The 72,089-nt window shown below is 31.1% G+C and overlaps 7 protein-coding genes and 1 pseudogene across 8 annotated transcripts; 3 read left to right on the top strand and 5 right to left on the bottom strand.

Moving 5' to 3' along the window:
* The first annotated feature begins 8,657 nt into the window (after positions 1–8,657).
* On the top strand, positions 8,658–10,601 carry LOC105136825 (flavonol synthase/flavanone 3-hydroxylase-like). The gene is made up of 4 exons (XM_011042316.1): positions 8,658–8,933; positions 9,213–9,460; positions 9,577–9,904; positions 10,051–10,601. The coding sequence occupies exons 1-4, from the start codon at positions 8,700–8,702 to the stop codon at positions 10,300–10,302; spliced, it is 1,062 nt and encodes a 353-aa protein (XP_011040618.1). The 5' UTR covers positions 8,658–8,699; the 3' UTR covers positions 10,303–10,601.
* Positions 10,602–13,243: 2,642 nt separating this feature from the next.
* LOC105136824 (caffeic acid 3-O-methyltransferase 1) lies at positions 13,244–14,974 on the top strand. 2 transcript variants are annotated; one of them, XM_011042315.1, is made up of 4 exons: positions 13,244–13,730; positions 13,846–14,153; positions 14,329–14,399; positions 14,490–14,974. In XM_011042315.1, exons 1-4 carry the CDS (start codon positions 13,327–13,329, stop codon positions 14,787–14,789), a joined length of 1,083 nt encoding a protein of 360 aa, XP_011040617.1. In that variant the 5' UTR covers positions 13,244–13,326; the 3' UTR covers positions 14,790–14,974. The 2 variants fall into 2 exon arrangements, with proteins under 2 accessions (XP_011040617.1, XP_011040616.1); XM_011042314.1 differs by having other exon boundaries at positions 13,245–13,730; positions 13,846–14,156; positions 14,332–14,399.
* A 2,845-nt stretch (positions 14,975–17,819) lies between these two features.
* LOC105136823 (metal tolerance protein 1-like) lies at positions 17,820–20,683 on the bottom strand. Its single transcript, XM_011042312.1, is given in 3 exon segments — positions 17,820–18,719; positions 18,721–19,299; positions 20,530–20,683. Coding segments are annotated over 2 exon segments (1,278 nt in total). The 5' UTR covers positions 20,530–20,683; the 3' UTR covers positions 17,820–18,020.
* A 1,311-nt stretch (positions 20,684–21,994) lies between these two features.
* Positions 21,995–24,866, bottom strand: LOC105136822 (50S ribosomal protein L11, chloroplastic). The gene is made up of 4 exons (XM_011042311.1): positions 24,506–24,866; positions 24,243–24,415; positions 24,065–24,128; positions 21,995–22,366 (listed from the first exon to the last, which is right to left on the bottom strand). The coding sequence occupies exons 1-4, from the start codon at positions 24,744–24,746 to the stop codon at positions 22,158–22,160; spliced, it is 687 nt and encodes a 228-aa protein (XP_011040613.1). The 5' UTR covers positions 24,747–24,866; the 3' UTR covers positions 21,995–22,157.
* Positions 24,867–34,833: 9,967 nt separating this feature from the next.
* LOC105136843 (E3 ubiquitin-protein ligase ATL59-like) lies at positions 34,834–35,376 on the top strand. Its single transcript, XM_011042337.1, has one exon. It carries the CDS (start codon positions 34,834–34,836, stop codon positions 35,374–35,376), a length of 543 nt encoding a protein of 180 aa, XP_011040639.1.
* Positions 35,377–47,085: 11,709 nt separating this feature from the next.
* Positions 47,086–50,708, bottom strand: LOC105136821 (subtilisin-like protease SBT3.5). Its single transcript, XM_011042310.1, has 10 exons — positions 50,401–50,708; positions 50,240–50,331; positions 50,042–50,139; positions 49,809–49,964; positions 49,062–49,726; positions 48,895–48,986; positions 48,572–48,811; positions 48,342–48,456; positions 47,970–48,162; positions 47,086–47,865 (listed from the first exon to the last, which is right to left on the bottom strand). Exons 1-10 carry the CDS (start codon positions 50,521–50,523, stop codon positions 47,303–47,305), a joined length of 2,337 nt encoding a protein of 778 aa, XP_011040612.1. The 5' UTR covers positions 50,524–50,708; the 3' UTR covers positions 47,086–47,302.
* A 3,361-nt stretch (positions 50,709–54,069) lies between these two features.
* LOC105136819 (1-aminocyclopropane-1-carboxylate oxidase-like) lies at positions 54,070–60,705 on the bottom strand. The gene is made up of 4 exons (XM_011042309.1): positions 60,447–60,705; positions 59,090–59,337; positions 58,586–58,913; positions 54,070–54,469 (listed from the first exon to the last, which is right to left on the bottom strand). Exons 1-4 carry the CDS (start codon positions 60,615–60,617, stop codon positions 54,212–54,214), a joined length of 1,005 nt encoding a protein of 334 aa, XP_011040611.1. The 5' UTR covers positions 60,618–60,705; the 3' UTR covers positions 54,070–54,211.
* An 871-nt stretch (positions 60,706–61,576) lies between these two features.
* LOC105136842 (subtilisin-like protease SBT3.5) lies at positions 61,577–65,274 on the bottom strand (annotated as a pseudogene).
* Positions 65,275–72,089: the final 6,815 nt, after the last annotated feature.

The following is a 72,089-nucleotide window of genomic DNA, read 5'->3' as shown; positions in this document are numbered from 1 at the left end:
CATAGCTTTCCCTGCAAACTTCTTTCTTGGTTTTTTGAAAAATCCCACCACTCCGAATAGCCAATGATCTTATAACATCTTTATTTTGAATGTCTGATTCATCACAATGCCCACATATAAAATTTGTATATCTTCTAGTGGTTTGATTATTGCGATTCTTCCCAGATGACAATCCTTGTTGGGTTTGATTAGCTATCATGGCAAAGTGCTCAGGAATTGAGCGAGAACTCCTTATAGTTTGTCTTTGTTGAAGTTCTCTCCTCACATATGCATCCGAACTTTCCAAGTCCAACTTTGGATCTTTTGGCAATATTTCTCCATGAACTTAGTCAAAATCAAAATCAAGTCCACTTAGAAATATGTGAACTCAAAGTCGAGTTATTGTTGAATGTAATTGGACTAGTCCTTCAACTATTTCTTCCTGAGAAGCAATTCTATGATCAATTTATTGAAAGAAAGCAATAAGGTCATTGTAATATACTGACAATGATCTACCATCTTGCTTGATAAAGAAGGACTTTTGATCTAATTCAAAAAGATGAGTCTCATCTGATCCATCATAAAAGGTTTTTGATATAGCCTCCCATATTTCCTTGGCTGTGGGGAGACCAATAAACCGTTGCATGTGTAAAGGACTCATTGAATCAATAAGCCAACTTTTCACTTTTTGATTTTCAGTAATCCATGTTGTAAATATAGGATCTTCGTGGTTGGGTTTCTATGTTTTCCCAGTAAGATATCCAACTTTATTACGAGCGCCAATGCACGTTTCCTTAAGTTGAGACCATAAAGCATAATTAGTTTCATTCAAGATGATACTTGTAGGGAATGCAAAGTTGTCTTGGTGGATGATAATTGGTGTGTTATTTGGTGGAACTAGAATAATACTGGTGGGATTGGTCATATATTATTTATGAGTATTTAGCTTAACGAATAACAAAAAGAACCGTGTGGAATGAGATTCATGGTTTGAGTAACTTTTCAATTCTACAACCTTCACTCTATACCATGTAGAAAGGCAATGGTTTCCACAGACTGCAGTTTTTAATGTGTTGTATTCTTCTCCGTAAAAGAGGAAATATATATAGGCACAGTTACAATTCAATTAGGCAACAATCTCCTCCAAAGAAGCGGAATATATTTTTCCTATATTAATATACAAGATTGATTTGTTTCCTATTTTTCCTATATTAATATACAAGATTGTTTTGTTTCCTATATGTAACTGGATTCCTATTAGGAAACAACTACTATATTTGTTATAGACTTTTCATGTCAATATATGTTAGAAAATAATATAAATCATATCTTAAAACCTCATTTAACAGCTTAACTTATTAGGTTGAGATGATTTTTTGATATGGTATCAAAGTTGACACGACTAAAAGGTTGATATCTTCTCCCAAGTATAGGAGTGTCGAAGTAATAAATAACCCGGCAAGACCGGGGTCGAACCACAGGGAGGTTAATTGTACAAATTATAAATAACAATAATACAACAACAATAACAATAACAATAACAACAACAATAATAATAATACTAACAATAATAATAATAATAATAATAATAATAATAATACTAATAATAATAGTAGTGGTAGTAGTAGTAGTAGTAATAGTAGTATTAATAATAATAATAATAATAAAGAAATAGAAGAAGAAGATGATGATGAGAACTTGGAGATGGAAAATTAATGTAAGGATTAAACAATAATAATAACAAATGTCAAGGTTAGAGGTTCCACTAATGGTATATCAAACAAGTATAGTATAAACTCTTATTATTGAATTGAAAACCACACACAAAGGAGGTTCCAATCAGATTATATATTGTTAACATGATTACATTAGTCATCTTATTCAATTAATGCTAATACTTGTAAATCTCGTCAAGCATTCATGATTATAACTTATGTTAACAACAAATCAAGTTCCTTTCATAGCTCAGGTGTCGGTTATACCATACATTATGGGCTATGAAAGTGTCAAGCATTTGTTGTACCAAGTGTTATACAACATAAATCAAGATTAGTCATTTAACAAGCAAAGTATTAAAGAGTGAACAAGATAACAAATATAAAACATGTTAGTATCAAACATTAAAGTCCATATTAAGTTTACATTATACTTATTCTTACACCATTAGTGTAACCTTTTCACCTTGATATAACTAACTTAGCTAGACATAATGAAAGAAAGCAAAATAGATAAACAAAATAAGAACATAAAAGTTAACTAAGTAAAGGAAAGGAAATGAAAGGCATAAACTTAATTATAATGAAAGCAAAGCATAAGCATTACAAAAAATACAAAGAGAGAAAGGAAGAGCATGATCTTGATCTGGAAACCAAGATGCCTAAATGCATGACAAATTCCTCCTTTTATAGGCCAAAATTGGGAACTATTGATTTGATGACTAATTGATAAGTGGGTGGCCAACTTTTGACTTGGTGACAATCCTTATCTTCTCTTGTTTGCCCAACACGTCATTGATAAAGTCAAAATTGCAGCCAGTTGCAAACATGAAAGTTGTAGGCAATTGTCTCACATTTCTTGTGTAAAAAATTCAGCTCATTTGGACTTCTAGAACTCCAGATATGGCCAAAATACCGAACAGTGCTCGGGCTGGAAGACAGATTTGGGTTTCTTTGTTGTTACTCTTATGGCCAAAATACCGAACAGTGCTCGGGCTGGAAGACAGATTCGGGCTTCTTTGTTGTTGCTACAATTTGGACTTGATAATGGCCTTTTTAGATCTTGGGCTCCATATGAAAGTTGTAGGCCTATGTCTTACCTTTCCATCCATATAAATTGGACCTAAATCTGAGATATATAGCTCTAGATATGACCCAATTACCGAACAGTGTTCCGGTTTGGATTGCACCGACATCTCTTTTCTAAGTTTGGCCATCTCTTTATCCTTGCAATTTAAGTTCTTCAAGTCATCAATCAATCCTTTCATTTATGTGATAGGCCTGCATTTAAAATGAACATTTACGACAAATTAAAGGTATCTTATATTATTTGATATATTATTATAAAACATGCTTTGGTTAAGGAGTTATTGATACTTCAAGTGCAAAATGATGATATAAAACCATGACAAAAATACACTTTTAAGTACTAATCAAAAGTCTTGATGACCAAGTGATCACAAGTTTGAATCTCACTATCTCCATTTATTTAATAAAAATTAAGCACAAGATAATGTAAGTCTATGTAAGTTTCAAGTCCAAAAAGCTTTCACTTGAGGGGATGTGTTAGAAAATAATATAAATCATACCTTAAAATCTCACCTAACAGCTTAAACTATTGGGTTGAAATGGTTTGAAGTTATATTTATTAATTATAATTAATAAATAATTGTATTAATATCAAATATATTAAAATATAATTGATTTTTCTAAATGTTTTCCACTAGAGTGTATATACTATTCAAAACATTATTTTATGAATTTGATTCTTTAAAATAGCATATCTCTCATTATGATGCTCTAACTTTTCAAGATTAAGGCAGCGGTATTGACCAAGTTCATTCTCTCGATGTATACGAATATATCACTTTGTAGCTAAGGATGGAATCGACACAACTCTGTGCCATAGAAGAGGAAAAAGATAACAACTTGTTTGTTTTGACGCGAGACACTCAAATCTATAATATTTATACCATTCCAAGAAAGATCATAGAGTCCAATTAAGGGTTTATACTTGCGTATAATAAAAATCTACAATTGGACTTTCTTGACCTACTTGGATCCATTTTTATTTTTTTCCAACAAACAGCCTAAATTAGAGTTAATTTTAAACTCTAAAAAATATTACCATATAAAATAAAAAGTATTTAATATATTTAATCAACACCTTTTCTTTTTACATTTTTTTTAATACAACACAACAATAAATAGAATTTAACAAATAAATTAAGATAATGTTTAAAGGGTGCCTTGGAGACACGATTAGCTTTTTCCTTGTTTTATTTCTCTTATCTAATTTAAAGTATAAAATTCAAAACTATATATATATATATAGTTAAATATATTTAACTCCATATAATCCTAATATATTAAGGATTATATGGAGTTAAATATATTTTTATTTTTTTGGAAAACACTGTTTTCTTTCATTAAAATTTCACGTAAATGATTCATTAGAGCTATAAGATTTATTTGATCCATTATTCATTAAAGGAGTTTAAACCCTTTCGAGTGACATCATTCTTTAGAACTCACTCTCTTAAATTAAAATTTTCTATAAATTAACAACGGTCAATTCACTCGGCATTGTACAAATTTAATTATTGAGGTAGATCGATTCCTTATACTAAGTTTTCCTTGAACAATTCAACTGCCAATTTCATTTGACATCTTGTTATAATAAAAATTCCACGATATTGTCGCGGGGGCGCAAGCATCTGGCGACGGCGGAGGCTCTTGTCGTGCCTCCTGATGAGGGATATTATGTGTTGGAAAAATTATGATTAATTTTTTAGAGTCGCCACCTAGTATTATGGTTACTAGAAATCTATGGTCTGTGAAAGTCTGAGTTAGAGACTGGTTGTGCAAGGAAAAAATGAATCACCCTTAGTGCACCCTACCTAAAGAAAGTTGCATTGTTGTTTGATTGTTTTTTTAGATTGAATTTCTATTTATTGGTCTTATCTAAGGCTCAAGGAAGATCTCTCTTCATGAGAGAGTTTCTACTTTATCGGGTTAAATCCTAATCGTTCAAAAGTTTAAATTTTAGTATCACATTTATTTACACTTTGTATCTTTAATACTTCAGGGTGTACTTTATCATGTAATTTTGCACCCACAAATATTAAAGTCTACATCTGAATCCTAGAGAAAATTGCAAAAAAAAAATATTTAAATTTTGGGCAAACCCTAATGGGTGATCATAAACTAGTTATGATATCCATTTTTGGGTTTTCAAAACATGAGAAATATGCAATTTATTTTATGAAAATATGCTTGGAAAATTTTTAGGATTTGGCCATATGCATGAAAATAATTTTTAAAAATGAAAATTGATTTTAAAATTTTTTTTGAGATTTTTGGAACTTTTTTTTATTTTGTTTGAAATTTTTTTGGAGAAAATGGGTATTTTAATACCGGATATGCTTGAAAAAAATTTAGGATTTGGTTGTATATAATATGTTTTCTTTTTGAAAATGTTTTGAATTATTATTTTTTTTTGAAATATTTCAGAGAAAACTAGGCATTTTAATACCGGATTTGTATTTTACAGTGTAAATATACAATCCAATATTATGCAAAATTAATAAAAAAATATTTAAGAAAATCACAAATTTTTTAAAGGATTTTTTGGAATTTGTTTGGAATTTTTTTATTTTTTTAATATAATATTATAATATAATATATAATATTAAATATATGGGCTAGGCCGGCCCAGCTAATTGGGTCGAGCCCAGGAGCTTTTGGTTGGGTCGATATCTTTTTGGGCCATTTGGGTTCGGCCCAGGCCCGCATGGTTGCTGGCCCGACCCAGCAACCATGCTAATTAATGTTGCTGCATGCAGAATGAGAATTCATCCTGCATGCAGCAACTCCGTTAGCAGCACCGGGGAGGTGGCGCTACCTGATGCCGAAATGCCTAAATGGAAGCCTGTATGGTCAGGAGCAGCTGACGTAAAGAAGGTGGCTGAGTCTGTGGCAGAGACGGTGGCAAGTGGTAGAGCAGGATGAAAGAAGGAGAAGGAAATCTACAGCGGGAGAGGGACCGGCGTCGCGGTGGTTGTTTTGTCTCTGATGAGGATTTGGGTTTGCAAGGAGGCTGCGCTGCTATCTTTTGGTGGAAGAGGAAGGCATCTGTGGGGTCTTCAGGGGTTGAAGAGATGGTGGAGAGAGAAGGAAGGGAGGAACGTTGGCTGGAAAAGAAAACAGATTAGTACACTGATTTTCGGCAATTTTTTTACCCAATTTTCTCCTCCCCCAGGTCATCAAATCCACTTTATTTATAGGCGGCGTAATAAGGCAATCTTGTTTATAGTAAAAAAAAGTTTCAGCCCCTGATTCAGATGAAAAAGATCCCAACTATTGGCTTAAAATAGGCATGGTGCACTGTCAAATTGTCAAATCTGCAGCTCTAGGCTACCTGAGTTGGCCTCTTTGGGGTGGTGCCACATTCGTTTATTTGCTAGTGAGCCAGTGCTGACCATACCCTAATATAGAGAAATGTCTGGTGATCCGTTTTGTGCAAGTTTTGACAAATTTGATAGACATTAGGTACATTAAATGTAGCTGCAAAGTAGATAACCGGACCAGCTATTTCAGGAATTTAAAAAAGAAGATGAACAGTGCCAAAATCCTTTTCTAGTCAAAATTCATTTCAGTCCTTCCTCTTTCAATTGCTTTTAATTGAACCCCTAATTGATCTTAAAATTTTTCAATTAAGGCCCTGATGAACTTTAATTGGAGCCCCAAAGTTACACGCCTATTGCAATATCATCCCTAGTCTCGGATTTCTTTAATTTAGCCCTTAATTGACCCCCAAACTTTAATTTTCTTACAATTTGACCCCTAATTTCAACCAATTAACTTGATAAAAATTAAATTTGGTTTCTTAAAATTCCATTCTTCTCAATTAAGCCAAAATTAGGCCCCCCAAACTTAATTTTTCACCAATTAAGCCCTAAATAAAATTAATTTGACCCATTTAAAGTATAATTAAGTCCTTGCACTTGATTAAATCCTTTAATTGGACTCAAATTAATTCCTAAACATAATTAAAATTCAATTTGGTCCATAATTAAATTAAATTGGCCTATTAAAAATTTAATTATGTCCATGGACTTAATTTTTATGCAAATTCATCCAATCATCCTTTAATTTGACCTTGAATTTGCATTTTTTTTCTTTATTTTTTAGCACAATACGGTGCAATTAGGCCTTAAACTTTCTTCAAAAATTACAACTTGATTCCCCAGCCTGCATTCTTCACATTGTCAGCCTTTATTTTATTTTTTGATTTTTTATTTTGAAAAAAAATAATTTTAGAGGAATAACCTAGAATTGAATTATGACACGTATAAAGATATATAAATGCTTCCAAGCAGAGTACTAGAAGCTTGTTATAGCTTAAACAAATTAAAAATTTATTTCTTATATTATTATCTAACTAGGTAACTGCAAATTGAAAACTGATTTTTTGTTCAAGAAGCGGCTGTATACAGAGAAATAACTCAATTGTCCATTTCTATATAATTTATACGCACAAGAACTTGTATATAATGATGGACATCATTATTAACCAAAAAAAAAAAAAACATAGATCGTATTATTGAATTATGAATCTATCTCGTGTGTGTATGTGTATATTCATTTTTTTCACTTTTAATTCATATTTGATATTCTATCCATATATCATAATTGTAATTGGATTTTGAAGTTCTAGCTAGAGATCAATCACCCTTTAACAACAAATTTTTTTTTAATAAAAGTTGAAATATTTATTGCTAAAACCAGAATACCATTGACTCTATAGTATACCATTAAGCTAAATAAACCTACATGCAAGTTAATATTACCTAATTTAATTCTTAACTGTTTGTTTTAGTTAAGGTGTAACTTATAGACTTCTTAAATGTAGGTTGAGCACAACTGTAACGTTTAGGGGTGGAAACAGGGGGTTAGTATGGGGTTCCAATCCTACAAGGAAATTGTTTTTCCAACCTTTCCCTTAATAATCTATATTATTTTAGTTAAAATAATAATATAACTGAAGTCTTAACCCTTAATTTAATTTTTTGGCTCAGCCTCTCGTAACGTCAACAAAAAGGAAAATCATAGTTTTAGGAGTTAACCTACTTGATAGACAAGTCTTGAAGATCCTACGAACTTGTATCATTTCAATGCTTTCAGCTACTTTAGAATTTCATGCTCAACAAGTCTCCGAGTGGGCTTGACTAGCCATCTGCAACCTTTCTGAATAGTCTGGACGACAAACCGGATCAGTGGCGTATAGCTGAACAAGAGTACAAGACTTTTCTCCATTATAAATAATGGTATTCCTCAAATTAACGTGTAGGTGTAGATTAACGAAGGCTTCTCTGAATGGAAGGAAAAGAGATTCAATTCCGTGAAATCTTTTGTTGGCTTGAAGAAGGCCCGAATCAAAAGCCTTCGGAGATCCGTTTCGGGCATACTGGCTTTAAAATTATATTCCACAAAAGATAGTTTCCTCAGTAAAATTAGGAGGAAAAGCTTACAGCACAGTTATAAAACCTTTGTCCCCATTCAGATCAACATAAAACAACGTTGTTACGAGAGAAACAAAAATTACTATATCTCATTAAGGCTAGATTTCATTAAGGTTTTAATTCACGGATCAATTGAATTTATCCGGTTTAATCTTCATGATCAAATCTAACCTGAAAGACCGGGCGGCGCTGAGTTCTGTAGCAATAATCAAAGGGCGAAGAGATCCTCCATTGCGGCAACTTCAAGGCATTCATTGTAGTCCAACAAAAATAATTTTCTATCTTCGAGTCCAATAGACAATTCAAAAGGTGGATAAAATGACTATTCACTTGGACTGGCACCACCAAGTTGGGGGCCAGCAAAACAGTAGCCCCCTCGATGGTTGCTTCCTCCTATAAATATGGGTACGCATACAGATTCTCTTCATCACACTCACTAGCCACATATCCACAGAATTTCCCTGCACTTCAAATTTTAGTCATGGCTCCCACAAAGGCAGTAGTAGCTGATGATCACCTTGCATTACCCGCAGGGGGCAAAAATACTCCACTAACCAACACCATTCCCATTTCCAATGTTCAAACTGATATCTATGGGCTTGAGATCTGGGAGGGTACCCTCCCCATCATCGACCTGGGAGGCCTTCATGGTCCTCGCCACTCTGACACCATCAAACAGCTTGGCCATGCATGCCAACACTATGGTGGCTTTATGGTAGTTAACTAGCTATGCTTACATGTGTGTGTGTGTATTGCATGTGGAAACCATCAAAATTATTATAGAAAACGTCACTGAGAAAATGTATTCTAACTTAATTCAATTTCTTCGGTTCAATCAAAGGCACCGAAAAAGTGTCATCGAATATTTTTTTTCATTACTCTTAGGTACACTGGTACCTCTTTCTTTCAGCATCTATAACATCTTTAGCACTGACCAAATATTGTGAAGTGTAAATAACTTTGTGTTCTAATAATTAATGTGTCGTATTATCAGCTGAAGAACCATGGCATTTCAGAGAGATTGTTGAATGACATAATGAGCAAAGCAAGAGAGTTCTTCCATCTGCCAGAAGAAGAAAGGATGAAATTATACTCTCCTGATCTTACCAGCCTTATCAGGCTTGCTACTGGCTTTAAGGACGATAATCAGAATGTCTTCGTCTCGAGGGAATCGTTGAAATTTCATTGTCATCCTATTGAAAATTATGTGAATCTATGGCCTACAAATCCTCCATCCTACAGGTAATATTTCATGGAAAAATTAAACAAGAATTCAATTTGGTGTTTTTAAATCTGGACGGACTAATTTAGTAGCTTTTTTTCAGCTATTACTAGTTATAATATTTTATTGTTTACAGGGAGGTTGTATCTGAGTATTGTGTAGCTGCTAAAAGGGCAGAGATAACACTACTTGAGGCTGTATTCGAGGGCTTAGGCATGGAAAGGAAATCTATAGACCAGATATTGGACAACCATGGACAATACGCTTCTCTAAACTACTATCCGACGTGTGAAAAGTCAAATCTTGGGCTCACTTTTGGACTGCGTGGTCACACTGACCCCACTATACTCACCATGCTACTGCCAGATGAGGTGCCTGGGCTTGAAATTCTACAAAATGGTGACTGGGTACCTGTCAAGCCTATTCCTAACACCTTGATTGTCAATGTTGGTGACGTGCTTCAGGTCATTTACTCTCTTTATATCTACTTTCTTTTAGAATTATTCATTCAAGGCAAAAAGAAACATGAAAAATCACCGGTTTGGCTTGTATGCTACAAAACATGTGACGGACCATATAGCTAATTTTATATCTTAATTTTTCTTATCAGGGGCTTAGCAATTGCCGATACAAGAGTTTGCTCCATCGAGTTATTGTCAATTCTGAGAAAGAACGTTTATCCATCGCTTCATATTGCTATCCATCAAATGATACTCAAATGGGGCCTCCTAAGGAATTGATCGATGATGATCATCCATTGATTTATAAAGATTACACCTACGAAGAATTCTACACTACAATGTGGAAACAAAGACTTCTAGATGCCACCCGCTTGGACGCATTCAAAGTTTCTGCTGCTTAATCACATCTTCTCCACTACCGTTCCTATGTTTAGAAGGTGCTCGGGATGCATGCTGCCTTTATCCTCTCTTTTCTACTTTTTTTCTCTCTTTTTTGTGTGTGAGGTCGCTGGCATGCAATTTACTTTGAATAAATCTCAGGCATTTTGTAACGTTTTCTTTTTCGGTTACGAAGCACTGTACCATAAAAAGTGATGAATCTTGTAGTAAGTGACATATGATCACTTGATCCCTTTTAAGTTGCATGCTAGCTGTTATGATATTTTACCTGAAATAAAAACGTTTCTGTTTTCATGGAATGTTGAGCTTTATTATGGATGATGGCATAACATATCCTTTTCCTTTTCAATACATACGAGTTCATCCCTCAATTTAATTTGTAACAGATAATATTTCAATATCCAATATGTTCAGAAATAAAAAAAAATTAATGATTGAATTAAAAGCTAATCAAATATTTATTCAAGTAACTCTCTTCTCCAAAAAAAACAAATGTCTTTTAATAAATGCCATTGAATACATACAAAAAATACCTTTTCTTAGTTGACAGACAATTAATAAAAGTTTCATATAACTAATTATATAAAACAAATTACAAGTAAGATAAACAACAACAATCAACAACTCCTCAAACTCAAATCATTAATGCAGTTTTATCAAATTCTCGAGGGCCTTTCAAACTTGAAATTAATAGGTAATAATTTGTAGGTGATAGTTTGTATGCGATAACTCTATAAGTGATTGTCAAGTTCCTTTATAATCAATAAACTTTTAGTTTTAATTTTATAAACAAAACAAAAATATTAAAAACATGTTTTATTTTTCAGGAGTTCCAATTCGTGGATGTAATCAAAATATGAATCATTAAATGAATATAAATATTCATTTCATAAGTTAATGAGTTTATTTTACATTAAAGTTATTTTAATGGTATAATTATTTATTCAGTTAAACTATTATTTATATATAAATGAATTTAATTAAATTAATATTCATGTATAGATTCTATAAGTAATTCAAATTTAAAATTATTTGACTAGATCTAGAGTTAAATCTAAAGTTCAAACCAATTAATTTATAATTTAATTTTAAGTGGGAATGCCCTTTTTAATTGAGGTAAATACAAAAGGACCTGTATCAAACATGAGTATGGAGCATAATCCAAAAGGAATTGGATATGGATTTAATGATTGGACTCATAACTATTATAGACTTATAGACTTATGCAAAAATTAAAAAATATTGATAAATCTTATTTAATCAGTAACAATTTCTTATGCAAATGTAATAACTAAGATCCCTTTTATCTAAGTTTTTGAGATGAAAGGGAGAGTGAAGGTTTTGGAAATACAAGTAATGTGTCACCGTTTAGATTTATGTTAGTCATAGAAGGATTTCGGTTGCAATTTTCGATCACAAATTTGATTTTTTTTTTTTTTTTGACGTGTGGGGTTCAATGAAAGGTCATTTGCTTGAATTTAATTTAATTTAATTTCTAGGAATTTTTTCACATGGGAAAACGAATATGAAAAGTAATGTCATTAATAAATTTAGTAAATTTAAATTGACAGCAAAATTAGGTGAGAAAAAGAAAGTGTTTTTACTCCTACCTTGTTGTAAACTGTACAACATAAGAGGAAATATTGTAAAAAAGTAGTATGCTGTAATCGACATTAGAAACTAAATACAACACTTTAAAAAAAATACTATGAACAAGAAATATACACTGCCCAAAGTCCTAACACGTAATCTGACACCCTTCACTGTCGAAAGCAGCGGTCAAGAACATTTGTATATGATTCTTACACTTATTGGAAACTCATAACACTGCTTTCTGACTATTCTGGCGATACCATTTTCATGCAGCGTGCAAATATTTCCTCGATAGACTCTGTTGAGTGAGGACAAGAGGAGACTAAATGGTCTCTGTAATGCTCTTAGAAAACGAACCAAATTTCTTGCAAATTGATCGCCTAGCACCAAATTTCTTGCTTGGGATGCTGTTAGAAAACGAACGCATGAGAAGGAAACATAATAGGAGAATTATCAAATCAAACGTGCTAGAAAGGTCAAGCCACCCCAACGAATACGTCCCAAACTGGACTACGTAATCTTGGACTGTGGTAGAACAGAAAATTCAAAATTATCCATCCAGTCGTAAGGTCTAAATGTCTTCTTTTTGTAAATTAACAAACAAGAGGAGTGATGGCAATTGTCTGTAGTATTTTAGTACTTTCTTGAACAAAAATAGACTAGCGTTGAATGTTCAACGGATTGTTTTACGACAGTATCCATACGTTCAAAATCAGGAAAAAACCCTAAAACATTAAGATTTTTTTATGAAAAAAACATAATTTTTAATTTACTAATTGAATCATGTTGCAATTTTATAAGTACTTTCTATGAGCTCAATTGTGTATGTGGTTGGCAGGCCAACGATAACCAAGATTGAGATCATGGCTGAATTTGATTCAAAAGATGTTGTTTCAAAGTTTTCTTTATTATTTTATGTTCTTAATTATTAAGTGCATTAATTTTTTTAAATTTTAATGGTGTGGTACATATTACTTTTTAAAAATATTTTTTATTTAAAATACATCAAAATAATTTTTTAATTTTTTCTATTAGTATTTTAAAATTAAAAAAATAATATTTTTAAAAAATAATTTAATATTTTCTTAACCGAAAACATAATTTTAAAACATACTAAATACAAATATAAAAACAAAAACAAAAATAAATTTGAGCATTCCACATGGAACTAAAAAACATCGGACTTGGCAGACAAGTGTCCAGTCAAAAGTTCTTCATTTTGTATAAAAAAACAATTGAAGAGACGTGATTGCGGTTGTCTTCACATAGAAAAGTCTTAAATGGCAAGCTGTCTGTACTTCTTTTATTAACGATTAAACTAAACGCCGTGGTTTTTTTACTGTGGATGGAGATACAATTCACCGTGGAACGTTTTACTAGCAATATTGATGGGTTAATAACACCTTTCCTTTGCTTATTGCAAGCAAAAACAAATGGCAACCTCAACCTATGAGGAAGACTATCATCTCCAGTATGCTATGCAACTTTCAAGTGCATCAGTGCTGCCTCTGGTTTTGAAAGCAGCAATAGAGCTAGGTGTGTTTGAGATAATAGAAAAGGCCGGTCCTGATGCCTTGCTCTCAACTTCAGATATTGTCGCTCAATTTCCCACACAAAACAACCCGGAAGCCCATATTCTGGTAGACCGTAACCTCTGCCTGCTCGCAAGCCATTCTATTCTTACTTGCTCAGTGTCCACCAAGAATATTCAGGATGGTCATTCCCAGAGGTTATATGGATTAGCACCTGTGGCCAAATACTTTACAAAGAACCAGGATGGAGGATCGTTGAGTCCCTTTCTAGCTATGATTCATGACAAGGTTATGATGGATATGTGGTAAGAGACTCCATAAGTATTGCTTCTTTCATATATTAAATTTTTGTTGCCGAATTGTTTGTTGCTATAGTTAGTTTGTGATTTTTCTTCTTCTTTCACTGTGAAATAACAACAGGTACCACTTAAAAGACGCAGTTCTGGAGGGGGGGATTCCATTTGAAAGGGCTCACGGGATAAATTCTGCAGAATATCTAAAAAAAGATGCAAGATTTTGTGAGCTATTCAGCAGTTCCATGAAAAGTTTCAACGTTACATTTATGGAGACATTTCTGGACATATATGATGGATTTGAAGGTGTAAAATGCTTGGTGGATGTGGGTGGTGGCGATGGTTCAATCCTTAACATGATCATTACCAAGTACCCTGCAATTAAGGGTATCAACTATGATTTGGCTTCAATTGTGGAAAGCTCACCATCCTACCCTGGTATTGGTCTTTTGTTTTGATCTTTTATTTTAACTTATTACTTACAAATCAAAAGGATGCTTGCCTATTCTTGAAGTTGAAACGCGACTAGTAGGAAAACTGCATAGATACAGTTGTTTGATCATTTACTTAAAGCGTACAAAATTGAGCAGTCTGAACAAGTTTTGTTCTGTAGGAATTGAGCATGTCGCGGGGGACGGATTCGTAACAATTCCGAAAGGAGGAAATGCCATTTTCATGAAGGTAATAAGATTTGATACTAGTGAAGTTTTAACAAATTGTTAGCTACATACCTCTGTTTGGAACTGAAAATGATATTTTTGAATGAAACAGTGGATAACTCACAACTGGGATGATGAGCACTTGCTAAAACTGCTAAAGAATTGTTATGAAGCTTTACCAGACAACGGAAAAGTTATAGTAGTGGATATGATAGTTCCAGAAACCCCTGAAACCAATGTTAAAGCTAAAAGCATGCTACAGAATTATTTGTTCATAACAAGCATGAGTCCGCAAGGAAAAGAAAGGACAGAAAAAGAATTTGAAACCTTGGGAAAGGAAGCTGGATTTTCTCATATTCGAGTTGCTTGTTTTGTTTGTAATTTTTCAGTAGTGGAGTTCATAAAAAAATAAGTGCATAATTACTGTTGTAGTTACAACAGCTTACCCAATTGCTAATGTGGTTGCATTTCAGAAGCTGATGATCATTTCTCATAGAACTCAAATCTCTAGTGAGTGTAGCTCTTGGATTTCGGTGAGGAAATAGTTGATAAATGTTGAATGTATTGGAAAATCAATGAATGTTGAATTTATCAGCAGATTAGCAAGAGTCGACCATAATTTCTTTGTTTAGCTCCGGAAACTGGACTTGGCAGCGCAGCAAGTTCTGGTGCAGAGAAGGAGGCCTAAACCACTTCAAGTTTTTTGTGTAGATGATTCTATACCTGATCAGCAAGTGCCCTGGCCGAAACAGTTTTTCGAAGTATGACAGATTTAATATTTCCTCACAGGACCATCCACCGGACTTGTCACAAGAACTGATTGCAAACTAAGATCATTAAGGTAGTCCTGTAAGCGAGACAAACATTTTAGATGGAAATTGGATAATGTAGCTAACAAAATATACCAACAAATTAAATACTCCCAACTTTCCACTCAGAACAACTGAAGCTCCTTTTGTGATTGACCGTATCCTTTGCCTTCTTGCTAGCCATTCCATTCTCACTTGTTCTCTAGACAGTATCTGCACGAGAGATTTCAACCCCATATTTATGGAGAGAATTATGGATGTATGGTGGCTTCGAGGGTGTAAAACCTTGGTGGATGTCGGTGGTGACGATGGTTCTGTGCTTAACATGATCATTTCTAATTATCCTACCGTTAAGGATATCAACAATGATTTGGCTCAGTTGTAGAAATCTCACCATCCTATCCAGGTATTGATTTTTACATTTGGGCAGATTTTTTAACTGATCACTTACAACGAGGAAAAGGCATTTTCTTTTTCTTGTTTTCTTGTTAATATCTGCTCTATACAAGGGAGTTGAAAGTATAGCACAGGTCTGCAGATCAGCCCCATATAGCAGATCTAGCAGTACTGCAGCTCTTCATGCATATGAACCTTCTAACATAAAATTTCAATGCAGGTACTGAGCATGTTGCAGGGGATATGCTTTGTAAGCATTCCAAAAGGAGGAGATGCCATTTTCATGAAGGTGAGTTGTGACCCAATTTGTTACATTTTATTAGCTTTAAATCTCTAAGTTAACAGATGAGCTTTAAAATCTACTTTATTACTTCTGCAATTTCTGGCCCATTGACTGACAGCATAATTTTTAATGAATCAGAACGTATCCCATAATTAACTGGAATGATGAACACTAATTAAAACTGCTAACGAATTTGATACAAATTTGATGCAGGAATTTATTTAGAAAAATAGATATTTTCTTCTTTTCTTATTCGTTATTATAATGCTTTTCTAGTTTTATTTTATTTGAAGGAAATATATTTTTCCTATTTTTATTTTTTTATTCAATATCATTAGGTTTCCTAGTTTTTTCTTTATAAAAAATTATATTGGCAAGTGGATATATGAATTAGTAAAATTAAATATTTTAACAATGTTTTAATAGTTATTGTATTTTTAGTTTTTAAGAGTTTTGATGTGTAACAAACTTTTTTTATCATTCATTTATATCAATTAGTTTAAGAGCCTAATAATTTTTAGTGATTATTTTACTTTATTGTACTATGAAAACAACCATGGTTGGAAGACTACTTAATGATTCTTAGTGATTATTTTACTTATGTGTTATAAAATAATCATGGTTGGAAAAAATTGCAGAATAAAATAAGTTTGTATAGAAGAAAATGAGAAGGTTACTCCTTAAAAAAAAAGAATTTGTTCAAGAATTAATGTATTTTTTTCTTCTATATTAGTTATTGTCATTTGAAATCTTAGTGGTGAGATCCATAACAAGACACCCCACACAAAAGTGTTGGAATAATGACTCATAATGAAATAGCCCACATAAAAGTATTGTGTTTAAGATCCATAATAGACTAGCTCGCATGAAAGTGTCAAGGATCTACGATGAGGTGGCCCATACATAAAAAGATGTTATTGATGAAAAATAGTTTTTAACTGAAAATTAAACTCAATACCAACAATCATTCATAGTTTTTACAACATGTTAAGCCAACTTATTATACTTTTCATAGGCATTAGTTACTGTCATTCAAAATCCTAGTAGTGCAAGCCTTGATGAGGCGCCAAACACAAACATGTTGGGTTGAGGATCTACAATGAGTAACCAGCATAAAAGGATGTTGTGTTTAATACCTATAATATAATGGCCTATATAAATATGCTAAAAACTCATAATAAAGTAGCCCATGAATAAAATGATATTTTTAATGAAGAATAGTTTTTAACTAAAAATTAAATTCAATGACGAAATCTTTCCCACCAAGAAGATAGATGAAGGAAATTTTTTAGAAAAATAAATATTTTTTAATTTCTTATTTTTTATTTTTTATTAGGATGTTTTTCTAGTTTTTTCTATATGAAGGTTATATTTTTCCTAATTTAATATTTCTATTCAGTTTATTAGAATTTTCTATTTTTTTCTATATAAAATATTGTAATAGCTCTTTGAATAGTGAAAACATAAATAAATAAAATTAAGTATTTTAAAAGCATGGATATATATGATTTTTTGGTTTTTGATAGTTTAGACATGCAACAAACTTTTGCTCTTTGCTATAATCTACGTCAAAATTTGTCAAAATTGATTTGTTATAAAAGGGGCGTTTGGAAGTAAATTTCAACCTGCTTTTTTTTAATTTAAAAAAACTTATTTTAAATTAATATTTTTTAAGTACTTTTTATTATTTTAATATGCTAATTTTAAAAAATATATATTATTTTAATATTTTTTAAATAAAAAATACTTTAAAAACACTTATAATATTCTTAAATATTCTCGAAGCCACAATGAAAAAATATTTGTAGATATTTTTTCGGTGGCGGAATTGATCAAAATATGTGATTGCTTCGTGATTAGCATCAGCTTGGTTAAGTAGCAGCCGATGTCCCCTAAACTCTGCAGTTCTTATAAAATCCTAATCTCTAGTTGCCACAAACAGATTCTACAAGAAGGGTGTAGCTTTCTTGCAAACATGCATTGGAAAATGAGTGAATGATGAACGTTGAATTTGTCAGCAAGTTAGAGAAAATCATGAACCTGCCAAGATTCATAAAAACCAGTTATTAATCAATGACACAGAATTAAAAAGTAGAAGTTCAAAACTGACGCTAAGCCACTGAAATGTAACTTGTACTTGCCCCCATCTAAATGGTTACTGTCGCTCTATCTGAATGGTCACATGAGTGATATTGTGTTCTCTCCTGATGTAATCTATAACCTTGTCTAGTACCATGTCAGCGTCGGCATCAGGCTTGATCATAACATGGCAAGCCAACAAAAACTTCCCTACAGTTATTGCCCAAATGTGCAGTTCATGGACGGCAACCACCTCGTCCATTTCGCAGAGACCCTTCTCAAGCGTAGTTGCGTCAATCTCCCTCGGCGTGCTCTCCATGAGAACCTCCAGAATATTCCGTAGCATACTGATTGTTGTGCCCAACACAATTACGGAAAACACAAGGGTGCATATCAGATCTATGATTTTCCACCCTGGCTTATACCATATAATTGCCCCACCAAGCATCACCCCAAAACTCTGAATTGAATCACCCAATACGTGAAGATAAGCCCCCTGAATATTGATATTTCGTTGCTTCTTTTGTTTATGCCCACCATTTGTTTTATTTTCAACTTCTGTGTGACTACTAAGCAAAGGCTCTGCAAGATCTGCTCCATGTGTGTCATGATGCTCATCATTGTCTTCGGAGTTCTCCTCATGATGGTGGTGATTATGATGTGTGGCTCCACTTAAACTGTTGGTATGGGTATGATCATGATCCTCATGGCTATGGTCATGATCACTGTGGCCATGATCGTGCCCACCGTGCCCGTGCCCATGACCAGTCATGATCACTGTGGCCATGATCGTGCCCGTGCCCGTGATCATGACCCAACAAGAGTGCCATGACAATATTAACCAGTAAGCCAACAGCAGAAACAGCAAACATGAGAGCACCCTGAACTTCACCTGTATCGTAAATAAGTCTGGCAATAGCTTCATACACAAGGACCCCTGCAAGAAGCAATATCATATGGATGGAAATAAGAGAACCAAGTATCTCAATCCTAAAATAACCATAAGTTCGGCTCGGAGTCGCCTCCCATCCTGATGCCCAGATTGAAAATAAAGAGATTGCAAAAGCTGCAACATCTGATAAAAGATGAGCTGCATCAGTCAAGATCGCGAGGCTGTTGGCTTTTATGCCTCCTAAAATTTCAACAGCCATGAAGATAAGACACAGCACAACTGCCCATCCAAGTTTCTTCATGGACGCCCCTCGTTCCTTTGCATCTTTAGAACTGGTTTTAGCATCTGAAAATCCACATGTTGCTCCCGCACAAATCCTACTCCCACCCAGGCTAGTCTTCACAGCTGGAATATCTACATGTATGTCAATTAAAAGTCCATGTTCTGAATTTCGCACTTCCATCTGAATTTAACCAGCAGCAATAACAAAACTTGGATGAATATCAATATATAAACATATTCAAGGACAAACACGTCTCTAGAGATTATAAGTTCCTGCACCAATTAAATACAGCACTTTCATCTTGTTGCATATATGCAACCATAGCGTCACACAATAGTTCGCAACCTTCAATTCTGATCCTTGAGCGTTGGAAGAAAAAAAATCAAAGAAGGAAAATTTATGCAATTGAACCCCTGAAATAAATCCCCCAGCACTTTCATCTTGTTGCATATATGCAAACATAGCGTCACACAATACTTCGCAACCTTCAATTCTGATCCTTGAGCATTGGAAGAAAAAAAATCAAAGAAAGAAAATTTATGCCATTGAACCCCTGAAATGAATCCCTGAAGCAACAGCTTGTGCCTTAGTATCATAAACCCATGGACAAAATTAGCGAGTCATAAATCATTTCAGCAGTGAATACAAAAATGTCAGTTGCTTCAGCCCATTCTAATATCTTTTTGGGGCTCAATTCCATCAAGGAGTACTTTGAGGGAAACACATTGCTTATAAAATTCTAGAAAAACATTCAACATTGACTCGCAATCAGCATTCGGATTTGGAACTAATCCGTAACATTAAACGCTGACATAGAGGCATCTATTGAACCAATCCTAATGACCAGCCAAAAATAAGCTTAATGTTCGTTGATAAACATACCATACGGTAATTAGATCAATCATTGACAATGAGCAAGCTAACAACCATAGATATTCAAATTAACAAGTTTTAACCTTCAAGCAGAATCCATTCCTCAATCACCACAAATCTTGGAAACATAATCATTAATCACCCAAAGATCCATAATAAGAACCATCCACAACACAAACATGGAACAAAACCAGCCCTTGACAATCCAAGATAACAAACCAAACCCGCCATCAAACCCCTCATCCATGATCATAAAAAAAACAAACTTTTTGTTCAGAGAAAAAAAAAACACCCTCAAAAAACCATTATCCACTTTAGAACAACGAACACAAAACGCCAAAAAATTGAATGAACAGGACAAATCCACGAGACCCATTGACTAAAACTCCACTAAATGACAAAAGGCAACAAACTTTAATCCAGAAGGTAAATAAATTTTCTTTTAAAGATCCAAGACAAAATAAAATAAAAGGCATTAGATTCCATATCCATAACTACTACCAATCAATAAACAAGAGAGAAAGACAAAGGAAGTACCTTTTCATCCGCTTCAATTCTGAAGCTTTTTGGTGTTGGCAATAGTATCTTTGCTTCAGCTTCTATTATCGCTCTCTCTGGATGACAGATGGAGAGAGCATTAGAGCAGGAAAGTACTAATTGTTTTCTTTCCTGAAGTTTATGTTGCGGGTTGTGAATTTTTTTTTTTTCCGGTATTTACAGATAGGGGAAGAGACCTCATCATTGGATATTGATAATGTATTTTATTTGAAAAAAATAAAATTGATATTTTTTAAGTATTTTAATGTTGCGGGTTGTGAATTTTTTTTTTTTTTTCCCTTTACAGATAGGGGAAGAGACCTCATCATTGGATATTGATAATGTATTTTATTTGAAAAAAATAAAATTGATATTTTTTAAGTATTTTTTATAATTTTAATATGTTGATATTAAAAATAAATTTAAGAAAATATTTTAATATATTTTTAAATAAAAAATATTTTTAAAAAGTATTGTAACTGGATTGGTTTTTGTTTTGCAGTTTTTTATTTTCCAATTAAGGATTATTTCCTTAACTTTTAGTCAACAGTCACTTCAAATTTTTAATCTGGTTTTGGTATAAATTCTTAATTTTGAAGTTGATACCGAAAGTGTTTTGTATCGAATTTATGGATTAATCGAGATTGAGTTTTTTTTTAAATGTAATTTCTATATAGGTTTGGTACATTTTAGTAAATAAGGATTGGAAGCACATCTCCTAGGGTGTGCTAGATGTGAGCAAAATAGTCAAATTATCCTAGAGAGCAATATGAGAAATCAAACAAAATTTAAATAAATTTAAAAAAAATATTAATTTGTTTTAATCTCATAATTCTGAAACCAGAAAAAACTAAAATTGAAAATTGAAAAAAAAAATCAAAACTACATACAATCAAACCAAACCAAACAATCCTTTTCATCTCAAAAACATCAAAGCTTTAATGAAAATAGCCCCTTCTTTTCTTTTTCTTTTTAACCAAACCAAACCAATTAATTTAATTATTTAATTCGGTTCGGTTCAATTCATTCAAAACTTTACAACAATACATCCGGTACACTTGGATTTTTTTCCCCCGATTCTCACCACTAATGATAATCCCACTTCAGTAGGGTATTCATCAACTAGCATTTGACTTCATGAATCATTGCATGGTGGACACTATGGAACCAAAAGTTGAAAAGAATTCGATTCCCACTTGTGAGCTGCGACTAGAGATGGAACACACTACCATAATCCTGGAAAAGTTTGCTTCCCTTTTCATTCTTCATCAATGCTTGCTTGGCTTTGGTCTCACTCCATCGAGTTTTCCCAACATATCTTTTATAGCACATTGTTACCATCCATCAATTTGGGGTAATGGAACATGAAACAAACCTCATGCTAACTGCAAAATGTGCCTCTAAAGCCAGTTCCAGCAGAGTCTGATCGTCATCCTATGAAGGATGAGCTTTGGCCATGCTTAGATTCTCGACTAAAGCTCGTGTCATTCACCAGATCATAAAATTTATCGTCAAACGGGCCGACATTGAAGTTACAGAACTATGAATGTAAATCTTTCCAAGAAATGCTTCTGCAGATTATTCTAAATACAAACATTCCGAAATCAAGGCAAAAATAACAAAGTGAACTACAAGACAACCTTTGTTTTGGGTTCAAGAATAGGAGGATCAACATCAATCCCCATATTAGCTGCAGTGCCTGCTATGATTCTCATTGCTGATTCGATGGTTGTGCAATTCAAGTCTGGCAGCTTTTCAGTAGCTATGGCACGCAATTGGTCTATCGTGACCATACCAACTTTCTCCATCTTTGGGTCTTTAGAACCTTTTTCCACTCCTAATAAGAACCAAGATTCAACATCTATATTACAGCAATGACAATTGAATAGCAGATGATATAACATCCACAATCATCTTGCAAAACTAACAGTCCACAATAACAAACTTGTATATGGATTAAATGCCAATTTCCTATCCTCACTTCAAGCAGCACCTTTTTGAAGGAGCTAGTCAACAATTTCTCTCTTTCAAAAATGAGATTCGTGGGCATATATTGAATAACTATGTTGAAAACCTATGCATGAAACTTGTATGTTTCCTGACATAATGCTAGTAGCTCCTCTACATATATATATGGAAACACAAGTTATTTCTAAATCCTAATTGTCTATAGAGACAACACCAAAAGGAGGGGCTAGGATTAGTAGTAGGAATTCTATTCCAACAAAAAGAAAAGGAAAAAAAGGATAATTTTTTTCTTGATGCTCTTGCATCAACTGGAAAATAAACACACAGAGACAAATGTGTTCATTTTCAGAGTCAGGTATTTGTTTCACAAGTCAAAGAAAACAGAAGCGGTTTCATAATACAAAGAACACAAGTTTTGTTTTCATTTTGACAGGGATAGGTTGCATCTAGGAAGAGTTTCAGTTAAACTCTTCTCTGAGTGAACATCCTATGATAAACATTGAATTGAAGCACAACAACGCAGCTCTTGCATCAGCGGTGGTCGAATAAAACTACACATATTGAAGATGGAAAAGAATTGCTACGGAGCTAACGAGATACATTGTAAAGTGAAACTCCACTTATCTAATCTAAGATTGCTACAAACATTGAGAATATTACCAATCACCGAAAGGGGGGAAACCACCGAGTCTTTGAGGTAACAATATTAGGATTCCCTTCCACAGCTTACTTTACTACAGAATAATTAACCAAACAAATCATTTGAGCTCATATTGTGAAATGACTCTGTTCCAAGATAGCTTCCAAAGACTCAGGCAATTTGGTCCAATATAAGATCTCTCCATCAAAAACCTAATACAGCATAATGAGGGGGTTCCAAAACATGGGAAGAATTCATGTCTCTGATATTTGAACAAGCTTCGCTACGAGTAAAGCACTCTTGTGCTGCAAAATTATAACATTTTTCTTGCTCTATACTCACGATCCCAAATTCATTAAATCTCATAAAAATATTGTTACTGGAACTCCTTTTGGTCTAAAATAATCAAAGAAAAACACAACACATTGAATATGAATGACTTAAGTGAACAAAGAACGAGTCACATCACCACAAACTGGAACCTAATAACCAAGAAGCTTAAAATGAGAATATTAGCATGTGTATTTCGTGCACAAGGTTACCACCAACTCTTACAAACTCAATTATTACTTTCACAACTGCTTATCTTGTGTGCACGCTACAACCATACCTGTGGCTTTTAAAGAAGCCTTTAAATAGTTTGATCATTTAACTATCTGCAAACAGCTTGTCCACTCTACTATTCACGTGATATACTTTGTTTGACAGGTATCATAAATGCCTCTCCCTTATAAAACTTGTATAGACCTTTTTAGAAATTCAATAATTAGAGGTAATCATTCATAGAATTCGATGCACTAAAGTACAAACCCATTGAAACATTGACCTCGGGCTTTAGGAAAACATAATTACTTCGAAAGGTAGGAAATTAGAGCAGAAACGGAACATGGCTAGCGGATTAAAAAAAATAAAAATACGCAAGCATACCTGCAGCCTTAAGCAATAAAACTGAGGCAGGAGGTGTCTTCAAAACGAAAGTAAAGCTTTTATCCTGAATAATAACAAAAGGTCAAAACAAGAAACACCATAAACCCCCCCCCAACCCCACAAAAAAAAAAAAACACTCAACCCCATCAAAACTTTGCAAAAAAAATGAGATTCTTACGTCATAAACAGTAATCTCAACAGGAATGACATAACCAGCTTTATCAGCAGTTCTTGCATTATAATCCTTACAAAACGCCATTATATTTACGCCCTTTGAACCGAGTGCTGGTCCCACAGGTGGTGCAGGAGTTGCCTTCCCTGCCTCTAAAGCCAGCTTTATCAATCCAATAACTGCAACTCCCGCAAAAAAAAAAATCATCACAAAAAAACCCAAAATTGAAACTTTACAAAACAAACATAAAGGGAACATTTTTTTTTTACCTTTCTTGGCCTTTCCACCAGGTTTAGGAGGTGCCATTGCAATAACTGAGAGCCTTCTTGGAGCTGTTGAAAGAAGTGGGGAGTGTTTCTTGTCAAAGAATTGAAGAGAAATGTTGGGGTTTGAAGATAAGCTAATGGGAGAAACAAAAGGAGATGAGGAAAGCTTGATGTTAACATTGTTCTTAGAAGAAGGAGAAGGAGAAGTGAAGTGATAATGGGTAGAAAGAGTAGAAGAAGCCATTATGGAAGTGAAGTGATAATGGGTAGATCATTAAACGAGAAGGCAAGAAATGATGTTATAGATAAAACTTGTCATGTCCTTTCCATCTTCAATTTGTGTTTGGGTTGGGGTTGATTTTTTTTCCTCTCTCTTCCATCTTCAGGCTTTTGTAAATGGATTGATATTCATAGGTCCAAGAGATGCATCCAATTCCAAAGGCCCAGCCAATGGGATCAAGAGCATGAACTTTTGTTGCAAATTAATTGATATATAATTTAAATAGATCCATATATCCTTACTATGTCACTGAGTTTTCTGGGTGATATATTAGAGAATTTGATATTATACAAGTACATGCTAGATAAATTCAGATCACCCTTGATATTGTGATAATGATTTTTAAAAAAATATTTTTTTATTTAAAAATATATCTAAATATTTTTTTTATTTTTAAAAATTAATGTTTTATATTAGTAAATTAAAATAATCTAAAAACACTAAAAAATATTTTAAAATAAATAAATAAAATATATTTTTTGAAATTATATTTTTAAAACGTAAAACAATCAGGCTATTAGAAGTGTAGGGATAAATTGAGGATTTGATCAATTATATAAGGATAGATTAGGTAAATTACAAAAAATAAATAAAGATACTTCATAAGTCAAATGCTATTTTACAATTGTCGACTTCTAACATTTAACCTCCTATTTTACAATTGTCGACTTCTAACATTTAAGCTGATAAAGAAATAAGAGTCACATCAACAAATTTATAAAACAAGTTCTTGATAAAGAAATAAGAGTCACATCAACAAATTTATAAAACAAGTTCAAGTACATACATAAATAAATAAAATCACTGTAGACACACACTTTAAAAAACACATGAAATAAAACTACTTTTTAGCAGCATAACCTTCACAAATTTAATTTTTTATATACGACTTGATTGACATCTAGTGTTATGGCTTAGCGGTTTTAATAAGAAATTTTTTATTTTTAAATTTTAAATTTTTATTTGTTTATTTAATTTATAAGATATTTAGTAAATTTAAAAATTATTCATAATATATATAAATTATTCTGAATACTTCAAATTATTAAAACAATAAAAAATAATGTAATTAAAAATAATTTAAGCCTCCTTGATAAAAAAATAAGAGTCACATCAACAAATTTATAAAACAAGTTCAAGTACATACATAAATAAATAAAATAACTGTAGACACATACTTCAAAAAGCATGAAATAAAACTACTTTTTAGCAGCATAATCTTCACAAATTTAATTTTTTATATACGACTTGATTGGCATCTAGTGTTATGGCTCAGTGGTTTTAATAAGAAATTTTTTATTTTTAAATTTTAAATTTTTATTTGTTTATTTAATTTATAAGATATTTAGTAAATTTAAAAATTATTCATAATATATATAAATTATTCTGAATACTTCAAATTATTAAAACAATAAAAAATAATTTAATTAAAAATAATTTAATTTTAAAAATTTTAAATGCCAAAAGATGTGATGTTCTCAATAACACAGTATTTTTTAAACTTTTAAAAGTTTCAATGGTAATAGATGTCATATCAAATTATGTTATTTTTTTAATTATAATAAAGTACATACATAAATAAATAAAATCACTGTGGACACACTTCAAAAAGCATGAAATAAATAAATTATTTTTATTAATTATAAATTTATGAGAAAAAAAATGATTATTATAGTATATTTATTTTTTTCATTTTAAAATATTTTTATGTTTTTAAATTATTATAATATATTAATATTAAAATAAATTTAAAAAAAAAAAAAAATTAATATATTTAAAAAAAAAACTATACGGTAACAACCATGAGATATATCCAATCAGCTACGAAATGGCATTTATCATAGATGTCATGTCACCGTCACTTCACCTTCCCTTCTCCGTGTGAAAAGGGTTGCTTTATCGATAACGGCAAACAAACGCCCATCTGAAGATGATGTTAGAAATTGTGGAGTGGGACGTGCACGGGAAGCAGCTAGATAACATGTGGATATTTTTAAAAAAAATTTGTTTTAGAAATATATTAAAATATTATTTTTTATTATTTCTAAAAATTAAATTTTAATATTAGTACAATAAAAAATATAAATTTTAATTTTAAACAAAAAAAATCAATTTTTTTCCGAATAATTTTTACCCTAAGTTTTGTCTCACGTACTCCCAAGTATTTCTAATATCATAGAAAGGTTAACAAATAATATACCGATAGTGACAAACAAGCGTCCATTTGAAGGGGATGTTAGAAATTGTTTAAGCGGCTCGCTCACGGGGCCGGCGGTTTGGTAGGTGACAGTAGATAGTTTAAAAAATATGTATTTTTTATTTTTTATTAAATCATTTTTAATATTAAAACAATTTAATAATATATAAAAAAATAATTTTAAATGTAAAAAAAATTAAATTTTTACCTAACAATGTTGCGGTGATGTTCCCGAAAGCTACCTAAGTTTTGTCTCACGTACTCCCAAATATTTATAAGATCATCAAAACTTTGAGTGTTTTTGTACTCTAGCATTGAAAAAAACAATATAGTGTAAAAAATATTCAGATGAATAATACAGCTTAGAGAATTCAAAATTTATGACTTTTTTAAATGCAAAATCGATGAATTCAACATTTTATAAGGATAGAGGATAGAGAGAGAGAGAGAGAGAGAGGAAAAGAAAGAAAGAAAAATTAGGGTCAAAAAGAAAAATTAGACTTGCAAAAAAAACCTAATAAAAATATTAAATTAAAAATATATTAAAAAAATAAATTGATTGGAGTTAACTTGATCAACTTACTCTTGAAATAATAAAAGAATAAGAGATGCAGATAAATAACAAATCTTAAGGTCAAATAATTTAATGCATAATGATAAAATTAAAAAAATTATTAAAAACTTAAATGAGTCCACTCAGGTTAACTCGATTAATCCGCCACTTGTAACATGAGATCAGGTTAAAAAAATAGACTTCTAAAAAAAACCTCTAATAAAAAAGATCAAAGTTAAATAAAAAAATTTACTAAGAAAATGCAAGCTAACTCGGGTTAACTTAACTAACTTACACTGAAGATAACTTAGTATAAAAAAAGTAAAACAAATCACGTAGCTTAAGGGTAAATGATAAAATTATATATAAAAAAGAAATTTAAAGAAAAAAATTTGAGTTAACTATGGTTAACTCGATTAATATATTATCTGAGATATGAGATCAATATAACACAATAAAAAACAAGCAGGAAAAAAACACACATATTAATAAAATATCAAATTATCAATTTTTTTTTAAAAAAAAAAACAAGCAGAGCAAGCAATGAAGTTAAAGGTTTAATAATAAAATATCAAATTATCAATTTTTTTTTAAAAAAATCAATTTCCAATAAAGAATTGCTTTATTGGAAGGCAAGGATGGAAAAAATAATAAAGTAAAATATTCAATTATAAAACAATTAAAATTCAAATAGTGCAAACCAAATCTGATATAAAAACAAAATAAAAGAAAATACTTAAGGGCTAAATTGCAAAAAAACTGAGAAAATGATTAAGAAAAAACAATTAAAAGAATAAGGACTAAAACTAAATATAAAATTAAATAAAACTAAATATTCAGGGAGAAAATCAAGAAAAATATAAATCAATAAAAAAAAGGAATAGAGTAATCAAAACAATTATGACAAAAAATGGATTATGAAAACAAATGCAATAAAATCAGGGGGGAATTGCAAAAAAATAATAATAAACGAAAAAAATATAAAACATAAAAAGAAAACAATTAAAAGCAGAGGGACCAAATCGGATTAAAAAATAAAATTGAATAAAATGATAAAAAGAAAACAATTAAAAGCAGAGGGATCAAATCGGATTAAAAAATAAAATTGAATAAAATGTCAAGGAATGAAATTAAAAAAAATACTTAAAAAAATCAAAAGCTAAATAAAAAGTAATAAAAAAAATAAGGGTTAAAATTGATCAGATCACAAACTAGGAGACACAATTGTTTTTTTAAGATAAAACTCGAATTTCTAGGGAATAAGAAAGAGAAAAAAAAATAAAGAAAAAACTCTATCCTGGCCAATCATATCTCCTTCATCAACATGCATCACATTACTTGAAAGAGGAAGACTCATTACTCTTAGCATCACTACAAAAGCAAGTTTCTGGTAACCAGAAAAGGGACCTCATATGCCTTTTGAATGGCATAGAGGTCATCACTCGCTGAGGTATATATTGCCTGTATTAGTTTTTTTTTTAATAATATTTAATAAAATATACTTAATGGTCAATAATTTAATAACAAAAAATAAAAATAAATTAATAATAAATTAATTTATGACATGAGATATGAGACACAAACAACTTAATAATAATAAAAAATAAAACAAATCACAAAGCTCTAATATGTCAATATCAAATGATAAAAATAAAAAACACTAATTAAAAAAAAAAACTTAAATTAGTTCATCATCGAGATTGATGGACCAGGTTATAAAACTAAGATTACCTTATAAAAGACAAACACAAAAAAATTACAAAGTAAAATTTCAAATCATTAAATTAAATTAAATTAAATTAAAACAATAAAGACTAAACTATGCACATAAAATAATTGAAATAAAATAATTATGGATTAAATTAAAAAATAAAATAAACAAAGAAAATGATAAAAAAAGAGCAATAATAAATAACATGATCAAAATTAAAAAAAAAAAGACAAACTTTAATTAAATTATAAGGGAAGAATTAAAAAAAATATTAATATAAAGAATAAAAAATGAGGATCAAATTAAATACAAAAAAAAAACTAATGAAATTAAATGATGTGGGAAAAAATTAAAAATGAGGATCAAATTAAATACAAAAAAAAATTTAATGAAATTAAATGGTGTGGAAAAAAATTTTTAAAAAACTTTCAAAAACATTAAAATTAAAAAATTAAAATTAAAAAAATGAAAAATAAAGTTAAAACAAATCCATTATAAAAGATACAACTAAATATTTAAATGCTTTGCACGAATATTAAGGTCCAGGAAAAAGAAAAAAAAAAGGAGGAATAAAAAACTCCATAGCCATTGAATCATCTCTATCCTGACCATACGTGTCACTCCAACAATTGCGTCGTTACCTAACACATCGAATGAGACGACAGTTAGAAGCTTTTGGCTGCTGGAATACACCTTATACGCCTTCAGAATGGCGCATATGATGCTGATGTGTGTCGATCTTTTTAATAGATTTATTAATATTTTAATAATGTAAATTACTAAACAGGATTTAAGTGCATATAAATATTTTTAAAAAACCAATTCGCGAAGAAGATAACGCCCTCCCAGGCCAGCCTTATTTTTGGTAAGTTACAGGTTATATACATTATTTTACTCTGCAAAAATTATGGAAAGACAAAAAACAAAAACCTTCTTTGCCAGGTCGATATTTTTTAGCTTTGAAAGATTCAAACATTAATTATTAATTAACTATGCAAATGAATGCAAAAAAAAAAAAAAAACAAAAGCTCTTGTACGAAAGGCCGACTTTTTGAGCTTTGGCAACAAAATATTTTTACTATATATTTTAAAAAGTGAATAACTAAATTATCCCAAATCAATTTGTAAATAATATTTGGATTCTTTGGAAACTACAATTTTATTATCGCTTTCAAAACAATTATTAAATATAATGAAAGACAAAATAGCCAACACACTCTCTAAGTCTATGGTGTTTCTCCTCACAATACATAGTAAATAACTGGACCCTTTTAATTTTATTTTTTTGTAATGCCTTGTGTTGTTTTGTGTATATAGTATTTTGTATTATAAAATTAAACACATTAAATTATTTAATAATCAAATAATGTGTTGTGTTGTTTATAAAATCGTCTAAATTAAAATGATCACTGATTCAAATAATGTGTTGTGTTGTTTATAAAATATCACTGAGTATGTAATTTAATTTTTTTTCTAAAAAATACTTATTTTTTAAAGTTACTTGCTATTATTCATCATTGTTACTTCACCCTCTATAAGATAAGCTCCAAGGGACATAACTACGGTCACTATGTAAACAAATTCAATAACAAAACCCCATAGAACAACTATATGTTCCACTCTCCTTGTCTTTCCTACATTTTCAATCTCTATTATAATTTACTATTTAATATTTAAATATTAGATAATCCTTTATTTTGATTAAAAACTTATTTTATCATCATGATTTTTAACTTATTTATTATTTACTTAATAAATTGTATTTTAATTCCCTTATTTATTTATTTTAATTTTCTTTTATATTTCCCTTGACGAGTTGAAACCTTTTCGTTCGATTAATTTAAGGGATCTTATTTCTCCAGAATAGAAAAAACAAATATAGAGAGATATTAGCTATCACTTATTTTTTTTATATGATTTTTCTTTAATTTTATTACGTTCTTCTTCTTATTTTTATTTTATTCTTAACATTTCAGTACATAACGAGTTGGATCCTTCTCGTTTGATCAAACGAGGAGACCTTTTGCTATTCCTTCAATTTTTTTTATTTTTTATTATTTATTAGTTGCTCATAGGAGCCATCCACACGAGTCACGAAGCACCCATCAAGCATGGGAGAGGCTCCCATTTGTGTCTTTATTTTCAAAAGCACTCCACCACAAATACCTCCTCTCTTTTTTTATCTTTTGTTCTTAGTAAAAAGGATGTTTAGATTAAGTTACTTTTTAAAATATTTTTTATTAAAAAATTAAGAAAATAATTTTATTTTTTAAAATTTATCTTTAATTAGTATATCAAAACCATCTGAAATACAAAAAAATAAAAAATTATTTTTAAAATATAAAAACAAATAAATTAAAAATATCTCAAAGTTTTGCGATGACGTGATGAACAAAGCTAGGAGGGGATAACCCCTCAATCACTATCTAGACACAACTTTATCAGTTGTGCACGTCACTAGCTCCGGATTGACGTTTGAGAGAGACGTAAAGCAAGTAGAGGATGCTTATTGGTGCTGGATCTATCCTATTTAAAACTTTTTAGCTTGGATTTATTTGGATGTATCCTTATAATTATTTTATAAAATATTTTTTTATGTTAAAATATATTAAAATAATAATTGTAGCCCTCGAAAATAGTTAGTTTTATTAATTATTGTTTGTATAAAAAGAAATCTATTTTGTTTTTATTGATTTTTATTTTCAAAATATTTATAATACAATAAATATTGTTCAATACACAGTAACCTAAAAAATTGACATTATGTCAAGTGTAGGAGAATTATTTCTCTTCGTGCATGAGTGCTATGAAATTATTGTACATAAGAAAAAAAATAATAAAAAAGACAAACTTCATAGAAGTTCTCAGATTTTGTGGACAGTTTTGATTAGGTCCCTAACTTAAATTAGATCCTTAATGCATCCATGAATTCTTAATCATATCCTTCTTTAGCTTTTAATGAAGAAAGCTATTACATAATCACATAAAGACCACACAAATCTTATTTTCTGCACGCGCACGCATGCGATATAAGCCCTAACATAATTACATTTCTTCATATAGTCTGTTCTATAATGTATACATGGAAGATTTTAGCGAATTGTACTTGAAGTTGTGGCTCAGGAAAGGACTTGTTTGTTTTCTCTACATGTAAGTTCGATTTTTTTAATATATATTTATTATCCTTGCAGTAACTTACCTATTAACGAGGGTTATAAGATATTTAATGGGTATGTGAATTAGTTATTATTGTGTGTGTATATATATATATATATATAAATTATTTAAGAAATTAAATTGAAAAATAAATATTCAAAACAAAATATATATAGCAATCAAAAGTTTGATGATCAAATTTAATGTAACCAACAAATAATGATATATCTAAATTTTTCATAACTTTTAAAAAGTATTTTCCATCCAAATTTTTCAAGAAAATACTTTCCTGAAAACCAAGCTCAATTTTTCTTTGACTAGAAAGTGTTTTCCGTTGACTAACTTTCCAATGCAAAAAAACACATGAAAATTTGAAAAGTGGTTTCCTGGAAATCATTTTCCTGAAAACAAACACAGCCAAAAGAAAAAACACTTTCCTGGAAACCAAGTCAAATTTTTCTTTAATTGGAAAGTGTTTTCCATTGACCAACTTTCTTAACATCAAACAAATACAAGAAAATTTAGAAAGTGATTTTTCAGAAACCACTTTTCAAAAAACAAACACAGCAAAAAAGAAAAATATTTTCCTGAAAACCAAGCCAAATTTTTATTTGATTTTCTTTGACTGGAAAATATTTTTCATTGACCAACTTTCTTAACAGCAAATAAACACAATAAAGTTTGGAAAATGATTTTTTAGAAACTACTTTTCAAAAAACAAACACAACAAAAAAAGAAAATGCTTTCCTGAAAACCAAGCCAAATTTTTCTTTAACTGAAAAATGTTTTTTGTTGACTGAAAAGTGTTTTTATTGACTGAAAAGTATTTTCCGTTGATCAACTTTTCTAATAGCAAACAAATACAGAAAAGTTTAAAAAATGGTTTTTTGAAACTAATTTCCGAGAAACAAACATGACCTTAACCATTTCGCTAGCTTAATTGAAAATCTATAGATATTCCAAGGACCTAATTGAAATAAAAAAATATTATTTGAGATCTACTGGCAATTACTCTTATAAGTTGGGTATCTTTTTGAGTCTGTCCAAAGAAAACATCAGTGAAGGCCCCGCAGCCACCTCCAGTTTGGTTGCAAAGTCCATTTCATAATCTCCACTGGATTCTGGTGGAGGTCCTCTTCCTGTAGGATGCTTTATTAAAAGAAAAATATTCCGGCTGCTTTCCAGAGACTTTTCCCTTTTCTGATTCACAATGGACCCAAGCTGAGCAATCCAAGCATCTTTGTAGATTTCAATTGAAGGAGAATTTAATTTATTTACATTTCTGCTGAAGATTTCAATTTGGGTGGCTAATAAGCCAATAAATAAATTCCATACGACGAAGTCACCATTATTTCTATCTTCTTTCTCCAATTTAAAAGATTGTGTTTATCTCTAATGTTAACTCCAACATGGTTTTTCATATTATTATTGTCTAATAAAGTGTCAATTTTTATTTCTGCTTTATATGCTTTTTAAAATGTATCTGTTTTTTAAAAAATATTAAATTAATATTTGTTTAATATTTCTTGTTGATTTTAAAAAATTAATGACAAAAAATAAAAAAAATTATTTTCATATATTTTTAAGTAAAAAACATTCTATAACACAATCTCAAACACCTATTTAAATTAAAAAATAACATTAAAAGTTGAAATTTACTTCAAATTACCCCAAAAAGTTAGAATAAATACTTCACTATTAATTTTTTTGGTAGAGAAACAATTTTATTCAAAACCCAAATTATAAAATCCACTCTCTCACATTTTACATCAGAATGACTAAATAAAATAATATATATATATATATATATATATATATATAAAAGTTAGAGAAGGTTTATTTTTGTATTTTAAAAATATTATTTTCAAAATTAAATTTTTATTTTATTTTATTTTTAAATTATTTTTTTAGTATTTTCATATTGTTTTAATATATTAATATTAAAAATAAATTTAAAAAATAAAAAAAATATTTTTATTCATTTTAAAAACATAATTACTTTTAATCTATGATGAGATTTGATTTGATGTTCACATTATCATTAAGGGTTTAAATATAAAAAATACAATAAATAAAATAAATATTTTATTGTAAATGTATCTAGATAGTTGAAAGTTAGCGCCAACAAGCTTTTAAAAATTTTTTTAAAGTATGACCATATATATATATTTTCAAAAGAAAACATGGCTTACTTGGAAGGTATTGGGTAAAATAATAATATAACAACTATTGTAACACGTGGAATTGTCTTCTCTCCCAACTTTCTCAGCAGGCCATAAAGATGGCCTGACCACTTTACTTAAATCGTCGTTTCCTAAGATATTTCTCTGCCCATTGAAGTGTTCCTCTCCATTGTAAACCCTATCTAGCCAGTCGCTTCCTCTTCTTCAACTTCAAGCCTCCCTTCACCTCCCTCGGAAAAAAAAATTAAAAAATGGGGTTCTCCTTTGTTGCAGTGAAGATGCCAAAATGTTTTGGCCTCCAATTTCTTCTAGAGTTCGTAACTTTCATCAAGTTGTTGTTTCTATTGACTCTCAGCAATCTACTTATGTCCAGGACACTTCGACAACCTTATAATACTGATCAAGATCAACATCCCACAGAGGATTATGTTCTTGTAATGGGTGAACTAAGTCCATCACCGATTCCAGTCCCAGTTTCCGTCCTAACAAGGCTGATCAAGAAGAAGCTTCCAGTGATGACATTCAGCAGCTTGCTTGAAAGGTTAGTGAAGAATGAAGATGATCAAGAGAGCATGTGTCCTGTCTGCTTGGATTGTATTCAGGAAAGAGATGAAGTCAGAGAACTATGCAACTGTTCTCATGTGTTTCATATGAAGTGCCTGGATAGTTGGGTGGATCAAGGCCAGGTTACCTGCCCAACTTGCAGGTCCATGCTGTTTCCAAAGAAAATGGAAGCTGCTGAAATGTTTATAGTTGCTCATGATGATTCGGCCATGGTCGAGCAAGTTGGCTAAAGTTATCTCTATCTACAGCTCTGTAAATGATCTTCCTCGATCTAATTTATGATACGCTCTTCGTTTCAGTGCCCGTCTGATTTTCAGTTTTCAATTTCCCATCCTCTACAGGGATAGATCTTAGCAGATCTTCACCAATCAAATGAACGGCCCCTCAAGGTCTGAAAAGTTTAGCAAAATTGGCGTCATCCAAGATTCCAAAATAGTTGAATGCCATTGTTGGAGGTAGTCTGTGTAAAGATGGCTCCCCCCCTCTCTTTTTCTCACTAAAAGAAATTATTAGGAAATTGATCTTTGGAAATAGGCATGTTTGTCACTCAACAGTCATGCGATTCTCAATTTCGTCCCCAAACTCAATTGTATCCCCTGTTTATCAAACATTACCCAATTAATCACATCATTAAGATTTATGACAGAACAACATCATTTTCAGACTATTAAGTCCTTCTTGTAAATGATTTCAAAGGAAAAAAGTATTAATTTGAGGTTTAATAGGTGATGGTCAATAGATAAGGGACCTGCCTAGAAATGTATTTTGATCGAGGATCAATTGAGAATTGGGAGATAAATATGTCCTTCTTTGTGTGTTTTATGACACAGATACGAGTCAAAACTACAATAACTACTGGGAATAAATACATAATATTTAATTTCTATTCATGCAAATCTACTTCTCAGAAGGTTTTTATAATCTTTTATATAAAAAACTAAAAAATCCCAATAAAAAAATAAAATAGGATAGTTATTTTCTTTAAATAGAAAAACTAAAAAGCATATCAAAATTATAACTATTTGTTATAAAAAATTAAAATTTATATATCATTGTCATCTTAATTAAGTTTTTATTTGGGAAAACCTAACGGTTAAATACTACTCATATTCCATTCAAATTAAAAATTATCATGAGGATTTTATCTTTATCAATTATTTTTATATTAGATTTATAATAAAACCAAAAAATTTATAACATTAATTAAAATATGAAAAAATAAAATAAATAAGTTAATGTTTTCTATTGCTAAAAAAGTTCGTATGTAAAATACTATAATATGGTATTAATTATTATCTTTGAACTTATAAAGAAAAACCGTGTAAATTCCAAATTTAGTATAATTTGTAGGAAAATATTGTATTTAAATAGACAATTTTAATTTTTTACTTAATTTATTTAAAAAGTTTGGAGTATTATTTTATCTATATGGTATGCACTAAAAATCTGAAGGCCCATACAACGAGTCAATGGCCTTCCCTCATTAACGGTGAGAATGATGAAAAAACACAAACAAAGAAGAAAATCGGCAACTACAATAAGTTTCAAAGATTGGACTGGAATTTCTGAAAAAAAAAGAAAAAAAGATTGGACTGGAATTTCTGAACTGTGAATTTTTCAATGGAACTTGTTAAACAAGCTGATGACTCACGGACAACGCCTTCAAAAGACGGCAATGGCACCATTGCTATCAAATGCGGTTTGTCTTTTCTATCAAGACTTAAGAATCAACGCATTCAAGTCACATCACGCATGACACCTTCCATAAAGTAAAAAGGGGGAAAGTAAAAGAAATTGTATAAAAATCCTACAAATTTTAACTCTATTTTCAAAATTGGCTTTCAAGTTCAAAAAATTGCAATTATATTGATAAATCATAGTTATTAAATCGGATTAAAAAATTGATCTAATGCAATACTAGGATCACAATATATTAACCTAAATCAATACTTTAAAAAAAAAACTAAAATAATATTATTTTAAAATTTTTTAAAAGGTTAAATTAGATAACAAGTTGACATGTTTGACTTGGTCAACTTTGAATTGAATTTTTTTAATACCTAACCTGTTTAAAAAGTGCGGACTAGGTTCCATATTGATCTATCACACCAAACCGAGTTTAATAACGATACAACGAATCTATTTGGTCATTATTTATATTTCATAGTCTTCTTGCAAACTATTATAGAAATGGTCAAAGTTACATATCTTTTGTGTACCACAGGCAAAAATAAAATAAAATTAGTTCTAGTTAAAGAAAATTACCAGATTAGAATTTCAAGTTAACTGAGGTATAAATAGAGATTTTAGTTATGTTTATTGGAAATCACAAAATTGAGATTTCAGGTTAACCGAGCTATAAATAAAGATTTTGGTTTTGATTAAAGAGAATTTTTATATTGGAATTTTAAGTTAACCAAGGTATTAATAAAAATTTTAATTTTGATTAATAGAAATTGCTAGATTGAGATTTCTGGTTAATCGGGTTGTAGTAGATATTTTGATTTTGGTTAAAAGAAACCAACACATTAGAATTTTAGGTTAACCGAGCTATAGATATAGATTTTGGTTCTAGTTAAAAGAAAGTATCAGATGAGGATTTTAGGTTAACTGAGTTATGGATACAAATTTTAATTATGTTTAAAGGGAATTGTAAGATTGAGATTTTAGGTTAACCAAGTTATAAATAAAGATTTTAGTTATTATTAAAGAGAATCACTACATTAAAATTTCAGGTTAACTTAGCTATAAACACAAATTTTGATTTTGAATTGAAAGGAATAATTGAGATGCAGGTTTGAATCAAAATTGAAAGGAATAATTGAGATGTAGGTTTTCAAATCAACTGAGCTGAGAACAAAAGTTGCTAAGATGAAAGAATTCATTTCCTGACGAAAACAATTAAATCATAGTTCTTATTGAAGGGGATTGTGAAGACAAAGTTTCAACTCAACCAAACTAAAAATCCTGAGAAGATTATGTTTGAAGAACAATTTGTTTGTCTTTATAAACTTACTATGCAAAACACTTAAGAAGTCTTTGCTCTATAAGTATTATAAATAGAGGTTACATGTTGTTACCTATTTTTTGCTCCCTACATAATATAAAAAAAAGGAGAGAAAAATAAAAAAATATTAGAGGAAAATTAAAAAAATATATTGGTGAGAAGAATATACCATAATGCTTAGGAAATTGTCGAAGACTGGTTGAGGAATTCAAAATATAGAAGATTGAAAAATTTGATAGTGTATTTTTTACTGATAAAGGCTCTATTGGAAAAAAAAATCAATCTCATGAGAAAAAATTAAAATTAGATGTTGATGGACTCAATTGGATTTTTTTCAAGGTTCAAGTGAATTTATTGAGCGCATAATTGCAATAAAAATTAATTTTTAAAATCAATTTAGACTTTAATTAGAAGAAATTAAAGTATAGGTGTTGAATTATAATTTTTAATAGTTAATTTGGTTACATCATGGGTTTAATTGCATAAATATTGAATTTTGATGGGCAATTAGAGACTTGATTGAAAAAATCAAAAACCAAGGACCAAATTAAAAAATATACGTGTATGTAGGGGATGAAATTAACCAAATCAAAGGCCAAATTTAAGAAATTGGTAGTTTGTCGGTTAATTGAGGGTGAAAATATACAAATTCAAAACCAATAATTAAAATAAAAATAACAATCAACTTTGAGGCTGATAATTGAATTTGACAATAATCAATTTGCATGAAATTAATAGTTGAGAGACGATTATAAGTGTAATTAAAAGTAATTAGAAGAACATGTACTCAATTAAATTTTCTAATCCTAAATTAAAACCTTAAATGATATGTTGTGCAAACTTAATGAAGAGAAGGTGAGTGACATACTGTTTGTCACTTGGACATCCCTATTTCGATAGTTTTGGTTGATCAAATTAGCAATTTTAAATGAATGAATATGGAGCTGCAAATCTTCAAATTGAGTAAAGTTGGATTCAAATGAAATATGTGCATCTCCTTTAACAATCTTAAATGGTCTTAGGTTACGATGATGTTAGAATTACTATGACATGACCTTGAGAATGGGCAGCCTAGTTAGCCCTAACAATGAAATTATTATGCTAAATTGACCTTCTTTTCATGTATTCACACATGAAGCTTTCTTAATGGGTTTTTATCAAAGATTTACAATACTTTTCTCAAGATTAAAAGGTCTGAAATGGATTCAAAACCTCTTAAAACAGTAGCAAAATCCTATTAATACCCCCTAAGATCAGTGGAACAAAAGGAAAGAGAAAAAAAAAGATAAGAAAAGATAAGAAAAAGAAAAGAAATATCAATAAAAAACATATCTGCAAAGGTCCAAAAGTTTAAACAAAAAACTTTTTAAGCTTTGCAAGTTTGTGAAAGATAAAAGAGAGTAGTTGTTCTAGAAATACATTATCGATCTAAAAGGAGGTTCTTTATGGTTTGATTTTGTTTTTTGTTTTATTTGATTTGTTTTATATTTGTGTTTTCAAGCATAAAAAGAGGTTTGAAATGCTTATCATGTAATGTTGCATTCACCTTTTTATTGTAGTGTTTGTTATTTAATGATGTTTGTTTAAATTCTTTTTATATTTTTGATATATTAAAGTTGTTGTTTAAGATTATTATATATATATATATGTTATTTTAATTTTTGTTTAGCTGAAGCTATATATGTTAAAATAATAGTGTTTATCCTAGGTTTATAAGGCCTCTTTATATACAAAATAAATTCATAAATCAATTTTGAATCCATATTGCATGAACATGTAAACTGTTTTAGGTTGATAATTTTTGGATTTGATAATCATACTTGATTTAAATATGTTTGTGTATGATATTGTCACTTGTTGGGTGAAAAAAATACATGTTTTAGAAGCCAAAAATGCTCATTTTTAGGGCTTTGATAGTGGCTAGGCATGAGTGGGTTTTTTCTAGGTTCATGGGCAATGCTCTTCACATTCCTAGGAAGAATACTGTCCTAATCTCTTGATTTGGACTAATTTTGATCTATTTCTTTGCATAAAACCTTTTTTTATACAAGATTAATTCATAATCTAGTGTTTTTTTTTTTTGCTTCATAAATATAATTTTAATGGTTTTTAATCCTAGGGTTTCAATTTAGAATCAAAACTCATTTGATAAAATCATGACGTTTAAAAGATAATTGAAATCAATGGATGTTAATTATTGATCCTGCCATGATTTTTCACCAGGTATATTGCATTAATTTTATAACAAGTTTGTAACATTTCAAAGGATTTTGACCTATTTTTTAAAAGTCTCAAAAAAATTATATTTTTATTTTAATATAAAAATTATAAATTTATTTGTAAAATATATTATTGGTATTAAATAAAAAAATAGTTTATTTTATTTTTATGATAGCATTAAAATAATTAGGTTTTAATTTGATAAAATAAGAATTATCTTATTGAAAAAGATTTTTTTAAAATTTTAAATCAATAATTAAATAAATATAATATTATTTTAATTTATATCAAATAAATAAACAATATAATTTATGTCAGGTAAATTTCATCAACTATGGATAATCCAACTAATATATATATATATATATATATATATATATATATATATATATATATATATATATATATATATATATATATATATATATTCTACTTGAATTTTATATCTATAATTAACAACTATATGACTTATACCGGAGGAGTTTCGAGGTATACGAGGAGAGTTTTGGCTATTGAAGAAATTCAAGCGATTATAGAGATTTGAGATGTGAGGAATCCTTGTATGATACAACTATATGACCTAAGCGAGTATAGAGATTTGAGATGTGAGGAATCCTTGTATGATACAACTATATGACCTATATGACTTTATATATTAATTGTATAAGAATTTTATATTGAATAATGAGAACTTTATTGGCTTTTCATACAAGAGGAATCCTTGTATGATACAACTTGAACCAACTATACTAGAAATCAAAGGAGAACAAGAAGATAAATTTTTTAAATTGGCAAAATAAAAACCCTAGTCGCACTATTATTTTCTGAATAAAATTGTTTAGCTAAAAAAATATCCTTATAAAATAGAACTACAATAACTTAATAAATTTATTTATGACCTCAACCATAAAGGAAAAAAGAATTAGAGATGGATAAAAAAATTAAAGGCCAAAATATAAAATTAAATAAGAAAAAACTAAAATAAAAAATAATATTTTTTAAATTTAATTTAAAAAACTTTCAGATTTTAGATAGCTAATCGATTCATTATAGAATAAAATTTATAAAATTACCTAGTAAAATTCAAATATAATTTAACATTTAAATCAAAAGATATATATATATTCGATAGGTAATTTGATGTAACTAGATTTTTTTTTTTTGGTTTTGATATATCCTTTTAATTCCGGTAGGCTTTTTACTTAGTCTAATCATATTAAATTTGTATCCAACTATCATCATTGTATGGTTATGATTTCAATTAATCCAATACCTGTTAGGATTAAGATATATTATTTGTAAATAAGTTTTTAGTTCTGGTTTTTTTTTCTTTTTTTCTTTTTATGTGCTAGAAAGACGGCTGGAAAGAGAAATGCATTGTATGCTACGAGGTGTGAGGATACTTAGGATACAAGTTTTAAGAATTCTTCAAAATGTATTAGTTCCCGTAGATACACAAATTATCCATGGTTTTAACTGGAACTGTACTTTTATAATGATTACACTAACCCTATAAATCAAGTTTTATTCCATATTAGTTGATGGAGCTTATAGAACACAAGGGTTGATCAATTGAATAATGGAAAACCCCTTACTAGCCTTGGATTCATAGGATGCTTGAGAAGGTTTGACTTGGTTTGCTTAAAGTTTAGCTAGTCTGGGATGATCTGGCTTGCTTTTGGGATATTTCATACTCTAAGAATCATGAATTTTTGAAATGTTTTTTTTGTTTAAAAATATATTTTTTATTTTTAAAAAAATTATTTTTAACATTAACCCATTAAAATAATTTAATAACATGAGAAATATACTAATTTAAAATAAAAAAATTATTTTTTTAAATACTTTTTAAAAACAAAAACATATATTCCTTTTGTAATGAGATCTGATGATGCTTATCCATATGTTTCTCATCAACACAAGATATTATCTAACATTTTGCATGTTGATCACTTGTCGCAATCCTAATGGTCAAGTGTCATAATCTGTACAATAAATATTTTGTTCATTACACCATGTGAGGATGCGTGACCATTCATGTTTTTCAAGAGCTTCTCTCTTTATTTTTCTTTACTCGTGGTGGATCCTCGCATGCACTTGGCATATGCATTTTCTCGGCATGACTACATGATCTTCACCTCTTTAAAATATCTCCACGCCATTCATGCCCACAAAAACACTGCACGATCCTCACCTCTTTATATTTTCATTTTTAAAGTGGATCAGATACAGTGATACACACGAAAACCGACAGGGATAAGTTAAAGCAAACTGCAAGAACACGTGCCTCAGCAAAAAACAAAACATACAAGCACGAACAAGGACACTTTCAAGTATCATGCCTGTCGATTTCTAACTCCATTTAAAAAGAAAAACTTGAAATTGTAGCCGCAATCTATCAACAACCAATCACTTTGGATCCTTGTTTCACGTTGTAGTAGTAAAGCAGTACTTGAGAACGTGTTTTGCTACCGGTTAAATGTTTCTCAATAAAAATTTTATATACAGGTTTCCAATATATTCTTAGTTAAAATTGTTTTATATCAAATATATATATATAATGAAATAAATTAGAAATTATATATATTAATAAATAAATAAAATCACAAATAATAACTGATAGTTCATGGTTTTCTAAAAATATTCTCTATTTAAAATCCATCGTATGAAAGTTATTATCCAAAATAGGGTATGTCTTTTTCAACGCTCAACTCTAAATTGGTCAAAAACACATCTACATCCAATTTTAAATTGGTTCATTACATGTTTAAGTCGAACTTTAAATTGGGTCAGGGATATGTCCACATTCATTGTCATGTTGGGTCAGGACCACATCTAATTCGAACTTTAAGTTGGGTAAGGTATATGTCCACATCCATTGTCATGTTGGGTCAGGACCACATCCAAGCATAACTCCATGTTGAGCTATGAAGCTTCTGCACCAAACCTCGTGTTAGGTTAGGGACGCATTGACGCCCAACTCCAAGTTAGGTTATAGTGTGTTTGTTCCTAACTATTCTTGTACTCCGTATTATAGTGTGTTTGTTCCTAACTATTCTTGGGTTCAGTGTATGAATTAAATTCAACTATCTTTAGGTTCAGTTAGCTAAAAAATAATTTTATATTAAGTCTTTTGTACTCCGAGTCTGAGCTAGTAATTATAATACCTATTAATCTTATTAAAAAAAAAGCAATCCATGTTTATATTAATTAAATGTGATGGCATGAACAATAAAATAATATTATTTTAATATTATGATATTATATTTCTATCCTTTTAATATTGTCTGAAGCAAGTTCAGTTAGGTAATACATAAAAAACATCTTAAAGATCCAAATAAACCTACATGTTGTCTGAAAAACACCCCAAAATCTGATATTTATTCTCAAAATCTTTCATAGACAAGATCTAGTATTTTAGGCATGACAAAACTTGTATAATAATTTAATAGAATTATTAGTATCGAAAGAAACTTATTAATACCAAGATCTATATTTTTATTACTAGAATTGATTTTAATAAATGATTTTCTATCTTTCACACCATTTTTAGAAAGTTTCTCTTATGAAAGGAATTAAAAATAAAAAAAATAACATTTTGAATCAAAATAAACTTATCTTGCATATATCATATTGGACATATTTGTTTTTTATGTTTTTCAATGTGGTCTCCATTCATTGAAGTCTTTCAATCCTTTACAAAATTTGGCAAATTAGTCAATAATTAGGGCTGTATAAAGACATTATTAAAAAAAATTAAGAGTAAAAAAAAATCAATTCTACAATGTATATTTTAGGAATTTTAGTATATGTTATAGCTAGCTAGTTGTTAGCACTTTGCTGTGGATTAGACAAAAAAAATTTAATGTAAAGATAGAATATAAAAGCATTATCAATATGTTTTCAAGTAACAAATCGTTTTTTATTAAATTGAAACAAAAGTTGGATGATATAGGTAGAAAAAAAATTAAAGGATAAAAACAAAGAGAAAATAATCCATATTATAATCCACAATCAACATAGTCTCTCCTCACCACAAGTAGAATCAAAATTTAATTTTTAACATAAAAAAGTATTTGCAAGCATTTCTATTTGGATTTTTAACTAAATTATGTTAGAGTTAATTTATATGATCTTATTAATTAAACAAGTAAAAGCATGATAATATCAATATAATAAAAAAATGTTGGACTTAAAATAATTTAAAATGATGATGTTTTAATATTATTCTTTAAATATTAAAATAATAATATTTTAGATCAACTTGGGTAAATTTAACATACATATAACCTGTCTAGATATAACAACTTTATTTTTTAAAATTATTTTCTTACTTAATTACGTGACAACAAAAATAAGCTTGCATAATAAGGTATATGTATATTTTTTTTCAAAAAAAGAAAATTAACATTATGAAGGGTTGTACTAATTAAACTATTTTTTTTCAAAAAAATTAAGTTTAACCCTTTATTTTTTTTATTTAATTATATTGACAAATAGGGGAGCACTAAATTTAAAGTGAGCCCTTTATTTTTTTATTTAATTATATTGCAATTAATTTTTTTGTAATAAATAATCTAAAATTCATAAAATTTCATTAAAGCATGTGTCATTTTAACCTTTTCTTTTTATACATTAAGTTAATGGTGTTTTGAATCGATTTAGTTTAGTTTATGTTAACCCACTAAATTTGTAATCTAGATCTTAAACTTAGTTGAGTTTAATAATTTTTTTTATTAGAATTTATTTTTTTTAATTATATGACAATAAAAATTGATATGCATAGGAAAACAACTAAATAAGATTTAAAAAAAGAAATTAATCATGATGTGCTATAAAAAAAGAAAGTTTGCTAATGATATAAATATAACCTTATTCAAAAACAAATAAAAAACATCATGAAGTATTATACAAAAAATGACTTGCCAATATAATTTTGTTTAAAAAAGCTATAATTATAGGAAAAAAAAGAATCCAAATCTAATGATATTTAATAAAAAAATCTCAATTTAGTTTTAAATTAATTTACTTTACTGAATGTAAATTAAAATTTAAAAGAAAAAAATGAAGATTAAAACATATTAGACTTATATACCAGACTTTCCTTTTATTTTTTATGTCAGGAGAATAATATATTATTTGCCCTCATATATATATAGGTAAATCACACGTCATTTATATATCCATGATCTGTGCATTGGTTTTTCAAACCAAAAAACTTATTTTAAAATAAAAAAACACCCTTAGAATTTTAAGAACAAAAATTTTCTTTCCTCTTAAACTTGATATATATTTTTCTTGTAAGATGAATAATAAAAAATACCTTAATAAAAATTTTATTTCAATAAAACTCTTATTATTAAATAAAATCCATTGATATTAAAAAAAGATTTTTTGTTACTAGAATGTAAAAAGCCAAACAACTTTTTCTTTGCTGTCATGAATTTTTATAACTCTCCCAACTAACTGGAAAACAAACAACTTAAACATGAATAAAATAAAATTTTGAATCAATAAATATAATGGTCAAATCAAAGAGATTAAAATAAAATTTTTAAAAAAGCTCAAGGCTTTTTTTTTTCAAAAATTTGTTGGATGAACATAATTTGAATAAAAAAAATGTATTTTTTACTTGCTTTCAATTTTTTTCATCTTATTTTAAGTTTTTAAAATAATAAAATCAATTTTTTTTTTGTAAAATTAAGCATCAACCAATGTTGATATATCTTTTTATTGAGACAACAATAACCAAAAAAATAAATCATAAAAGGATTAAATTAATTTTTTTACTAAAAAAATAAAATAAAAATCTTATTACAGTTCATACTGTGTTTACTTGCAATCCACAATAATTGTATAATTGTAGAGTAAAAACATCAAATGCTTTAGGTTTATGTTAATTCATGTCTAATATGTAGAAAAATCTTTCCTGCTGTCATTGTATCAAAACATCTTCTACTTTATCTTCAATTGATGGTATCACATAAACTGAAATTTAAAATACAAAAGGAAAAATCTTAAATAAGTCTCTAAGTTAAATAAGGATTATTACTTGAGTCCCCTAACAAGTTTTTGCCTCATTTGAATTTTGCCCTATATAAAATTGGTGTCGGGAGATTTTTCCATTTTACTTCCTCGTCAAAGCCCAGTGGAGTCGCCATGCACCTGGTTAGGATCTCTAGGCAAGATGGCTTACAGTGCTCAGGCATAAAGGTCCCTAGCCAACTCTTGCATGGTTGGAAGGATTGCGTGGATGGCCCCCGGAGACCAGATGAGCTTCTCAGAAGATGGTTCTTTCTTGAGTCCAAAATCAGTCCGGTTAACCTAGGGCTGTTCAGTCTGGCCCATCATATATTTAATACATATAGGCTTTCTAGTTTAAAAGAGGTTGTTCTTTACTATAATTAAATTTAATTATATGTTTAATTTAAATTTACATGTTTGAAAAATATATGATTTAGTTTATATTTTTTTTTATATTACTATCATCATCTTCGTTTTATTCTTTTAAATGTCTAAAAAAATAAAGATGGTTTGATGAGTATTTTGAAAAAACTAATTTTAAATTATTTTCTCATTTCTCATCTTTAATGTACCGAATCAGAGGGTTGGTATTTGATTTATTTTTATATTATTTTTAAAGATTAAATTTCATTTGAAATTCAATTATTGATATTAAAATGGTTTCAAACATGAAATTTCATAAAAAAAATATTCAGAAGATTCCAAAAATTCTATTAATGCAACGAGCAAAATATCAACAACATTATTACTTGTTAAAGCCTTCTTGAGTAATCTCTCGGGGTAGATTACTCATCACAATGATGAGCAGTAGATTTTGCAGCATTTCCTTGTTCCTTCACTTAGGAAAGTACAAAATGCAAGAATTAATGTTATTGTTCGACAGCATTACAATTTTCTCTACCATATTACACATCTGCATATGCCTCCATAGCACGTACAGATATTGGACTCCGAACAAAATGCTCGCCATCAGTCCATGTTAGGCTCCCAAATCTGTATCCTCCCTGAACTTTCTGAGTTGAAAAGAAAGTAACTTCGTAGGACAGGATTTTGTTGCTCATGTTGAAACTTAAAGTTGGAGGCTCAACTCTCATGTTTATGCCAAATGGAGCCTGAACTATAGCTTTGTACTCTGAATTAACATTTCCCACATTTGTCACCTTTCTTGCCACTTTTGCTCTTGTTTTCAGGTTTGGAATGGTGATTGAAGGAAGATTGAGGTTAAGTCTAGTATTGGCTTTTTTCATGCAGTTGATTGTGGCATTGGTTAACCTGGTCACAGATGAACTACTGTAGCCCATGGAGCAAAGGAACTGAATATATTCCTTTGTGTTGGTGTCGTAAACAAGCCCTGGATACACTGCTTTTTCAGGATTCACGTGTCCCCCACCGATGTCAAATGCGTCTGCTTCCTTTGTAGTTGAGCCCTCCTCAAATATTTTCATTCCATCCGTTCCAGTTTGGGAAGCTGCAGTTTGTGTCATGTTGTCAGAATTTCGTTAATAACTTGAGATATAGTTGGTGTCCTCAAGGAAACAAAAAAATGAATGAATGAGGTTGAATTTGACTGACCAGTTGTGACAAGTGCTGATCTTATGGCTGCAGGAGACCAATTCTGATGTAAGGACTTAATGAGAGCTACAATTCCTGTCACATGGGGACAAGACATCGAAGTTCCTGATAGGAATTCATACGAGTCAACTTGGTCTTTGTTGGCTGGTCGATGTGCAGCTAAGATGTCCACACCCGGTGCGGCTATGTCAGGCTACCATCATCAATCAGACATTGGATTAACAGGTAATTAATGGTGACATTATACACAATTAAAGGAAATGTGACGACTAAACATTTCCTAGAATTAGTGATTGCATTATTTGGCAATTAGTAACTCTGATTTACAACTAATGCTATTTGATAAGGTCGAATTTAGTCTGCTTCGTATACCTTTAGAACTTCTGGAGAAATTGAACTTGGTCCTCTGGAGGAAAATGATGCAAGTCGCGGAGAAACCCTTCTGCCAACAACAGTCTTTGGGAAACTCAGCTTTGCAGTTGGAGACCTTCACATGAAGTTGGAGAAATGCCATTTATTTTCATAGAACCAAGCTTTATGCGATGTGCGATGTGCGCGAGCGGGGGCATGCACATGCTTTAAACTCTTCACCATGTCCTTACCTGGCTTTTCTGATGTAGGAAACTATCTGTGTCCCTACTTCATAATCTACTTTGACACAGGGGATCTTGCATAACTCAATCCCATCAAGGTGAAATTGTACAAATATAAGTCCAACACCTCCTGCTTCAAACACAGAAGTTGATGCAGAAAACATATCCTGTGTATTTGATTCTGATAGACAAAGTATGATTTTTCCAGTTGCTAGTGTTGCATTTAGACTCCCAGGCTGACAATCCTTTCTGAATACATTTAATATCATAGCTCACAGGATGTAAGAGAGTGACAATAATTCATGGAAAATCAGGAAAAACAAAGGTCTTACGCTGAATCAACCATGGGGTTTAATGGTATGCGCTCGGAGTATGTAAGGCTTGCAAATCCGTGATTATGTTGACCTGTAGTAATAGATTGGCCCTGAAAACAAAACGCAAAAACAAAACTTAGACAGGTATCTCTTTGCCTGATTTGTTTCAAGAACTATAACCTTACCCAGAGGGTTTTGTTGTTTCCAAGTGTAATGGCTGTTGGAAAGGTCCTGTCAATTGTAGAGGCTGCAACAGTGATGAGCCAAGGTGCTGTATTCTCAACTGTCTGTGAGATAGGGCCATCATTTCCTGCAGAACAGATCACTGGTATCCCATTTAAAGTTGCATGGAAGGAGCCAATTGCAATTGAATTGCGCATATCAACATACGAGAACAAAGGAATATTATTGCCAATTGACACAGATAGGATATCTACTCCATCATGTATGGCTTTGTCAAATGCTTTCAGAAGATCTGCGTCAGTGCATCCTCCGTCTTCAATATTCCAACAAACCTTATAAATTGCCAAGTGAGCAAGAGGTGCTCCCCCTCTTGCTAAACCTGCAGCTAGTCCTTTATAGCTTACTTTTTCGACAAAATTACCAGCTGCTGTGGAAGCTGTATGACTGCCATGGCCCTCGCCATCTCGTGGCGACATGAATTCCCCGCTTTCAGTTGTGTTAAAAGGTATTTGATCCTGAAATCCTTTTACAAACCAGCGAGCTCCAATGATCTTTCTGTTGCAATTGGATAAGTTGAAGCTCTCACCCTGCTGACATATTCCTTTCCAATGAGATGGCACTGGTCCCATGCCTTCATCATGAAAACTTTTGGATTCTGGCCACACTCCTGCAGAATTTCACACCAATCCAACAACCTTCAATGATCCTGTGAATGCATTGGTTTCAGCTAATAAAGAGAAAAACATTACCTGAATCAATTACACCAATGATGGTTCCTTGGCCCATGTTGCTTTGCTTTAACAGATTTTGAGGAGAATGATGATTGAGACCAATGAATTCCCAGCTTCTAGTTGTGTGGAGCTTGTGAATGCCATTTGGAATTACTTGGACAACACCAGGAAACTCTGAAATTTAAAGGAAACAATCTTTTAAAAATAGAAATATTTTATCTGATCACTAGAGTTATCAACAATTGTGGTGCCTGCAATATCTTCTGCCTGAGACTCTGTCAGCTTTGCAGCGAACCCAGAAAAGCCATGCCTATAGCTGTAGAGAATTGAACTACGTGCTGCTTCTTTGCTTCAAAAGAAGTAGAAGAAAGTTTTAGGATTTTTTATGTAAGAATATAAACCATATCAACATCTGGTTACTCTCAAGAGGAATGTGGATCAAATCATACCTCCCTAGCAATGTCAACAGCATCTCATAGTGAATTTTTTTGGTTATTGCTGGATCTTCATGCTCTTTCTCTCCCATATACACAATGTGCACCTGGAAACATTTCCTGTTCAGAACCACCAATAAAAGATTCTGTACTTATCTAGAAATATTTACACTCACTTTCTTTGTGGCCTCAGCACATTTTACAGAAACATGTAGCTGGTGTTGAATTAAAAAAACTGCTATGATCGTGAAGAAGTGATTTTTGCTTGGCCTCCTCCATTTACTTGATTTGAGGTCCATCACACAAACAGAAGCGATGGTTTGTTAGTAAGTATTTTTAAATTTAATGTGCTGGAATTTTGTCAAGGTTTACAAGTCGGTCATTATTGCATTTGCAATTATATTAGAGCTTGAAGGAATATGAGTAAAGGGGGAGGAGACCATTCTTTTGGTACACTTTTTGCTCTTTATGCTTAATCAACACAAGAGAAGGTGATTGTGGGCTTCGCTGAAGATGATAGGAAAATGATGGATTGGGAATCATATATGCATGCCATGTGAGGCATGATTTTATAAAGAAAGATTTGATGAATTTGATATCCCTTTTTCCATCTTTCTTGCTTTATTAATTTTAGTCAACTTTTACAGAAGGGCATAAATGCTTATCAGGCTGCTTTCAAGTACTGTAAAGCATAATTTTAAGCTTTTCAAACAAAAGACAATGATCATGCATTCATTTAACATCTTCTTGGAATTTTGTTTGGTCTTATCACATGAACTTTTTGATATTCTAGAGGCCATTTTTATAAATTGTTGAAGGTAAGAGATTGATGCGGTTTTGTCTGTGCTTCCTGCTACGTTGATCGATGAAGCCCTTCTAGATGTGTGGCAGCAGCAAAAACATGCTTGAACTATAGGCCCGTCTGCAATGGTTTCAAAAACACTTCAAAAGGAATTTGATACTTGGTTATTCAACTTGGTTTGCATTGACAAGCCGATTCACTGATGGCCTAATATGGATTCGGGTTAGTTTTCAAACCATTTTGAATATTAACTAGAACAAACTTAAGTGATTCAAATAATTAATCCGTGACTTTGATTCTATTAAACTTAAACTTAGGTAAGACTTGGTTAAATTAGCTTCAAATAAATTTTTAATATAACTTTTATCCCCCCAAAAAATATTGATTTATTAAAAAAACCCGACATCGGTGACTCTATAGTTAACGTAGCAATTTGACAAGGTGAGCTTTCAATTGGGTCGATTCTAAACCGAACAAGACAATTATGATTTAACCTGACTTTGTATGTTTATATACAACCAATGGCTGCAACATTACTAAAAATAGGTCACGGCTCATAATTTGACCTTGTCGAAACATTTGAAAAATGTAAATTGATGTCATAAAAAATGTCAACTTCTAGTTTAGATTTTTATGTGATTGTTCAAACATATCACGGAAATTGTTTACAACTAGTTATTTAACCTGTATTTTATTGCAAATTAAATATTTTTTTTATTAAAAAAGATGTGTATGTAGACTTTTAAATCGTGCTTTTGCATATTAAAAAATTTCAAGCCAAATTTAAAAAGTTTATATATATATATATATTTAATTAAATAAATTAAGAATTATTTATAGAAAAAAATTTATAAAATTTAATTTTTATCCGATCAAAGTTAACCAGTTTAATATGTGATAAGGATTATAGATTTAATTGAGTTTAATAATTTTTTTTATATAACTTTTGATGTAAAATAAATATCTATAAAATCAAGAACTAATAAAATATCAAAGTTGAAAAAAAAATCAAATTTTATAAAATCAAAAACTAATAAAATATCAAATATCAAAGTTGAAAAAAAAATCAAATAGAAATAAATTTGTTATCCAATTAATAATCAATCAAATATTAAGTAATAAAATTAAAAAAATAACAAAAAAATACAATTATAATATATAAAAATAAAAAAATAAAAAAATCTACTTTCTCAATTTAGAAAACCCCAAAGCTCCTAGGCCTCTAGAAGAAGCGCACATGCACAGGCTTGGAGTAGCTGAAGTGTATAAATCTTATTCTTTTTTTTAGTTTTTTTAAGGAATAGACTACGTTTTGAAAAAATAGTAGGTGATGTATCACCTATACTATCTAGATTTTGGCGACTTCTAATCACTAAAAATTATGTTGGTTTATTTTAGATCAAGAAAAACTCATTTTTAACTATTTTTTAACCCAAAAAACAAAGAAAAATATACCCTAAACACCTTGTAAAATATATCTATAATCTCTAACAACTCAAAAATTAATTATAAAACCCACAATCAATATGAAATCAAAATTTTATTTTAGAAAAACCATCTTTTTTATATATATATTTTTTAGTTTCATATCTATGAATCTTTCCCTTCTTTAATAAATATATTTTATTTGACTATCAGTTTAGACCGTAAGGGTATAATCAAAGAAAAAAGAAAATGAACTAAAAAAGATTTGTTTTTGTTTTTTTTTGCTAAACAGTAATATACAATATTTTCTTAATCAATTGAAGGCGTTGTTGAAAATTGTACAAGTCCCAACAGACAAAATGATTGTACTGCCTTAATTAAAGATCGGACTTGAGATTCCCAACCCACAATCTCCAAGTTGCTCTTTTGCTTTTGATGTTTTCTTTCTATTTGATTGGGACTTCCATTGGCTTTGAGGAAAGTGTTTCTGATAAGGAATTCTATAATGCTTCGAAAAGGTCTTCAAGATGAATGATGACTTGAGGAAAAACTGGGAACCCAATTAATGACATCTTGCTGCTTCATGTGGACCGACCTGGTGCCCTATGAAACTGTAAACCTAATTCATTTTCTCTTGTGCTGTAATGGACAGTCCCTGAATCTTAAACACAAAAATGCTCTCCAAGTTGATTGATAAATGATGATACCTGAAATGGGTGTTTCTAATTCTATGTATTTGAACTCTGACCGAGCTTGTGCTGTATTATGTTTTGATTGCTGTGTTGTGCTATGTTGTAAGAATTATATTATTAGTAAAGCCTGTTAAGTGATTAAGAGATGTATTTATTGAAAAAAAAAAGGATTTTGTAGAAGTAAAGAAAATAAAAGACGCTTAATAAATTGCTTTGATTTTAGTTAAAATAGTAGAAGTTAGAAGCTATCTAGGTTATTAGTTAGCATTTGGTCACCGTTTAAGACAAAAAAATAAAATAAAATTATAAGGTCAATTGAGATGAAGAAAATATATTTTCTTGTTTTTTCTGTTTTAAATTAATAAAAATTCACTTTAAAACCATTCTAAAATAGATTTATTTTATATTTTTATCTTTATCTCTACAAATAAATACTTTTTATACATTCTATATTTATCTCCATCACTCCAATCTTTTTAATCATAAATATTGTCAAGGCTATTTCTTTTATTTAGAACTCTTAATTTATTAATGGAGGATTGAGATTTAGAGAGAAAAGGAGCTTGAGAGGATTAGCTAAGAAAATTGTTACCCATAGATAGAAAAACAGGGGTACAGATAGGCTCTTAGTCTCATAGTTACATAATCCCTTTAGTTTAAGGAATCACATAAAAAGATCCCTATACTTTTACATCTATTTTTATAACTTAGACTACATTCCCCCCCCCCCTTTTAATTCAAGTTTTTTCTCCAAAATAACCTCAATTTTTCTAGTCAGAATTTCTAATTTCACTTGCCAAAAACTATAATTATAAAATTTAACCTATAAATCTACCTAACCTAAGTTTCAGTCATAGATTGAGGGAACTTTAAATTTTATTTAAGAAAAACTCTAAAATGATTTTTTTTTTCTAATGATCTAAGAGTAAGTAATCATATACTTTGAAATCCATCAACTTATTATTATGTGTTTCATTTCACCAAACAATATAGCAAGGAGCCAAAAGCAGCCCCCCCCCATGTAGCATCCCAAACAACTCAAAAGAAGGAACAAAGCAGAAAGAACGATCAGGCAACAGAAGACTTGAAGGTGTCCAAACGCTTGTCAGTTGCATGCTGCACTACAGCTCGCCACATTTCTTCATAAAATTCTTTATACGTAAAATTTCTGTAGATTGCTGGATGATCATTGTCTATCAATTCCATAGCAGGCCCTATTGTGGTATCGGATGATGGATAGCAATAGCTTGCAACAGATACACGCTCTTTCACACAATTCATAAAGACTTGGTGGTGCAAACTCTTGTAACGGTAATTACTAATCACCTGATTAAGAAGAAACATATAGTTAGTATATATATTGACAAAAATAAATAAATTATGTTTTCATTCATTCTGATTAACAAATAAAGATTATTAAATAACTTTTTTGATTCCCTCTTGGCTTGTATATTTAATTTTAACATTAATAAAAGATATTTATAAGAGTGATGGATCCAAATAAAATGGACCAAAAAACCATTCAAAATCTATTGCACATATACACATTTGTAGTGTTACGCCAATCATCCTCTTGGGTCTAGATAGTCATGAATGAATCTAGATAGTCATGAATGATATGGGAAAAAATGATAAGAAATTCTTAACTTTTATCAATGAAAAAAAAAATAGAAACAGCCATTTAATATTTTGATAATTAAAAATTCTAATTGATAAAATTTGAAAAAGAAGATTGATTGTGTAAATAAAAGGGATTAATACCCCTAATACACCTTACTTCAGATAAGTTATATTATTTATTTATCTAATATAAACTAAGAAAAAGTTACGTTTTCTAACCATATAAATCTGTCTAAAGTTTATTTGTCACAGGTTACCTAGAAGAGATGCTTCCAGGATGCGTTCTACCATAAGAACCTCATCGGCATAATTAACCGCGCTGACATCTAGCAAATATTTCCTAATCTGCAGTGCGTTGTGCAAAACGAAAGTGAACACCACAGTCAAGGTCGCCACCACTATTTTCGCCACCAATGGACCCTTCCCTTGCTTCAACTAGTCAATCGCCATGATCACTAGCTTCCTTACAGTCTATAAATGGACTTTTGGATACATATACATATTTCTGGATCACTACGCTTAATCTTTGTTGTATTTATAAGTGCTTATTGTTTATTTGTGATGATTGTTTATAAAATTTAATTGCAATGTATCTGTTTTTTATAATAAAATTTTAGTTGACAATCATGTTTGATATTATTACCATTATTGTTAGCATGTTACTTGTCTATTATGATATCAACAATAATATTTGGATGTTCAATTTAGTGATTTGATTTAATTTGTTGATTGCATGAGAGTTATCAAATTATGACTGTCAATTATTTTTCTAGGTAGTTTGTTGTTTCTTCAACAAGCATCATTCATGTTTGGTCTATTTAAAAATAATTCTAGTCTAATGTAACACTGTTAAAATAAAATAATATTCATTTGAAGTTATATGTTGAATTGTTTCCTTTCTTTATTTTCTTTAGTTTTTTATGCTTTAATCAAGTTATAATAAGCATGTTTGAGTCAAAGTTTATAGGATAAGCCATGCTTCAATGGATTTAGTCCATTTATAGGTTAAACATTTTTTGGATTTTTTTTTCTAGGTTTGGTTTGAATATTCATAAGCTATCATTTTCAATTTCTTACAAACTAGTATTGTTGTCTTGATTTGTGTGTTTTGATCAAAGCCTAAACCTATACATCGTTATTCTTTGCTATCAATTTATACATTGAATGCATGAAATGGATCAATTGATCTATAATGACATTCGAATGTATGGACTTAGGTTTAGGATTTTTGGGTATGATTCATGTATTTTATGGTTTGCCTTTTCATTTGATGCATCATTATGCTTTAATCTTCCATATTTTGTCATTTTGTGCCCTTTATTTAATGCAATTTAACCTGAATTCACAATTTGATTTTTGGACTTATAAAAGTGTTCTTTGTGTTATTAAAAAAATTCAAATAGAAAATTCCTTTTCTTTTCTATTTTTTTTCTTTCCAGCCCCTTCTTGATCTTCAGAGGGTATTTATAAGGTTTTAGGAAGTCTATCTTGAGTTTATTTTTGACCTTTTGATCTTGAGAGGAGTGTTGTGAACCCTTGATAAATACCTATTGAAGAGCCTTTGTATGTGAACATATAAAAATAAAATTGTATTTTGCATGATAATTGTGTTGTCGAGGCTGACTAAGTTGTCTATTTTCGAGGCTCTATTGAAGCAATTTTAATGTCATTGTCACCAAGTACCACCTGAATTTGGTAGAGGGACCCCTTTCATTTGGATCCATATATACTTAATTTGAAGGTTTGTAGCTTCACATTTATTCGTTTAAAAATTAGGATGTAAACATCAAATTTCATGAAAATAGGGTTATAGAAGGGATGTTCCTCTTCCATTTTATTATCGTGGGGTTATAGAAAGGATGTTCCTCTTCCATTTTATTATCGTGAAATGTCAAGGAAGAAAATGAATAAAGACGGGACGACGTGTTGTATGGGTTAAACCCCAGAAATTAGATAATTTAATTTGGCATATGGCAAAGTTTCAATTTAATCCATGTTCTTTTAATTGTGGCACATGCATTCTTAATTGACACAAAAGCTTTTAATTATATGCAATTTAACATTTGTCAAACTCAATTATCGCCTCTTAAATTGACTATTTTTTTTTTCATTTTGATCCTTGATTTTGAATTTAGTCATTTGGTCAATTTAAACCCCTATATTCACATATCTTTTCCAGTTTGATTCTTGATTTTGGATTTCTTCAATAAAGTCTCCAATTGCTTGTTAAACTTCATATGTAAGCAATTAAACCCCTAATTTGATCAAATTAACTCATAAAAATTATAATGTGACATGCAGACTTTAATTTATTCAAATTAAAACCTATAATGTCTTTAAAAATAAATTTTTCTTTCAATTAATCCCTTAATAAATTTCAATAAAACTTGAAAAATTCTATTTGAGTATTTAAATATCTAATTAATTTTTTTCTCTAATTGAGTTTTTTTTTTCAAAAATACATTGTCAAATTTTTTTTAATCTTGTATATTTGATCTTCTCAAAAATACATTGTCAAATTATTTTTAATCTTGTATATTTGATCTTCCTAAATCAGTCTTCAGTCATTTCTTGGCCATTCTAGTATAATCTTCTCACTAATGTATATATTTTTTATTTTTCTTCCAATATTGTTTTTTATTTTTTTATGTTTTCTCTTTTCCTTTTTTTTTGATTTTTTTTGTTTATGTGGGGTCTCAAAATTGATAATAAAAAAATGAACTCATAAAATTCCCCCAAAATAAACCTAACAAAAACACATTGGGTTCAAGGTTGGTAGCCTGAGCTTAACATCCAAAGAGTTTGGGCTCGGGGAAGAAGCCCAAGTCCATGCAAGGCTCACACCCTGTTGGGCTTACTGTCATGCCTAGCATTAACATGCACCTCAACACCTTATTGGGCTCGAGCTTCCATGCTTGAGCCCAATGTGCTCAGGTTTGGAAGTGCATTTTAAGCCTAACATGCTTGGGTTGAGCAAGTGCATTTGAATCCATTTTTCATCTCTAATAGGCTCAGACCCAACACTCGTCAAAGATTTTTCTAGCACCCATAGAGGTTCCTTGGTATTTCCTATTGATCCAATACATATTAGATGAAGTAGAATATAATTCAAAATATCATAAGGATGATATTACACTTTAGCCCTTTCTTTTCACAAAAGAATAAGATTCATGGGATATAAATATATCATGAATCCTTCAAGTTAAAGGGTTATAATTTATTCATATTCTATTGCATATATATATATATATTCAGATTATCTCTCTATAGAATAATATTGCACTTTTTCTCTTTATAAAGTTATTGACTTTATAATTATAAAGTCCCCACGGCCATCAAATAAGACCTTTTGCAGGCACCACCTGCTATTACCACAGCTACTAGTCATTTGGTTTACCAGACACCACTTACTACTACCATGATATTGATCACCTAACTTATCAGATGCCACCTACTATTAGTTATTAACCCTCTAGGCTTTCCATATCATGTCATTAGATATATTGACTATAAAAAATATATCAGATTGCATGAATTAAAAGATTAACTAATAATCATCAACATTATTTTTAAGTATCTTGATTTTAGAACTCATCATAAAATAATGTTAAATATTAAGAAAAACTATGACTAGAAAAATCTCCAATAATATATATGAATACGATCTCAAAACAGGATCTCATCAATACGATGATTCATTCGTATCTTAATATTTTTTTTTTTTGTGTGTGCGCGCGCGCGCGTGTGTTCAGCATTACTTTATATATAAAGTCTATTGTGTGTGTGTGTGTTCAGCATTACTTTATATATAAAGTGAATCACCTGCAGTAGGTCTCCAACATGAATAACCAAGGTGTTTGGGATATGACCAACGTCCACCCATTTGCCATTGTTGAGAACCTTAAATCCAGGCACATTGTCTTGCAGCAGAATAGTGATTATAGTTGGGTCTGTATGAGGTCTGACTCCACGAGTAAACTCTAGATCTTGTTCTTGACAAATTGGATAATAGTTCATTGATATTTTTTGTCCATGGTTGTATAACATCTTGTCTATATAATCCTTTTCCAATCCTAAGCTCTGAGACATTGCCTCAAGAAGTTCAAATTCCACCCTTTTAACACTTGTACAATACTCCATAACATCCTTCCTGTCAACAACCAAATTATTTCAAATTGAGATCTAATTAAAAATGAAAATCAAATTTTATTCTCTTTGTACCATTTTATTATTCTCATTTTCTTTTACTAATATTTTCACCTTATAAATAAATAAAAATTGAAAAATACTATATATAATCATATAGTATAAGCCATATTTATTTACCTCAATGAAGGAGGGTTTGCAGGCCATTCATTCACATAATCTTCAAAAGGGTAAGTGCTAAATCTCAAGGATTCCCTCGCGATAAAGACATTTTGGATCTCATCTTTAAAACCCATAAAAAGCTTGATGCTTTTGTTAGGGTCATTAGTGCAGAACTTCAACTTTTCTTGTTCTGGAAGCTTGAAGAATTCGCTTGCTGTCCCCAGTATATTGTTCATATTCGTCTCTGAAATTCCATGGTTCTTCACCTGACACAGCGTGACATGTGAGAACAAGATTCTTAGCATATACAATTACCAATACAATTCATAGTAACCCTACAACAAAAGGGATTTTAATCTAAACAAACAAAATTGAGTTTTAACTTTTATCCGCGGTTATGAAACCAAACTTGTTTGGCAGCTCGACACGGCCCAGCCCAAGTTAGGTTTTACAATAAATAGGTCGAGAAATTAATATTTAGGTTAAAAGTTTAGGTTGACTTGTAATTTAATTGATTTAGTTATAAAATCTATTTTTTTAATTTTTTTTTGAAATGATGTTATTTTAATTTTTAAATATTTTTTTTTCAAATCAATGTGGCTTGAATTTTATTTTAGGTTAGATTTAATAACTAATTTTACCTGAGAAAAGAGAAATCATTGTTGTTAATAAAATTTTTTTTTGGGAAGAATAATATTTAATAACACTTCCACAATGATAATATTTAGCAATCTCTGGACAAATTTCTTCACATCCTACCATTCTTGTTACATTTTTCAACCATTTTTTAATTTCAAAATTACTTACCTAAACATTATTTAACCCTTAAAAACTATGTCAAACTCAAGTTAAATTAAACTCTCAGAAACTCAAGATTTAAAATCAAAATTTCGATTGTGTTTAAAACGTCAAGTTGAATGATCATGATTGGAACTTAAAGCGAAGCTTAAATGTTGAGGACATGATTTCATAGGTGAAAGTAGATATTTTGGATGGCCGGAATATGCAAAATGGTGGCGAGTCAAAATTTCCCTCTTAAGAGTTTGAGGGAAATGCATAATAAAATATTATAGTTCAGGGACTATTTTGACATAAACAATACTTAAGACAATATTATTAAACCCAGTCGTTCCAGCAGGTGAACCTATTTTTATGCTTCTAATTATTATTATTATTATTATTATTATTATTATTATATGCATGCAGCTTGCTGCTAATTATTACTACTAAAATTTTTGACAAAAAATAATTTAATCACGTTTAAACATTTACAATTAATTTAATAAAGATCAAACACTAATTAATGTTGAGAAGTACAATCATTATGCAAACAGAAATGGGAGATTATAGATCACTACCAAAAATAATACAGTACCAGAAAGAAACTATAGTGTTGGCATGCATGGCCAATTTGTTGGACAATCTCAGAGCGGCGAGGACCTTGAAGTTCCTCCATGTCAATGAGAGGGATGAAGCCATCTGATATCTCAGTCCCCAAAGATGCAGCTAGTTCATAGTCAGCAAGTTGAGACTCAATGGCAGACATGGCCAGTGGCTACAACAAAATTGATGGCACACTTCTCTTAAATCTATCTCTTGTAGGTTCGATGGTGTGTTGCTTAGAACTGTTATTATATATGCTATGTGTAGTTATGGTTAAAGCTCAGAATCAATTCCCAACCCACTATCTCCAATTTGCTTTTCTGCTTTTCTTGATTCCCATTGTTGCCAGAGGTAGTGCTAGTGAAATGTTGCAAACCATTTATTGTTATCTCTGGAATAAAAAGGACTAGCATTGGACTATGGTTATCGATCATTCCTTGTAAAAAAAGATAATAATAAAGGATTATAATGTCTGCTAGTAGCAGGGTAATTTCAGCTGTCAAGTTTGGTCCAACTTGACACCAGAGTGACTATTGAGCATGAAATCTAGCATTTTTCATTAGGGAATGCTATAACATCTCTGACTTTTATAGATCGTAGAAGATTTTTCTTATGGTGGTAGAGTTGAGACCAGTATCTTAGGTGTAGCAACTACAGTTACGCAAAATGGAGGGTCAAACGAGACTCAGCATGCAGAGTTGAGAGGGCAGCCATTCATGATTTTTCTTGTGATTATGGAAGGATTTTTCAAATTTGACATTGAGATTGAGACTAGTATTTATTTATTTTTAAACTATTATCTTTAAAGAAATTGCAGATGTCATCTATGATTTGAGAATCGCATTCATCGTATACGGCTTTACATTGCATAATGTTGCTTGTTTTGCCTATTAAGAAACAAGTTGTAATATCCACAGACTCGGAGGCCACTTGAGTAGTCATCTGTCATAAAATAAAGGAACATTTGAAATCCATCCTTTTATTTAGTCTGTTCATAGCATCCCACATTTTAATTATTAGTACTGTTGTTGAAGCATTCTGAAGAAGCTTGTGGTATTACGCACAGATCAACTAATAAAGCTGAAGAGGACTAAAGCTGGAAGTAGACTGAAAAAATCTAGCAACAGAATTAGATGAACAAATTATATATTTGACTAAGTTTGTGTGCTTGTGGTAAAAAAAGATAAACACCATATTGTTTAAAGGATAATGCCATAAAACTTGTAGAATTCTTTCCTTGGAAGGCTAGTTCTTCAGTTATCATCCGTGTAGGACTGTATAATCTGTGTTCTTACAGATATGGGACTTGTCACAGCATGTACACCATCAGTCCAGTTCAAGCTTCCAAAAAAGTACCCGGTGTTCACTCTGTGGTTGGTGGAGACAAGAACCTTGAAGGAGGTTGCCTTGATGGTGGAGTTGAAAGCCAAATATGTAGGTCTGACAGATATAGAAATACAAAAAGGAGGGTCAATCAAGGATTTGTATATGGACTTGACAGGACTAACGTTGTTGACAGTTCTTGTCAGGACCACTGGCTTGCTCAGGTTTGGAATGGTAATGGAAGGTAGATTCAGATCCAAAATGAGGGTTTGGTACTTGGACAAGTTGTTACTTTTCCTACAATAAGAGAGATAGATGAGTCACTATAACCCACAGCACAGAGGTAATGTCTGTAGTCATCTGTGCCTATGTCATAAACAAGACCAGGTTCTGCAGCTTTGTTTGGGTTCACCAAGCCACCTCCAAAGTCGAATGGATCTCCCAGCTTCCCAGTGGAGCCCCGACAAAATATAGGCTCCCCAAGAGGATTAGTCTTCCATGCTGTAAAGAAGAATCATGACTTGCAATTAGCTTATATAAAATGAACCAAAAATTGATTAACATATGTAGTAGCCAATATACTTACACCAGGAGCTGCTATATCTGGCTGCAATATCATAGAGACATTGATTAACATAAATTCCACCAATTAATATCTAGATTTAGTTCGACTCACCAGGATCTTATGCTCTGGATACCAAGATAAAAAGAAAACAGTTCACACCTTCAAAATGGCAGGAGCAATGGAATTAGGTCCTCTGCAAGAAAAGTAGGCTAAACTTGGTTGCCACAGGCCTCCCCATAAGTGTCTTAGAGGGACTTATTTTTACTTCAGGAGTCCCAATATATGTGAATTTGGTGATATCAATATCACTGTAGATGATTCTGATACCTGGTGGAACGACTGTAGAACAACATCTGGGTACCGAGCTCATAGTCTGCTACAACAGATGGAAAGTCATTGTTGCATGTGGCTAATGTATACGTATACACCCTCAGCTGCTTTCACAGCAGATGCAGCATTTGTGATAACAGTTGGTGCAGCAACTGTTGTGAAGCAGAGAATCACCTTTCCATCCATGAAGTGTTAATAAATGAAAGGGACTCGCAGAGGCTGCCAATGAGAAGTTTGCATTGTTTGAGACTTGTTTTGATTCCTAGAAATTTGTTCATGATGCATTGAAGAATAATCAACATGCCCATGGTAAAAACTGATGTATCACATCACATAACAATTATCAAAGTAGAATAGAAGAGAATAACAGAGGGTTCAGTCCCTGACTTACCCAGCAGTTGATGGGGGGAGTCCAGGATTCTCAGGATATACCAAACCAGTAAAGCCAACTTCCTCCCCAGAAATTATGGCTTCATCCTACCAGAATTTCCAAAGAGCTTACAATTTGCCTCTGAAATTTTCTACACGCTAATCACACATTTTGCCTCTGAAATTTTCTACACGCTAATCACACATATCGAATGATCTGAAGATCATACTATCGAAGCATACTAGCTGCAACACATCATAAAACGTACTTGTATGTTATTTTATTCCCAAGTGTTAGGGGTGTCGGAAAGGACCGATCAGTGGTAGTAGCTGCAACAGTTATAATCCAGGGTGCTGTGTTCTGTACTGTTAAGCAGAAGGTCCAGTTACAGTATTACCAGCTGCACAAATAACAGGAATGCCTTTGGCAACGGCATGGAATGCACCTATGGCAATCCCATTGCGCTTGTCGACATCTGAAAATAAAGGAATATCACCAGCAGTAGAAAGCGACAGCAAGTCAACTCCATCATGGATTGCTTCATCAAAAGCTCTCAATATATCAGCAGACGAGGCTTTTCCTGAGCTCCCCGCATTCCACCCAACCTTATACATAGCCATGTGAGCCCGAGTTGCTGCACCTCTTACAACACCTTTTCCAAATCCCTAGTAGCTTGCATTACTGACAAAAGAGCCAGCAGCAATGGAAGATACATGGGTTCCATGTCCATTAACATCTCTAGGGGATAGATAATCAGGGTTTTCAGTGGTGTTGAATGGCCTTATGTTTTCAGCTTGAACACCATCAAGAAACCACTTTGCTCCTGTTAGTTTCTTGTTACAATCTGTTGTGCCATTAAATAGCTGTCCTGATTCACAATGACCCTTCCAGAGGGCCGGAATTGGTCCAAACCCTTCATCATCAAATACTTTTGACTCTGGCCATATTCCTGTTAGCATTTCAAGACTGTTAAAACTTCCTTGCTTGCACACATTTTTGTGTACCAGTGTAATATTTAAGAGAGATAACTACCTGTGTCCAAGATAACAATGATGATTCCCTCACCCTTGTTAGATTAATGTAGAAGATTACAGGGTGACTGAGTAGAGAGGCCAAGGTAGTCCTAACTTCTAGTTGTTTGCACCACATGAAGCTGACTGCGTGTAACATGAGCAACTCCAGGTAGCTCAGAAGGGTCAAAAGCAGTCAATGTAATGGCAATTGATAGAAACGATTTCAGCATATAATGCACCATGCCATTTATTCTGTTAGTAATTATTAGCTATAGATGAGGAATAAATCACTTTAATACTTGGTACCGGCAATTTTTTGTGCTTGAGCCTCTGTGCTGTTAGCTGCAAAACCTGAGAAACCATGTCTGTAACTGTAAATCATTGAATCGACAGCAGCCTTCGCACTGCATCATATGCGTAATGCATGCAATTAACAAATAGAAGCAGAAGCGTTTTTTATTCTCTTGAGAGCCAAAAAAAAATAAAAATGTTAACAGAATGGCTTTAATTGTAGCAATAACTCTGTCAGGTTCCAACAAAAAAAATTTCAAGAGAAAAGGAAAAACATAACAGCAAGGATACTTCCATTTTACACAAAACTCTTAACAAATTAATTGTACATAAAACTTTGATACCCCAATACCACTTCGGATAGAGAAATCAAGGTGGGTCTTGAATTTATAGCATAAACCATAAGGATCCCAGCACTAAACTCGTTGAGCTTAAGCCTTTGGACCAAGTGAGGTCATATGCCAATCTATTCCATGTTTTGTCAGGCACAAACAGGATTTGTTTCATTGCCTCCAGAAGAATTTGCTTATTACTCTTTGCTTGAATCACATCTACTAGATAATAGTCAAATCCAAAACTTAAAAAAAAAAAAAAAAATTGTTGATGAGGCATACCTGCCAACAACTGATGCTAGCAAGTCCAGATGAGAATCGGTGACGAGCTTGAGATCATTATGATACTTCTCATCCATATAAACTATGCGAAACTGTAAGATGATTTTATGATATATGTCAAGAATGTTTTGCTTAAGGGGAAGAGGATATTTTCTGGTAGGACTTACTATCTTCATGGCTTCTGCTGATGCAAGTTCGTTCCAGCCAATGGGAACTAACAAAAATGATAAGTAGCACTAACATTGGAGCTGTTCTATTCTTATTTCTCATGGAAGGAGTGTCCATCATGTATTTAAATTAAAAGGGGCGATGGTAAATGTTGTAATGTTTTGAATTAAAGAGATAGAAAAAGGTTATAAAGCTATTCAAGGTTTAGATATAGAAATAAATGAATGAAGGGTATTGTGGTAATTGAAAATAGATGATAAATATAAATTAAAGAAAAACAAAACAAAAAAGAAAAAGCTGTATTTTTTTTAGAACAAACCGTGAGAGAGAAGGGAGGAAGAAGAAAAAGAAGAGAAAAAAGAGAAAGATAAGGGAAATATAAGAGAATTGAAAGAGAGAAAGATAAGGGAAATATAAGAAAATTGAAGAAAACAAGTTTAAAGGTAAGATTTAAGTTTATAAATGTATAAATATGTTCTTTGAACTTTAAATTTTAGTTTTGATGAATGTTAGGGTTTTGAAGATTTTATTTTAGGTTTGGTTGATGAATTAATTTGAATGCTATAGAGTTAATTGTTGTAGGTATGGATTGTTTAGTTGATTTTGAGAGATTGTAGGTAAAGATAAAAATTTGAGTTATGATTTGTGTAAATGATGAATTTTAAGTTAGAAATTTTGGAAAGAACAGTAGGTTTTCTGTAAAAATTCTGGGTTTGAGGTTGAAGATGACAAAATTTTGGTTTGGTCCTTTAATTTGTGACATTTACAATTTAGTCCCCAAACTTTGGAAAATTTCAGATTGGTCCCTGAAGCATATTCCGAGATTCTAAACAGAATAAAAGATGAATAATGGGCAGAATTCTTGTATAGTTATGAAATTTTAACACTTTCAATTTGGTCCTCCAATTTGACAAAAAATACAATTTGACACTAAAAATTTGGAAAACTTCCAGAATGGTCCCTGGAGCATAATGAAATATTCTGAACAGAATTGAGGATTAATTATGGTCAGAATTTGATTATAGTCATGGATTTACAAAAATTTTTGTTTAGTCTTTCAATTTAACAAAAGTTACAATTTGACCCTTAAAAATATGATAAATTCCAGATTAGTCCCTATCTATAATATTAGCTTTTATAGATTGGTTTGATGAATAATTAAGGGTTATTTAGTGAATTGTAATTTTGTTACTCATAATCAATTATTTATTTTTTTTTATTATGAATTAGATTTCAGGAAAACCGTTAAATTTTAGATTTTTGAGAAAATTGATCAGTTAGTTAAAAAACCATATAGGGTTATAAAATATGTATCTAAACCTTAGTTGGTCGAGGGAGTCACCAACCTGTGTGGACTAATTATCCCATAGTACAGAGCCTTATGCTCATTGCATTTTGATTTCATCAATTTGTGTGGACTGATCATCCCACAGTACGGAGTCTCATACTTATTGTATTTTGATTTTCTGACTAGCTTTACCTAGTGATATTCTTATTATGATCTATTTGAGAAACCTTTCTATAAAAACCTAAAGCCATACTTGTATATATATTTCTTATTATTGTATTACCTCGTGTGTGTATATTGAACATTATCTACTCACTGAGTTGTTGAACTCACCCTCTCATTATTTATCAATTCCAGGCTTATACTTTGATACCATGTCACTTTTGTTGGACCTTCAAGACTTGTTCTTTTATTTAAATTTGTATTTTCCTTTATGTCTACTTAGTCCTCCACAATTATGAATTTATATAAACTCTTGTATTAAGATAATTAAATTATATTATGAAGTTAATTTTATTGTTATTGCTACGTTGAACTCTGATTGAGTCATTTGAAGGATAAACTTGTATGCAAGTTTGGGTTCGCATGAGTATGGAACCTTGAAGGGGAACCTTGCCTATGTGCCGATCATGGATCCGGAAATCAGGTCGTGATAAACTTGGTATCAAAGCCTTAGGTTAAAGAAACAATAATATAATTAATTTTATAATAAGTGGAGCATTAGGATTCAGATTGTTTTGCTTGTTGTTTTTGAAATTTTGAATTCTCATTAAGCATGTCTTCTTTCTTGTGATAGATATGCTTTCCTATAATTCTGTGATATTTATCATGCTATTGTTCTAGCATGACTTGAGTGCTCTTACTTTTATTTTAGAAAATGCTAAGGAATAGACGAATAGTTGATACTATTAGAGTAAATGATGATCATGATGATGTCCTTATTATGGTGTTGAGAACTATAAGGTAGAGAAAAAGGCATGGTGCACCCGTGCCTCCACATGTTGAGGAGTACCTCCACCAGTAGAGGAAGAGCCTCAAGAGATAGAAGAGGAAAATATAGCTAATAAAACAGGTGTGGGGGTAGCTGACCCTAAGCCTGCTACAGAGTTTCAGCAACTTAGCTAGGTTGTGTGGACCTAGATAGAGTTTACTATGGAGAGAGATAGAAAAAGGGATATAGATGTACCCTTGACATCCTAATTATTCAGGGAGTTAATGTGTTGTTAAATGGCTTCATGAAGTTGGCACCTCCTATTTTTATTGGGATAGACAGTTCAGAGGATCCTTAGAGATTCTTAGATGATATTTAGCGACGGTGTGAAGCTTTGGGATGTACAAACTACCAAGTTGTGATTTTGGCATCATTCAGGTTGGAAGGAGATGTGGCAGTCTCTTGGTTTGAGTTTAGGAAAAGAGCAAGGCTAGTAGAGGCTTAGTGGACATGAAAGGAGTTTAGCTTCATGTTTAGGTTTCTCTGTTAGAGTGTCAGGGATACTCGACTTTATGAGTTTAAGAGGCTATCTTAGGGGAGTATGACAATGGATAAGTATGATCTGAAGTTCACTCAGCTGTCTAGGTATGCAGAACATCTTCTAACCACTAAGGAGTGGAGGGTGAAGAGGTTCATTAGAGGATCCTCTATGTATATGGTCATGGTGTCACAGGTGTTTCCATCTTACTCCTCAGTTGTTAATAGCACCAGGTTGATAGAGACATGAGAATTAGAGACATGACCGCAGGTGAATCTAAGAGGCCTAGAGAAGAGGGTCAGTCTTTTAGGCAACATGGATTAAATGTAGATATGTCTAGGGGACAAAGTGGTCATCAGGGCTCATGGGTTCAGAGAAGGTTTAGACAAAGACCTCAGTTAGTGGCTCAAATGGTCAGAGTGATAGTAGTGGTACTCAGAGTTTAGTTCAGACTGCACCTCATAGTTCATTTGTTTCACCTCGGGTAATTCTTCATGTTAGCATTGTGGAGGAGGTCATACTAGTGCAAAGTGCTATAGAAGGAATGTGGCTTGTTTTAGTTATGGCCAGATAGGTCATAGGATCAAAGAGTGCCCAAAAAGACAGTTATCTATTCAGGCACTATCGACGAGCTAGCCTGTGACTCATAAGGGTAGAGGTTTTGGTGGTTGTGGTTGGAGAGGCCATGGTACAGGTGATAGAGGTCAGATACAACAAGGTTAGGGGCATGCCAGAGTTTTTGCCTTGACTCAGCAGGATGCTCAGGCATCCAACACAGTTGTTTCAAGTATTTTTCCTGTTTGCTCTTTTAAAGCAAAAGTTTTGTTTAATACCGGTGCAACTCATTCATTTGTGTCATATTTTGCCATGAGGTTAGATAAACAACCAACCTTGTTAAAATCTATAATTTCAGTCTCTAATCCTTTATATGAGTTAATATTAGTAAAGTATATGTATTTAGATTGTGAAATAGAGATTGGAGATAAGATCTTTATGGGAGACTTAAATGTCTTAGACATGGTTGATTTTGATGTGATTTTAGGAATGGATTGGTTGGTAAAGCATAGGGCTTTAGTAAATTGTTGGGGTAAGAAAATAATGTTTGATTTAGATGAAGAAGTTGGGTTGGTATTTCAAGGATATAAGATTGGGTCTCCATCAATTATATTGTCAGCTATCTCAAGGAAAATTGCTCGAAAAAAGGTACAGTGCTACCCAATATATATAGTGGATGTAAAGAAAGAAGTTCCTTAATTAGACCAAGTCCCTATAGTTAGTGAGTTTATCGATGTCTTTCCCGATGACTTACCTGGATTGCCTTCATATAGAGAGATTGAGTTTTGTATTGATTTGGTTCCGGGTACCAAGCTAATATCAATGGCACCATATAGTATGACGCTAGTAGAATTGAGGGAGCTAAAGGAGCAACTACAAGATTTGTTGGATAAAAAGTTTATCCGACTAAATGTGTCCCTTTGGGGAACCCCGATGTTGTTTGTAAAGAAGAAAGATGGGTCATTGAGATTGTGTATAGATTATAGACAACTGAATCGAGTGACATTTCGAAATAGATACCCACTTCCGCGTATTGATGATTTGTTTGACCAGTTGCAGGGAGCTTAATTCTTTTCTAAGATCAATCTTTGATTTGTGTATCATCAGTTAAGGATTAGGGAGACAGACATTTCAAAGATGACTTTTAGAACTTGGTATGGTTATTATGAGTTTTTAGTGATGTTTTTTGGGTTGATGAATACACCAACAACTTTTATGGACTTGATGAATAGGGTGTTCAGACAGTTTATTGATTGATTTATGATAGTTTTTGTTGATGATATTTTGGTGTATTCGAGGTCTAGAGAGAAGTATGAGCAACATTTGAGATGGTGTTTCAAACTTTACGAGATGATCAATTATATGGCAACTTCTCAAAGAGTGAGTTTTAGTTGGAGAGTGTAGCATTTGTTGGGCATGTAGTGTCAAGGAATGGGATTGAGGTTGATCCTTAAAAGATTGAAGCAGTTAAGCAGTGGCTTATGCCTATTTCGGTGACAGAGATTAAAAGTTTCTTAGGTTTGGTCGGCTTCTATCGGAGGTTTATGGAGAATTTTTCTCGGATTTCTGCACCATTGACTAAGGTAACATAAAAACAAGTTAAGTTTTAGTGGTTTGAAGCTTGTGAGAAGAGTTTCTTAGAGTTGAAAGAGAGATTAACTACAACACCTATTCTAGCAGTACCATGAAATTCTGGTGGTTACATAGTGTATCTGATGCTTCGACAGTGGGGTTAGGATGTGTTCTAAAGCAGCATGACAAGGTTATCGCCTATGCTTAACGACAACAGAAGAAGCATGAACAGAACTATCCTACACATGATTTAGAGATGACGGCTGTAATTTTTCCTTTGAAGATTTGGAGGCACTACTTGTATGGCGAAACTTGTGAGATCATCATAGATCACAAGAGTTTGAAATACATCTTTCAGTAAAGGGATCTAAATATGAGGTAGAGGAGATGGATGGAATTGCTAAAGGATTATGATTATACCATACAATACCACCCAGGTAGGGCAAATGTAGTTGCTGATTCTTTGAGTAGAAAATCATAAGGGAGCTTAGCTCATATTTAGGAGGTACAAAGACCTCTGATTAAGAAGTTGCATGAATTAATGGATAAAGGAATTAGATTTGACCTTAGTGAAGCTAGAGCAATGATTGCTCATTTTTATGTTAAATCAGATTTGTTTGATAATATAAAAGTAGCTTAGAAGAAAGATGATTCACTTCTCAGGATTAGAAATGAGGTCGAGCAGGGTAAGGCTGTAGGTTTTGTGATAGGTGATGATGATATGCTGAGATATAGGGATAGACTTTGTGTATCTGATATAGATGATCTGAGGAGAGAATTGATGGTAGAGGCACATCATATAGTTTACATAATGCATCCAGATTCCATCAAAATGTATAAAGACCTTAAGGTGTGTTATTGGAGGAATAGGATGAAGGCAGCTGTAACCGACTTTGTTTAAAGGTGTTTGACCTGTCAGAGGGTAAAGGGTGAACACCAGAAACTTACTGGATTGTTACAAACATTGTTGATTCCATAATGGAAGTGGGAAAGGATCATAATGGACTTTGTGACAGGATTACCTAGGAGTCAAGAGGGTTATGATTCGATATAGGTGATCATTGATAGGTTGATAAAATCAGCCTATTTTATGCTAGTTAAGATTACTTATGGATATGCAAAGTTGGTGGAATTGTTTATTAGTAAGATTGTACGGTTGCATGGAATGCCAATCTTGATAGTGTCAAATAGTGGTCCACAGTTTACATTGTGGTTTTGAGTGAAATTCCAAGAAGCTAGAGGTGCTAAAGTGCAGATGAGTACAACTTTTCACTCTCAGACCAATGGTAAGTCTGAGAAGACTATTTAGATCTTGGAGGATATGTTAAGAGCTTGTGTTATGGATTTTAGAGTTGGTTGGAGTAAGTTCCTACCATTAGTGGAATTTGCTTACAACAACAGTTATCAGACTAGCATATAGATGACATCTTATGAGGCTTTGTATGATTAGAAATGTAGATCACCGATTTGTTGGTTTGAGGTTGGTGAGAAGAGGTTAATGGGACCGAAGTTGATTTAGATTAGAAGATAGAGGTACTTAGAAAGAAGCTTCAAATAGCTTAAAGTAGATAAAAGAGTTATGCAGATACAAGAAGGTGTGACTTAGAGTTTTCAATAGGTAATTGTGTGTTTTTAAAAGTATCACCTATCAAAAGGAGTATTCAGGTTTGGGAAGAAAGGTAAGTCATTAGTACTTAAAAGTGCATTTTTATCATGGTTTTATATCATCATTTTGCACTTGAAGTATCAATAACTCCTTAACTAAAATATGTTTTATAAGAATGTATCTAATAATATAAGATACCTATAAATTGTGGTAAATGTCTATTTTTAATGCAGGCCTATCACATAAATGAAAGGATTGATTGATGACTTGAAGAACTTAAATTGCAAGGATAAAGAGATGGCCAAACTTAGAAAAGAGATGTCGGTGCAATCCAAACCGGAACACTGTTCGGTAAATGGGTCATATCTGGAGCTATATATCTCAGATTTAGGTCAAATTTATATGGATGGAAAGGTAAGACATAGGCCTACAACTTTCATATGGAGCCCAAGATCTAAAAAGGCCATTATC

Source organism: Populus euphratica, unplaced genomic scaffold (genome assembly GCF_000495115.2).
Source record: "Populus euphratica unplaced genomic scaffold, PopEup_1.0 scaffold62.1, whole genome shotgun sequence".
Lineage (NCBI taxonomy): Eukaryota > Viridiplantae > Streptophyta > Magnoliopsida > Malpighiales > Salicaceae > Populus > Populus euphratica.
The sequence above is the reverse complement of the archived record's forward strand: the minus strand, read 5'-3'. Positions and strand labels throughout refer to the sequence as shown.

Excerpts from the sequence above, each read along its gene's own strand:
- LOC105136825 (XM_011042316.1), top strand. The coding sequence starts at position 8,700 with ATGGCTCCCACAAAGGCAGTAGTAGCTGATGATCACCTTGCATTACCC. Across the intron at positions 8,934-9,212 it reads AACACTATGGTGGCTTTATG|CTGAAGAACCATGGCATTTC; the intron begins GTAGTTAACTAG and ends TCGTATTATCAG. Across the intron at positions 9,461-9,576 it reads ACAAATCCTCCATCCTACAG|GGAGGTTGTATCTGAGTATT; the intron begins GTAATATTTCAT and ends TATTGTTTACAG.
- LOC105136824 (XM_011042315.1), top strand. The coding sequence starts at position 13,327 with ATGGCAACCTCAACCTATGAGGAAGACTATCATCTCCAGTATGCTATG. Across the intron at positions 14,154-14,328 it reads GGAAAGCTCACCATCCTACC|TAGGAATTGAGCATGTCGCG; the intron begins CTGGTATTGGTC and ends AGTTTTGTTCTG. Across the intron at positions 14,400-14,489 it reads GAAATGCCATTTTCATGAAG|TGGATAACTCACAACTGGGA; the intron begins GTAATAAGATTT and ends TGAATGAAACAG.
- LOC105136822 (XM_011042311.1), bottom strand. The coding sequence starts at position 24,746 with ATGGCTTCTTCTACTCTTTCTACCCATTATCACTTCACTTCTCCTTCT. Across the intron at positions 24,129-24,242 it reads TTGAGATTACTGTTTATGAC|GATAAAAGCTTTACTTTCGT; the intron begins GTAAGAATCTCA and ends GTTATTATTCAG. Across the intron at positions 22,367-24,064 it reads TTTATTGCTTAAGGCTGCAG|GAGTGGAAAAAGGTTCTAAA; the intron begins GTATGCTTGCGT and ends GGTTCTTATTAG.
- LOC105136843 (XM_011042337.1), top strand. The coding sequence starts at position 34,834 with ATGGGGTTCTCCTTTGTTGCAGTGAAGATGCCAAAATGTTTTGGCCTC.
- LOC105136821 (XM_011042310.1), bottom strand. The coding sequence starts at position 50,523 with ATGGACCTCAAATCAAGTAAATGGAGGAGGCCAAGCAAAAATCACTTC. Across the intron at positions 50,332-50,400 it reads GTGCTGAGGCCACAAAGAAA|GTGCACATTGTGTATATGGG; the intron begins GTGAGTGTAAAT and ends AAATGTTTCCAG. Across the intron at positions 50,140-50,239 it reads CTGTTGACATTGCTAGGGAG|CAAAGAAGCAGCACGTAGTT; the intron begins GTATGATTTGAT and ends CTTCTTTTGAAG.
- LOC105136819 (XM_011042309.1), bottom strand. The coding sequence starts at position 60,617 with ATGTCTGCCATTGAGTCTCAACTTGCTGACTATGAACTAGCTGCATCT. Across the intron at positions 59,338-60,446 it reads AACACTATAGTTTCTTTCTG|GTGAAGAACCATGGAATTTC; the intron begins GTACTGTATTAT and ends ACGCTGTGTCAG. Across the intron at positions 58,914-59,089 it reads GCAAACCCTCCTTCATTGAG|GAAGGATGTTATGGAGTATT; the intron begins GTAAATAAATAT and ends GGTTGTTGACAG.